The sequence below is a fragment of the Mesocricetus auratus genome, unplaced genomic scaffold (assembly GCF_017639785.1).
Source record: "Mesocricetus auratus isolate SY011 unplaced genomic scaffold, BCM_Maur_2.0 Super-Scaffold_100014, whole genome shotgun sequence".
Lineage (NCBI taxonomy): Eukaryota > Metazoa > Chordata > Mammalia > Rodentia > Cricetidae > Mesocricetus > Mesocricetus auratus.
In genome coordinates this window covers 4,681,015-4,751,206 of record NW_024429197.1, presented here as the reverse complement: position 1 = coordinate 4,751,206, position 70,192 = coordinate 4,681,015, and the positions used below count along the sequence as shown (strand labels likewise).

General features: G+C 47.6%; 3 protein-coding genes and 1 non-coding gene across 9 annotated transcripts; 2 read left to right on the top strand and 2 right to left on the bottom strand.

Moving 5' to 3' along the window:
- Positions 1–1,154: 1,154 nt before the first annotated feature.
- Pla2g2d (phospholipase A2 group IID) lies at positions 1,155–6,313 on the top strand. Of its 2 annotated transcripts, XM_005081045.4 has the most exons (4): positions 1,155–1,209; positions 4,225–4,369; positions 5,030–5,136; positions 5,975–6,313. In XM_005081045.4, exons 1-4 carry the CDS (start codon positions 1,170–1,172, stop codon positions 6,118–6,120), a joined length of 438 nt encoding a protein of 145 aa, XP_005081102.1. In that variant the 5' UTR covers positions 1,155–1,169; the 3' UTR covers positions 6,121–6,313. The 2 variants fall into 2 exon arrangements, with proteins under 2 accessions (XP_005081102.1, XP_021089226.1); XM_021233567.2 differs by lacking the exon at positions 5,030–5,136 and having other exon boundaries at positions 5,975–6,111.
- A 15,743-nt stretch (positions 6,314–22,056) lies between these two features.
- Positions 22,057–58,975, bottom strand: Pla2g5 (phospholipase A2 group V). 5 transcript variants are annotated; one of them, XM_040756267.1, is made up of 6 exons: positions 35,689–36,015; positions 35,172–35,234; positions 32,498–32,545; positions 30,609–30,753; positions 23,854–23,960; positions 22,057–23,163 (listed from the first exon to the last, which is right to left on the bottom strand). In XM_040756267.1, the coding sequence occupies exons 3-6, from the start codon at positions 32,535–32,537 to the stop codon at positions 23,042–23,044; spliced, it is 414 nt and encodes a 137-aa protein (XP_040612201.1). In that variant the 5' UTR covers positions 32,538–32,545; positions 35,172–35,234; positions 35,689–36,015; the 3' UTR covers positions 22,057–23,041. The 5 variants fall into 5 exon arrangements, with proteins under 5 accessions (XP_040612201.1, XP_040612200.1, XP_040612202.1 ...); XM_040756266.1 differs by lacking the exons at positions 35,172–35,234; positions 35,689–36,015 and adding an exon at positions 58,854–58,975; XM_040756268.1 differs by lacking the exons at positions 35,172–35,234; positions 35,689–36,015 and adding an exon at positions 47,024–47,173.
- LOC121144206 lies at positions 51,386–51,542 on the bottom strand. The gene has a single exon (XR_005881529.1). It is a non-coding gene; the product is annotated as a U1 spliceosomal RNA (small nuclear RNA).
- On the top strand, positions 54,266–57,663 carry LOC121143875 (phospholipase A2, membrane associated-like). The gene is made up of 5 exons (XM_040756269.1): positions 54,266–54,404; positions 55,065–55,116; positions 55,320–55,464; positions 55,743–55,852; positions 57,222–57,663. The coding sequence occupies exons 2-5, from the start codon at positions 55,074–55,076 to the stop codon at positions 57,362–57,364; spliced, it is 441 nt and encodes a 146-aa protein (XP_040612203.1). The 5' UTR covers positions 54,266–54,404; positions 55,065–55,073; the 3' UTR covers positions 57,365–57,663.
- Positions 58,976–70,192: the final 11,217 nt, after the last annotated feature.

The window sequence follows — 70,192 nt, the reverse complement described above, 5'->3', positions numbered from 1 at the left end:
ACTTGAATGGGAAAGAAAAAAGGTCAGCAGCCTGTGTATCCGTCTGTGAGAGACTCACTATGCAGATAGTACAGTGGTAAAGTAGGCAAAGTGGCAAATCATGAGGTCCCAAAACCACTGCTAGAGAACACTTACCACACTTAACATGGTCTCTTAAGTGAAAGAAAAGACTAAGGCTGGGCTGGGGCTCAACCGGCTGAGTGCTGGCCTCGGATGCACGAGGCCCTGGGTGCCAAGCCTGGCACCACACAAACTGGGCACGATGGCACACAGCTGCAATTCTAGAACTTGGGAGGTAGAGCAGGACAGGAAACTCAAAGTCATCTTTGACTAAATGAAGACTTTGAGGCCAGCCTGGGTTACATGAGGCCTTCTCTGTGGTGAGTTAGGGAACTAACTACAAAGTACCACATGTAACGTTTTCCTAGTTTGGTAAAGTGATAATATGGAAGCAGAAAAATAAAAAGTACATGCATAAGCATGTGGCAGTGGATAGTAGATAAGTAGATAGAATGAGAGATGATAGATTAGAAAGATGGTAAATGTTAGATTGATTGGAAATAGATAGGCAGACAGATAAAAGATGGCAGATGATAGATTGTTGATATTTATGATATGATTTTTATATTAGATTTATGATATTAGATGGATAATAGATTATTGATGATAGATGATTGATGATAGACACATACATACATACATATATACATGCATACATACATACATAGACACATAGATAACTAACAAAAGGGCATAAGCCAAAATGATAATCACACTTTCTGTTTTTGCAGATGATCCTACATTTCAGGTTGTGTGTTTTTCAGATCTTGGGCTGTGGGACTGGGGCTGGGGCTCAATGACAGAATTCTTACCTAGCTTGTTGGTGGCCTTGCGTTCCATCCTCTTGACCTTGAAGGTGCTTGCCAAATCTCTCATTCTAGATACATGTTTCCTTTTTATCAAAAATCTGGTGGGGACCCCAATATATCAAAAAAAGAGAAAGAAATACAATGCCAGAGTCATAGAAAAGAGGAAGAGGGAGGCACGTGGGTCAATTCTGCAGGAACTGGGAAGGGTTGGGTAGTATGGATGGGGGCCCCTGATATAAGGGGACTGCCTACGTGGCAGGGGACTTCTAATAGCTGCTGGCCTTGCTTTGTGCTGGAACCATGAGACTTGCCCTGCTGTGTGGACTGCTGCTGCTGGCTGGTGAGTGGGGACAGGTGAGAGGCTGGGGAGGAAGCAGGATTGAAGGTTGACCCCGAGTGTCCCATCCTAGACTGGGATGCTCTGATCCCTGGGGACACTAGAAGTCCGGTCCCCAACACTTCCACCACCAGCAAGGAGTCATCCAGGGCTGTCAGGCACCTAGGACCCTGACTTCTGGCTAAAGTCAGAGAACTGGGGGAGACTGAACTGTGTAGCATTCTGGGAAGAGGGTCCCTCATGCATTGGCAGGGAGGGAATCTGGGGACAGTTTCTACTCGCTCTACTGGCTGTTTGCACATTAGCTTTCATTTTCTTAATCCATCTCAAAATACATGATTTTATGAAGGTCTTTAGTTTTTAAAATTGATTTCATAGCTAGGCGGTGTGGTACACACCTTTAATCACAGCACTGGGGAGGCAGAGGCAGGCAAATCTCTGACTTCAAGGCCAGTCTGGTCTAGAGAGAAAGCTCCAGGATAGCCAGGGAAACACAGAGAAACCCTGTCTCCAAACACCCCCCTAAGTGATTTTCTGTTGTTTTGGGAGTCCCTTGAGAGGGACACTTGCCCAGAGTTAACAACGCAATGGAGCTACCGAAATTCATCCTTCAACACAGAGACAATACCATGTGGAGGCACGCTTCTTGGGTGGATCCGAGTTCACCCATCTCCTCCTGATAGCACGTGCTAGACCAAACCACCCGACCACTTCATGTCCTCACCTGCTCAATGGACCAGGGCATCCTCTCTCTGACGGTGAAGAGACCCATAGTAAGAAAATGGTGATCAAGTGTTACACAAGAGCGTAGCATCCCCCGCCCACCACACACAAAAGGACTCTTCTGACCACATATTCCTCATCCCTGAGAGTGGAGGGATGCCAGGGTTCCAAGGACCAATTGTTGAGATAGAAATCTCTGACAAATTGGTGGACACCACTTGGGTGTATTTCCACAGGCTCGGGTTGTCTCACTACCGAATGATGAGAAGCGGAACCACCCCACAGAGCATACAGGATTTCAACTGAATGCATTACTTGCCTGCCTGGCGAGGGAGAGCTGCCCCCTTCAGCGGGGGAGCTGAGTGGCTCTTTCTGAGTTGAAATTGAGAGGGCTAGCTTTGAAGCAAAGAAATAGAGAGCAAGCCTGGTGGGGTGGCTCAAAGCTGGAATCCCAGCACTTGGAAGGCTGAAATAGAAGGATGGCCATGAGTTCAAGGCCAGCTTGGGTTACAGAGGGAAAACATTGTTAGGGGTGGAGGTGGGGGGACATGGAGAGACAGAGAGGGCAAGAAAGGCAAAAAAGATTCTGAATTCAGATCTTCAATTGGTGCCCAAGGTGGGTTCTGCCTTTGCAGTTAATTGCTTTGGGGTTCTTCATCATGGAATCCAGAACAGTTCTCTAGTTCCAGATGGCAATCCTAGATGATTCCCAGGGGCCTGGGTTCATTTATCAGCACAGCCTCAGATTAGCTAGGCCCCCCTTTAACCTCTCTTAGCCAGGAGCACTGTGTCAAAGACGAGTGTACACACAGGCTGCACACAGAGAGGACACCACCCACACAACAGTCACTTCTAATTACAGCCCAGGGCCCCCTGCTTATGAACTCCTCTTTGTCCACCGCACAAATACCTTCCAGTGCCCCATTCCTCACACCAGAGTCCTGCAGCATGAGCCTCAGCTCTCCTTAATATTTACTGTGTGCCTGGAGGCACTCACTTTGATGCCAGGCCAGGAAGGGACTGCTTGGTCCCATCTCCCCTAAGCCTGGTGGCTGCACCTAACCTGCCTTCCCCACATTCTTGACATACACTATTGTCCTCATCCTGTCTGTTTCTCCCAACTTTGCCCTGAATTCATCGATTCCATATGTTTTATTTCCCCTAATTTAACATAATGTGTTCCTCTCTCCCAATAAAGCAGATTTCCCTTAAGATCAATTCTAGCCAGCAGCTACGAGGCCTGAAATGAGCAGCATTGACTTCTAAATCACGCCCCCCTCCAGAGACCTAGTGGGCGGGCAGCTGTGAAGCTAAGATTTCTCTAGAGAGGAAGGGCTGGCTGTGGGAGGGAGAGTGAATCAGGCCCCCTCTTCTCATTCCGAGAGGGAAATCGATGCCCAAAGACAGCATCGGTTTTGATCCTGCCTCAATTTTCTTCCTTCTATGACCTTGAGTAAGTCAGGGAGCCTTCATCTGCTCATTTGTAAAATGAAGGTTACAAATGGAATTCCTGGGCTTGGGGAGCAGCCCAGTTGGAAAAGGTCTTGCCTTAAAAACAAGAGATCCTGAGTTTGACCCTTAAAACCCGGGCGGGAAATGCCAGATGTGGTAGCATGTGCTTGCAGCTTGCAAGCTCAGTACCAGATGGGGCAGAGATTGCTGGGCTCAGCCTTGCCTAATTGGTGAGCTCCAGGCTAATGATAGACCTGGTCTCAAGGGCAAGTGGACAGCGTTCCCCAAGATAATACATTAGGCTGTCCTTTCTTCTCTCTACGCACAAACACACACAGGCACGGACATAGACATACACACAGAAACACACACAGACATGTACAAACACACAGAAACACACACAGACATGTACAAACACATACACACAGAGACATAGACACACACACACATAAACACACACAGACACATACACACAAACACACACACAAATTAAAAATAATAATAATAACAAACCTTTCAAAAGGGAGGAATCATCAAACTAATACATGAAAGATCTGTCACTAAGGACTCAGTTCCAGTCGCTGTATTTTTTGTCTTGCCTTCTCAGTTCTGGGCACAGAGCTCAGGGCTGATAACATGTGAAGCTTGCCCTCCATCACAAGCTACACTCCCTTAACCAACACTTTTTTAACTACCGGGAGCAGTTGTCACTATTTGATAATACCATCATTTCTAGTCCCTTGCTTGGCCCAGCACAGCTGAGCTCCACCCCACACTCAGTGGGATCCCTCCCGGTACCTCCATGACCTTCACTCCTGTCCTCTTTGTTTGGATGTTTGACAGGTATGACTCCAACCCAGGGAGGGCTCCTGAACCTGAACAAGATGATCAACCGTGTGACCGGGAAGATAGCCTTCTTCAACTACTGGCCCTATGGCTGTCACTGTGGACTTGGTGGCAAAGGAGGACCCAAAGATGCCACAGACTGGTAAAGTCCCCTCTCTGGTATACTTAGGACTCTTTCCTTCCTTCTATGTTCACTGATTCATCTAGAAAACACATTTTATTGAGCATGTACTACATTCTAGGAACTCTGCTGAGTGCTAATATAGTCCCATTCCTCTTAGAACTGGCCTTCCCGAAGGTTCCCCAGAGTTCCTTGAAGTCCTGACATCTCCCTAACCTGGGTCTAATATTCCTCACTCCTTGTTACCACTGTACGTGGTACTCTGACACCCGACCTAACCTGGGTCTAATTTTCCTCACTCCTTGTTATCACTGTACGTGGTACTCTGAAACCCGACCTCCTTGTGTTTTCTCAATTGATTTTTCACAATCATTTGGAGAGTCAGCCAAGGAAGTCACATGACCTTTGCCAAGCATCTCAAGCCCCAGAATTATGTTTCTTCATCTGTGAAATGGGGATGATACCGGCATCTCCATCATGGGGTAGTCATGGGGATTGAGAGAGAGTGTGTGGCTGGAATAGGTGTCTGGTGTATGGCAGCCCTTGACCAATAGCAGCTGTGGGGACCTCAAGGGAACCCAAATGTCACTCGCCCCTGGAGGGCATGTGGGGGGAGCAGGCAGTAACCAGAGCTGACTAGTGACTCCTACAGTTGTGTGCCCTGCCTGCCTGTCCTTGTAGGTGCTGTCACAAGCATGATTGCTGCTATACCCACCTGAAGACTGACGGATGCAGGATCATGACAGACAATTACAAATACAGCATTTCCCAGGGCATTATCCAGTGCTGTGAGTGTCTGAGGACCAAGGACTGAAGCTGGGGAGGCCTAGCCCTCCCTGCCTCCATAGGCCCAGTGGTATTACTGCTCTCTCGTGGGCAGTGGGGTCAGGCAGGAACAGAGTAGGGGTGTGGAGAGGGCTAAGGGGACATCCCACCCTTTTGGTATCCAGAAGTGACCCATCAGTGACCCTCTGCGCGTTCAACACTGTTTAATGTCTCTGAAACTCAGTGTCCTTCTTGGTAGTTTGCTGAGCCAAGCCATCAGGAAGAACTTCAGGGGGATGCTAGCCACTCTCATTCTCATGGGGGAGCACATAGGTATCCCTGTGATGGCCTCTCCTTTTTACCACTATTGGACCCAATAACAGCTCACCTTAAGGTTAATGGAACTGTAGAGGCTAACACAGATGCTCACCCTGTAGGGACGCTCGCTTGCTGCCCCAGCTTTCAGCAGGAGCTGGGATGGCTCTTTGACACTGCCTGGCCCTCCTGCCAGGCCTGCATCTCCCGTGCTTTGGCTTGGCACCGTCTGCTTGCTCATTCTGTGGCCCTGGACCTCCTGCCTTCCCACCTGCCCATTGGTTCAGCTTTCGCCCCCAGGACCCGCCTCCTGGTAGCTGCTCCGTGATTGTCTGGTGAATGAGTGTGAAAATAGGTGACGGTGCAAGAGCACGGGGAGGAGGAAGACGTGTGCACCGTGCAACTAAAGCAGCCGTTTGGGGGCGGGGCGGGGTGGGGGCATCACCAAAGATGAGCAGGGACCCTGTGTTGATTTCAGGACCCCCCCCAACAGGCAGTCTCAGGAGGGGACAGATACTGAACCATCCGTGTTTCTTTCACCTGCAGCTGACAAAGGGAGCTGGTGCGAGAGGGAGCTGTGTGCTTGTGACAAGGAGGTGGCCTTGTGCCTGAAGCAAAACCTGAACAGCTACAACAAGCGCCTGCGTTACTACTGGCGGCCCCGCTGCACGGGCCACACTCCCACATGCTAGGAGCCCACGGACTGTCCCCTGGATGTCACCCTGTTCCAGGGCATCTCAAGCACTGAAGTCCTGCAGGACCTGCTGTCTCCCGCCCCAGTGTCTAGTCTCCCAGACCAGCTGGCTTTTAATGCCCTCCTTGCGAAAGGTTCTGGCCTTGAGGAATTTCTCTCGGTGCTTCTCTGCTATAAAGGACCTTATTGATTTTTCTGTCTGTGGCTCTTCTTTCAAACTCTGTTCTTCCTGGGCTGAGGATAAACCTCACGTATGTGTTCAGAGTCCAGCCCTCTGGCCCTGTGTCCTTTTCCCCAGCTAGGCTGTGTGGCCCCCAGCCCCATCTTGGATTCAGTTGGCACCTGGTGCCCAGGTAGCCTCCTGGAGCCAAGCCTCCACCACCAAGGACTTGAGGTCTGGGGCAAGATGCAATCTTGTTGCTCCAGGTTCAGGGCCTGACCTACTGCTTCCTGTCTATTTGTGCTGTCTCTGGGGTCTCCTGCTGCAGTGTAGGCTCAGGGTCCCTCCTCTGAAGCCCTACTGGGCTGGTCCTACTCCCTAGTTCTGAGGGCTTCTTTGTACTGAACTGTCTGGATGGTATAACAGCCACGTGCCCCCGAGGCCAGAATGGTGAGATGTCCCAGCAGGTCATCTCTACCCGGGCCTGGTGTCTTTCCCTGGTTCCCTGGAAAGTCCCTCCAAAGTAAACCACTAGTACAAGAACCCCTGACTCGTGTCCCGCCTCTAGGGAGACACATGGCAGACAGGACACAGGAGAGCGCACTGTCTTTGTGTTCTTCCTGCCTCCCAGAACCATGGACCTGATTACAAAACCCAGAGCTGCTGCTGTAGCCACTGGTGGTGGAATCAGGAGAAGAGAAGATCAGCCTCCCATCTGAACAAGGATGGCTCTTTTTCGCAGGGAAAGGGTGGTGGGGGTTGGAGGGGTGATTCCACTGGAAAGGTAGCCTTTTTGGCTCAAACGTTCACCCTGCTACTGGGATTGCAGAGGTCCCCATGGTTGGTTGAGCTGGTATAGGGCTGGAAACAGAACATGACAAAAGGGATCGTGTGGCAGACCTGAGCTGGTATTTGCCTGGTAACAACTGTTTCAGAGAACATCTGTCATCCTTGTGTGATTAGCTGTGTTTCCAGCCACAGGGCTGAGGCACCTAGAACCACCCACACCCTCCAGCCTGTGACACACCGCAGTGAATGACGGAGCAGTTTTCTCAAAACGATAGCAAGGCAGAGTACAAAGACTTCCCAGCAATAGGCTCTGGGTTCAAGTTTTCATGGCCAAAATACCCTCTCTAGTGGGGGACCCTGAGAACAGGAAGTTGTGTATGCTGGAGACAGGGTCTACAATGCACTAAAAACTGCCAGTTCATTTATTTTTAAAGTCTAGTAAAAAAGAATTCCAGACTTGGCAGGATGGTATTGAAGATAACAAATTCAAATTCAAAACTAGAATCACATTACTGAGGGATTCCTCCGTTCCTTGTGTGTAAGGTAGAGCGGAAAACAGGAAGTAGGGTCTGTGAGCTCAGTATTGTTAGTGTCCACGAAACTCTGAGCACAGTGCCTGAGGGCATGCAGGAAACCCTGAGTTTTGTCTGCAGCACTGCATAAGAGAGATGGTGCATGGCTGTAACCCCAGCACTCAGTGGGCAGAGGCAGAAAGATCACAAGTTTGAGGTCATCCTCAGCTACATTGAGCCAGCCTGGGCTACATGACAGCCTATCTCGGAAAAAAAAAAGAAAGAGGGAGAGGGAAGAGAGGCTGGAAATCAGGAGTGAGGTGGGTGTGGGGCTCTCAGCTTAGCTGTTGGGTGGCCTGATGATGTTTTCAGAGCATGGTTTCTTCCCTGCCCGTTGCTGGACCACCCTCACCTACTGTTCCAGTTTTCCTCCCAGGAAGGCTTCCCACGGCTCCAATTGCAGCCACAGTCCTCCAGACCTCAAGGCAGAACGGTGATATTGTCTCTTCCACCTTGCAGCCAGCTTTCCCTAGAGACTGGCGTCCAGGAGCTTGAGCGGGCTAAAGAGAGTAGGGGTACCCTGGTTGGTTCAGACTACCGTGAATTTAGTTGTCCCTGAGAAGATGTGCAGATCCGGCACCTAATGGTCTGCAGACATCAGCTTTGGGGCTGTGCCTTGTGTGGAGTACTCCATGTTTTTACCAAGTAGCAGCTCCCTCTATTTTGAGCACATGCTGAGGCGGGATGGCAGAATCTCACTGTGCACACAGACACTGCCACCTGTTCAGCGAGACCCACAAAGCGCAGAATGACAAGTACCTTATTCAAGCATATGAACTTGCCAAGGTAAGTCGGAAAGCAGTGGGCACATCAGCATATCAACATTAGTGGGGCTGAGGACGTAGCTCATACAGTAAAGTGCTTGCCTAGCAAGTATGAAGCCCTGGGTTCAACCCTCACCAACAAATAAAATGGGGTGCGGTGGTGCACACCTGTAATCCCAGTATTGTAGCGGTAGAGGCAGGAGGATTAGAAATTCAAGGTCACTGGGCAGTGGTGGCGCATGTCTTTAATCCCAGCACTCGGGAGACAGAGGCAAGAGGATATCTGAGTTTGAGGCCAGCCAGGGCTACACAGAGAAACTTGTCTGGGGAAGGTGGGGAGGGTAGTTCAAGGTCATCCTCGACTACTTATTGAGTTAAAGCTAACATGGGCAAGAGACTCAAAGGAAAACAAACAGACAAAACAGAAAAATTGGGCCCGTGACAGTATAGAATACATCAGACTTGGAAAGGATGTAGCTGCCACTCCCTCCCCTGGACACCACAGACGAGGGCAACCTGACAGTTCAGACCTTCTCTGGCCGTGCTAATGAGTGGCTCAAGAGAACTTGAATTACTTCCAGGTCCTTGTCTTGCCTCTGCCTCAAAGCCTTGGCCCAGCAGTGTGGCTCAGCGGGCTGCCAGCACCCTGCCCAGCAGCTTCTGAGTTTCTTCACTGGCCACCTGCAGTGCCTCTGGGTCCACACCTGCCCACACCTCTACCTCCAGGAAGGTCTTGGAGCTCCATAGCCTCTTTCACTCCTCTCCCGGCCACTCTGTACCCTGTTTGAAGCACGGAGTGTGACCGAGCACTAATGTCAGTACTTCAGTTCGGAATAAAGTGATGGCCCTTGGCCACGCTACCAGGGGAAATTAGGACTCCTCGGTACATTACAGCCAATGAAACCAACAGGTGCTGATACTGCCTGTGGGCTGTGGCTTGTGAATCTGTTGTGGAAAGACGCACGTGTGTCTGTGGTTGCGACACTGTGTCTCACTACGAGTGGCTGATGAATCAGGGTCGTGGGGGCTGCTGCCAGAGTGACAAAGCCAGGGCTGAGATGTGTGAATGGGGAAGACAAGGCATGAGGCAGAGCTGTGCTTCTCTTGTGGCCTTATGGTCACCGCGCAGGTAAAGACACAGGACTCGGGACCAGGATAGGCAGATGGCGCCTCAGGCAGCCATGTCTGTGGACCTCAAGGCAGGAAGTCGAGACTTCTGAACAAATTTTCTATTATTGAAACTGGGCAAGAAGCAGAAAAGAGGGAGAGACTCCCAGGGTGTGTTTGCTGTCCACCCACCTCCCCTTGAGGTGAATCAGTGACAGGGCCAGGAGGAAGTATCTCTTAGGCTTCCGGATCCCTCCAGCCCAGGTCTACCAAGGAACGCCCTGTGGGTAAGAGGTGGGCAGCTCTGAAGACCTGTCAAACACCTGGGAGCCCATTCCTTCCCCTCCACCGCAGACTTAGGTGTTGTTCCCTGCACTACAGAAACTTCAGGAGTGAATCAGCCATTGATAAGCGCCAGGGCTGGTATTCGAACCCAGAGTTCCCCAGCTACAGGGCCCTGTGCCACCTTTACTCCTACACTCTTAACTGGGACAGCTTCTGATTCAGCCCAAATACCCCTCCAGGGGATTAGCCACGCCCACGGGCCATGCCGTGCATGTGGGGTGGAGTAGCACAAGGCGCCAGGGAAAATGGTTGCAATCATACAATGGCGATAATGGTCTTCAAGCCAAGCCCGGTAGCAACAGGTCTGTAATCCGGGTTACTAAAAATGACAGGGAGAAGAAGATCCCAAAGTCCAGGTCAGTCTGGATTATAGAGTGAGTTCGAAGCCAAGCTGAGACACTTACTGAGGCCCTGTCTCAAAATTAAAAGTTCAGGGGTTGGACTTTTAAGAGCCCTTGTTGCGCAGTCCTAAGGACCCGAGTTAGCATCCCAGAAGCCACGTAACAAGCAAAGGACCTGTGCATGCCTAGAATCCCAGCTCTGAGAGGGAGGGGGAGAGGGGGATCACCAGAGCTTTCCAGCCTAGCAGAGAAAACCAGAGCCCCCAGGTTCAGGGGGGACCCCGCCTCAAAGGAACAGAAGGTTGATAGAGGACACCTGGTGCCCTTTTCTGGGCTCTGCACGCACTCCTAGACATACATGCTCATGCATGCATGTGTGCACACCACACCACACACACACACACACACACACACACACACACACACACACACACACGTAGGGTTAGAGGAGATATTCTAGGCTAGGGCTCAGCGGTTGAATGTTTGCCAAACATGAGCAAGGCCCCAGGCTCCATCCACAGCATTGCCAAGCACAAGAGGGAGGCTTTCAACGAAACCCGGCTTTATCGCACACCCGGCCCTTTCCCAGCCTTTGGCTGATGCAGTCCTCTGGCCTTGTGGATTCAGGGTTCTACCTCCATGGATCAGATCAAGGAGAGGTGACTGGCAATGGCTTTGAGCTGTCCCTGCCTGTTTTTCCAGCCGGATCCTGCCCCAAATACCTGTGTTCCTTCCATCCATCTTCCCCTCCTTATGACATGCTTATGCATGGCTGGGCTCCTGCTCTCCCACACCCTGCCACGGTGTTCCCTTGAGGGAGACTGGAGTGTAGGAACATTTTTCACTTGGAATCTCTGCCATCCTCTCTCATTCCTGGGAAATACCCCTGTCTCCCAGACAGCCAGGGGTCTGGCTGAAAGGTGGCCCAACTTGCTCTCTCTAGAATCCCATGAGTTGTTCATTGTTAATTATTTGTGACAGGGCTTCAGGGAGCCTCCACTGGCTTTGACATTGCTGTGTAAAGGAAGATGACTTTGAATTCCAAATCCTCCTGCCTCCTCTTTCTGAGTTCTGGGGTCACTGGTGTGTTCTACCACACCAGTTTATGCCTAGGGTGATGGGGACTGATATCAGGGCTTCCTGTGTGCTGGACAAGGACTCTACCAACTGACCTGGATCCCCAATACTTCCTCTGAGTTTTTTTTAATAAGAATAGATTACTTTGAGAAAGCTATCTGGATATGTGTGCTTTACAGATCGAATGCAAATCTGAGAGGTTACAACAGATACAGAGGGCTCAGATGTGCGCTGACAGAAATGTAGGCATCGTCTGGATTGGTGAGATAATGAACCCCAAAGTGGCCAAGAAAAAGAGTGTGGCTAGCGGGTCCAGGTGGGCAAGCAGGTGAAGGGGCACTGTAGATGAGCAGGCCTTGTCAATATCTGTGGTGGTTTGAAAGAGAATAGCCCCCAAGGGAGTGGCAATATTAGGAGGTGTAACCTTGTTGGAGGAAGTGTGTCATTGTGGGAACAAGCTTTGAGGTCTCTTTTGTTCAAGCTTTCCCAGGGTGACAGCCAGTTGACTTCCTGCTGCCTTCTGGTCAAGATGTGGCACTCTCAGCTCCAGACCACATCGGCCTGTGCACCCCTCTCATTTCCACAACCTCGGGATCCTCATCCCCTGGGTCTTAAGTAGAAGACAAGAAATGCCCTCCCTTCCTCCCTCCCTCTCTCCCTCCCTCTCCCCCTCCCTCTTATCCTTTGCTGTCCCTTCTTCCTCCATTCCTGGTTTCTGCCTTGCTCTCCTGTACTAGGGATCAAACACAGAACCTCATATGCTAGACAACAGTAGGGAAAGGGGGCATAATGTGTATCAAGGCAGGGCTTCAGATGGCCCAAGTCTTGAACTTGAATTCCTGATCCTTCTACCTCCACCTCCCACATGCTGAGATTTCAAGCGCATACCCTCATGCCTGGCTACCAAGACTTTTCTGTAAGTTTTACTTTAAGATAGAGTTTTGATCAGTTGCCCAGCTGTGTCTTGAACTTGGGATCCTCCTGCTTTAACCTTCCAGACAGCTGGGATCACAAATGCATACCACTGTACTGAGTCCAGGAAGCTGCAGTGCATGTGTCTTTTGTAGGTATGCATGCATGCATGTATGTATGTATGTGTTATATGTATATGTGTGATGGGTGTGTGTGTATGTGTGTTCCAGTGTTATATGTATATGTGTGATGGGTGTGTGTGTATGTGTGTTCCAGTGTTATATGTATATGTGTGATGGGTGTGTGTGTTCCAGTGTTATATGTATGTGTGTGATGGGTGTGTGTGTGTGTGTGTGTGTGTGTGTATTCCAGTGTTATATGTATATGTGTGGTGGTGTGTGTGTGTTCCAGTGTTATATGTATATGTGTGATGGGTGTGTGTTCCAGTGTTATATGTATATGTATGATGGCTGTGTGTGTTCCAATGTTATATGTACATGTGTGATGGGTGTGTTTTCCAGGTTATATGTAAATGTGTAATATTTGTGTGTTCCAGTGTTATATTTATATGAGTGATGGGTATGTGTTCCAATGTTATATGTATGTGTGTGATGGGTGTGTGTTCCAGTGTTATATGTGTGTGTAATGTGTGTGAGAGTGTGAAGGTGCAAGCACACAGGTGTGGGCATACACATGGAGACCAGAAACCAATGCTGAGTGTCTTTCTTGATTGTCATCTTTTGAGACACAGGCTGTTGCTGACCCTGGAACTCCCCTGTTTGACTAGACTGCCTGGCTGGCAAGCCCCAAAGATCCTCCCCTCTCTACCTCGTCAATTCTGGGACTACAGACACTACTGTACCTGGCTATTTATGTGGCTGCTGGTATTCAAACTCCAGTCTTTGTGCTTGCATGACAAGCGCTTTACCAAATGAGACATCCTAGCCCCAGAAGCTGCTCTTTGAACAGTCGATACAGGGATTCAGTTGTGCCTGGCCTGAATCACCCTCTGAAGAAGCCTTTCTCTCTAGCATTGTGCATTCACCCCACCTTCCTCCTCTGGACACCTACAGCAGAGATCCACCCCATCGACAACCAGGACTAACCACATCTATCCCTGGAGTCAAGATGGGACTAGGAGTTGAGGAGGATTCTGGGAAAGAGAGACACAAGCAGACATCATGTAGTGGCCATAGTAGTAAGAGGTCTGGACTTTTTCTCCGGTAAGAGAAATACTTAGATGGGTTAAATACTTAAGTCAGAGATAGCCAGTAAGAAACAAGCAAACGGACAACAGCTTCATAATTAATATAGCCGCCTGTGTGTTTATTTGGGGACTGCAACTGTGGCAAAGCCCAAGTGGCTGGCGCGGGGGGACGACAAAGCGGCTGGTGGAGGAAAACTACATGTTACAGAACTCTCTCCCTTTTCCACTTTTGTTGATCTAAATAGTTCATTTAAGAAAGAAATGCCTACCCCTCTCTCATTCCTTGGTTCAAAGGCTCCAGGAAATGATCCACGCTCACTAGTTTACCTTTGCCTCTTTTGCTGTTGCTGTGATCAAATACACTGACAAAATGACTTACGGATGGAGGAAGGGTTCTTTTTAGCACAGCTCAAGGGTATGGTTGGTCATGGTGGGGAAATCAAGGCAGCAGGCACTTGAAGCTGCCAGTCACATCCCACCCACAATCGGGGAATGAGAGGCATGAGTGTGCTTGCTAAGCCCAGTTGGCTTCCCCTGGTTTTTTGTTTTGTTTTGTTTTTGTTTTTTTGTTTTTGGTTTTGGTTTTTACGAGACAGGGTTTCTCTGTATTGTTTCAGAAGCTATCGGTCCAGCCCAGCCTCGAACTCACAGAGATCCGCCTGCCTCTGCCTACCGAGTGCTGGGATTAAAGGCGTGCGCCACCACTGCCCGGCCGCTTCCCCTGTTTTATAGAGCCCAGTATTCCCAGCCTAGGGAATGGTTGCGCCCACAAATGAAATGGGTTTTCCACATCAATCTATGTAATCAAGGTAATCACAGGCATGCTCAGAGGCCCATCTCCTGGGTGATTCTAGATTCTGTCAGGTTGACAACCAATGCCACAGTCATGAAGGGACACAGAACATGTTACCCAAAAACATGCAGCCCCGATGTAAGGATTGTTTAATGCCAACGGCAACTGAGAATCAATAGATTTAGAAAGAGAGTTCTTGGCCTCCCCTTTTTGAGACCAGCAAGGTATCAATTTCCCTTTGAGAAAGGGGGGACCCTTTCCTCTTGTAATACTGAAGTCGTGTATAAGCATCAAGATGACTTTGCACAAATAGACCTTACCTTAGAAGCCCTTATCTTTCATTGCATGTACTTCTTTTATTTCCTCCTCAACCCATCATCCCTTGAAGCCCAAAATTCTCTTTATTAAATGATATAGAAGTTAAACCTCACTTTATACTTCCATGAACAGACATGCACACACACACACACTTATTTTACATAGATATAATTTATTTACATATTTAACTATATAATCATATATATATATATATTATACATTTTATTCTTTCCCCCTGCTAATCTGCCCTTTGCTGGTTCAATTGGCTGGTTCCACAGTGACTGAATATACGAGGGTAGAGAACATTTTCTCTCCAACAGTGGCCTGCAATTTCCGATCAATATTCAAATGACTAAGGAAAAAAAACTCCAAAACCTCATACTAAGAGAAAAATGACTAGAAAAATCCCTAACACATCACACAGTACTGAGGAGATGTGTTGCATGGGAGGCTGGCAGAGAAAATGATGTCATGGCCATGTATGGTAGCTCTGAGTCCCGTGGGCAGGCTTGTCAGTGCTGGGGTCTCCCAATTTCCAGGCTGTAGAATCTTGGGTACAAGTTGTTGGCACCCTCTGAACTTCAGTTATTACCTAGGAAGAGGAATTACTGTCCCCACCAGTTTCGAAGAGTGATGATGAAGTAAGAGTGTGCTTCACAGCACAGAGGCAGTGGGGAAGCCAGCAGCTGCCATCATCGTAGCCACCATCAGTATTGGAGGCCACGGGTGATGTGTTTTATTGACGTGTTTTATGATTGTGCCCTTCCGTCTGTCCTTCCCTGGGGCTCATTGCCACCCAGGGCAGGCTATTGAGCTCTATGAAATGATCCAGCAAGCCACAGAGAAGTGATTTCTCTGCTGTCACTGTGATTCGCGGGGCCAAGGGTAGCTCATAGATGCCTCCAACAGGTAAGTCTCCTCCTGGGACAGCAGCTGCACTGTCCTGGTCCCTTGAGTTGCTGCTTGGACTGCGCCAAACTCCAGGATCAGAGAGCCTGTTCTGAGGCCCACCTCCATCACAAATCCAAGTGCAACCTTCCCCAAGACGCTTCTTTCATCTCTCAGGTTCCCTCTCAGTCAAGCGTGCTTCTGGGAGATTCAGTCAGGGCCAGAACACTTGGAAAAGGACAATCCAATGGTTCACGCTGGAGCAAATCTTTAGAATTCCAGATGTTCCACAAGGTGGCAGGCCTGTTTAGGACTGAGCCATGATCTGGTCCGGAAGGTAATGACAGCCTCACACGTTTGCAGCCCACAGGTTTATTGGAAACCTGAGTAAGCTTGGTGCCCAGCAGCTGGCTCTCTTTGATTCATGGGAAACCAGTCATGCAACATTCTGAATTTCCAAGATCAGCAGTTCAGGACTGATGACTCAACGGATTTTTGACACTGAGAAAAACAATATTCAGAGTCTCAGGGTTGGGTGCTCAGACTTGACAAGCAGCTTGGCAGATTCCCAGAAACTCTGCAGAGAGGAACACATGGCTTTGAAATGCAACCGTTCTCTCTCTAAGAGTCATCTCAGGTTCTCCTAAGCTCCTTGCTGGGCTAGGAAAAGATCAGTAGGTCAGTAGCTGCAGGTGGGTGCAGGGGGATTGACTTGGTGACCCAGAACCATTTAGAAAGGGTAAGAACGGGTGAGTGAAAGGACATAGTCTGTAAATTGTTTGCTGCACAGCATGGATGGGATGAATGAGGACTTCCGTCTGATACCCTGGAACTTATGTAAAAGATCCTTCACAGCTAACAGTTCTAACCCCAGCCGAGGGAGGGAGGGGTGCAAACCTGGTGCTGGCTGGCTAGCTGAATTGATGAGCTCCAGATTCAGTGACAGCCTCCCAGCGTCACCTTCTGGGCCTCATATGCATATGCACACAACACACCCACCCACACACCCACACACACACACACACACACACAGGAGGGGGTAAGGCAGTTGTTACAGGCATGCATTCTGTTTTAAAAGCAGAGAAGTGAAGACCACGTTATAAGAAATTGTTCTATCATAACATGAAGAAAGCTACAAATAAACCCTTAAAAGGTTAAAAAAAAAACAATAAAGGGCACCTGTGTGATAGACGATTGTCCTGTTCAGGATATGCCCCCCACACAGACCATCCCAGCTTCAGAGAACTGGAAAGTTGGTGCCAGAAACTTAAGCTGCCCCTGACTCTAGATGTCTTCAGTATATCATATCCCTCAGGTGTATGTGAGCATCAGATGAGCTCTGCCCTCCTTTTTGACTGGGAGTAACAAAATAGCACACATGTGTGTGACCCATTCAGCTTCCTAGGGCTTATCCCTCCCCGGTGTCTCCACACCTGACCACAGATTTCCAGGCTGTGGATCATCAGCTCTGACCACTTGGGAGTCTGGTCATTCTGAAATGGACTTTCTGCCTATGCATCCCATAGGCATAGAACCTTAGGATATCTCAGAATCCCACAGGCTCCTCCTGGGCTGAGCTTTCTCCCCTCTCCTAGGCCAACGGGGCTGAGCTGTGCCCCCAAGCAAGTCATTTTCCCGATCCAGAGTCTCGGGCTCCATGTTGGAGGCTGGTGTTTAAACCACGCCCTTCATAGTCGTCGGCTGCTGCTCCGCTTCGGTGGACACGGGGTGCAGACGTCCTTGGCAGGCATCCTCCTTCCTGCCCCGTGTCTTGGTTTAAGGCGGGTCTTCTTCCCTTAATCTCGCTCTCTCACAAAGCTAGTACTTGTCTGTTGCCAGTCACTCCCTGCGCCAGCGTGAACCTCCTGAGGGACAGACTGGCAGATGTCTGAGTCCAGCCAAGCCTGGCACAGGCAGATGCTTAGTAAGCATGTGTTACAGTATTAACCGTGGGTGCTCAGGAGACAGAGAGAGAGAGAGAGAGAGAGAGAGAGAGAGAGAGAGAGAGAGAGAGAGAGAGAGAGAGAGAGACTGTGGAAGACCAGAAGAGGAAGGATGACCCCTGCTGGGAAGATGGAGATGACACACTTTTCTGGAGGAAGCACGGGCCGAGCCTTGGTGCCGAAGACTTTGTCTGGTGAGGTGGAGCTGGTGCATGCAGCCTGATTCACCACACAGGCAAAGGGTGGAGTGTGGGAATGAGTAGCCTTTGGGACCAGCTGCAGGCCTGTTTGCCTGGTGTTCAGCTAGGGTCTCCCTGTAGGTGCTGTCTCTCTCACAACCATGGCTTCTTCCTCCTGGAAGTTGATTAGTGCTCCCCTAAGGAGGACTACACTATTGGAGCATCACCTGTAGTCACAGCCATGAGGGCGGGGTCTGGGACAGAGGGGGGGTCCTCCCCACCTCTGGCTCATAGCTGCCTCGATTCTCCCTTCTTGTGTTTAGGGACTGACATTGCAGTTAGAGGCTTACATCCCACAACATGTACCATTTATGAAGTGCCAACTGTATGCCAGGAAATATAATGTATGCTTTGTACCCCACTTTACTGTAGAGACATCCCCAGCAAACTAACAAAGACGGTATGAATTAGCCCACTAGACAGCCACAGAACAAAGGCATAGAAAACAGAATTCAAAGGCCTGAGGTCACCTTGGGGGGATGTGAGCCCTGTTCTGTTCTGTTTTGTTTTTTAAGATTGGTTTTTAAAAATATGTATATGTGCACACGAGTACAGGTGCCTGAGGAGTCCAGAAGAGGGCAGGCATCAGATCTCCTGGAGTTGGAGTTACAGACAGTTGTGAGCTGCCCATTGTGGGTACTGGGAACTGAACCAGGTCCTCTGCAAGACCACCGGGTGTGCTTAACGGCAAAGCCAACTCTCTAGCCCTTTTTTGGGACAGAGACTCAAGTAGCCCAGGCTGTCATTGACCTCTGTGTAGCCCAGGATGACCTTGAAACCCTGAGCCTCCTGCCTCCATGTCCCAAGGGCTGGGATTATATGCATGTACCACCATGCCCAGCAACAGTCCCTTTTTGTTAACTGAAGCACCAAGAACAGAAGCCAACCACATTAACATATCCTACCCAAACAGCCAGGTTCACTTGCAAGAAGAGTCAGTGAATGTCAGCAAGACGGGCCTGGATCTTCTCACACAGCCAACCCACCACAGGACACTCACTCCTTAAGTACTGTGGCAGGGGTGGGGTCAGTGCATCTGTGCTCACTGCAGACACGCCCAGCCCCATCTCCTAGTTGTCACTGCCCTTTGCAAGTATAATCACGTGTGACTTGATGACTTAGTAGACCAAACAACCAACCAGCGATCCTCTCAAAAGAAGTTTCTCAGCAGACTCCAGGCCACAAGGTCCCCCTAGAAGCCCCTGAAACAGAACACCCCGTGTTGTGGTGGGATTTACTGTTATCTAAGGCATCTTTGGATCTTAGTGTAATCCCTGCTTAGTCTATACAGAGGATGCCAGGGCTACATGTGAAGACCCTGTCCCCACAACTGGCCAAGACAGAAAGGATTGAAAGTAGGAAAGATGCCATAAGACAGGCAGAGGGATGGAGGGATGGAGGGAGAGGGGAGGGAGGACAAAACAAGAAAAGAAAGAAAAAGGAGGGAGGGAGGGAAGGAAGGAAGGAAGGAAGGAATGAAGGGAGGGAGGAAGGAAGGGAGGAAGGGAAGGATCACCAGGCCCATCCAGCACAATGTGACCTGTGGGACAGAGCAGAGTGGTGTCCTGTGGATGGAGAGATGACTCAGCTCAGTCCCTCTGGCCAGGTCATGATCAGATGGAAAGCCCCTGCTGCTGGGCCATTGCAAAATAAGTGAGCAATGCTGATCTGACAGCTAAAGTCAGTGTTTGTGACAGTTTCATGACAGAACAAGTCACGTAAACAAACATCTGTGAAGCAGGAGCCAAGGACCAAGCTTATCTGCTCTGACCGCATCGGAGCAGCTGGAAGCTCCAGTGCCCTCTCTCCCCAGGCTTTCTGTGGGTAGCTGTACCCTGCCCAGGCAGCAAGAAAACACTCATCTCCCTTCTGCAGATCTTGGGTGGGAATTTAAAGCCTCGAATTCATGGTTTCTTCCTATAAGCTCTCCTTCCCATAGTTTTTATTTCACTAAAATGTTCTGTTGCACCAATTACTTGGTAATCCAAGGACTACGTGCTTGAATGGGGTATGCATAAGAACCAATGAGGTCACTACTTGAGCCTTGAAGGCTGTGGAAAATGTATGTCCCCTTTATCACTGAAACCCAGTCATAAATTCATTTTAATCAAGAAGAGAAACCAATCCCAGATAATCCCGAAGCAAGCCAGAAAGCCTTCCTTTGGGTTCTGTTCCTCGGAAACTACAACTAGTAACAAATTCAGAGGCAGGACACGCCACTCTGCAATGATATACTGATGTGGGGATCTGGCTGGTGTCCCATGATATGGGAGGGAGGCTGTTTCCCTTGTGCTTGATGGTATCGCTGGAAGTTAGTAGGGCGACAGTCGGGAAGGGAAGACAGTTTTGAAATGGATGGAGAGGTCGGATTGGAAGCCAGGAGGGTGAGGGGGAGAGGTGTCCGCGGGGTAGACTGTGTCTCAGTCCTCAGCCCAGCTTGCTGTGTCACATCCTCCAGAAGCCCCCCACCCACTGAGTTAAAAACACACCTGGGCCCAGTGCAGAGAAACCCAGCAGATTTTCTGCCAGGTGAGCCAGCCTGTAACAGTAGGTCTGAGCCATGAGCAAATCTGACTGTGCTAGGCTCAGACCTTCTAGGTGCCAAGTGAGAATGTCTGCAACTTCCCTTCTGCTTTTGCAGACAAGGGACACAAAAAACATCCCCTCTCCTTCCCTTGCAAACCCAGTGCTCTTCAGGGAAAGGAACTCTGGGAAGCACAGCTTGGGCTCAGCCTGAGGGAAACAGAATGAGTTTTCCTCCAGACTTGTTACAAGACCTGGCCCATGCTCCCAGCTTCTGAAGCGGTGGATACCATCTGCTCCAGCTTGAGCAACCTGCCTTCCTCGGAACCTCTGTGGGCTTGGGCAAAGCACTCTACCTCCCTGGACTTCCGGTGGCACTCTCACCGTTGGATGAAACCATCTGCCTAACTTGCGGGTGCCCCGGGCTAGGCAGCCTCCTGCATGGCGGAGCTCAATGCACTAGCTTGCTGAGCTTTGTCCTCCCTGCTCAGCTACCACTAGGAGACTGCCCCTTTATCTCCTTTTCAGTCTGGGGACAGCTATGAGCTTGTGAACACACACACACACACACACACACACACACACACAGGTATGCTCACACTGGCATCTATATGGTCACATATTTGGCCCCTGTCAGTGCTCCGTTTGAGTCCTAAGCACAGTTTCAGACACTGGCGTGGGTCCTGCGGTCCCAGTGGCCGTTGACTGTGATTTCACAATCCCCGCTGACTTTTACACATTGTGCATTTCCATAGCTCTTAAAGGGCAGCCATGAAATTTCAGGGAGATGGCTTCTCTTGATGGGGTTTCTGCTTAGGAGTCCACAGACAAACAAGAGGAGGTTTCTTCACAGGCTTGGGAGTTCACTCAGCTCTCTGCTGCCTCAGAGATGTTTACAGCAGTGAAGGTGGGCCCAAGGTGGCCAGGACCATGTGCGGGCTCCACAGAAGCAGGAGGAATCCTGGAGCCCTGCCAGACTAACCACCCAGGGGACAATTCAAAGAGACATTTAGAACAGAGAAAAAAGTGGATGGCTCTTGGTCTGAGTCCAGGGGCACCTCTTGGGAAGCCCCTAGCATGGGAGTAGTCACTGAATTGTGACTCCCTCACTGAACTGGAGTTGAGGACAGTGTGTGATAATGGGCAAAGGGAGGCCTTCGAGTCACATCTTCAGGTCTGATTCTGGGATCAGTCTCCCACCTTCTCCTGGCCCTAGTAGATAAGTAGAGAACCCACAAGGTCCTGTACAGCCCAAAGCCTCCATGCTGTGCTACTGTTTTTCCAACCTTACAGTTTCCCTGGCCTAACTGAGCATCTTTGGATACTGGGGCTCAAAGACAGGAAGCCCAGAGAGAAGGAGCTGACTGCTTGTCCTTTGGTAGAACTTACCAGCAGCACGACACCCAGCCTGGCACCTGACCCTGACAGGAGAAGCAGGATCCCTGTCTCTTCATGCCATCAAGGCAAACACCAGGCATCAGAGGGACACTTCTGAGCTCCCCACAAACCCACTTAAGGCTGAGCTTGGAAAATGGCTCTAATTCTGAAAAAAAATAATGTGTATAGGTCTATGTGTTTGTGCCCATGCCCATGTAAGTGTGTGTGTGTGTGTGTGTGTGTGTGTGTGTGTGTGTAACTACTTCCGTTGTCATTCCAATGGCTGTCTATTGAGCTCCAGGAATCTGACTCTCTCCCCCTCCCCACTACTGAGATTATAAACACACACGCCATGCCCAGCATTTTTTTCTTTGCTTGCCTGCTTGCTTTTATTAATGAGTCCTGGTGATCCAGTCCAGGTCTTCATGCTTTCTTGAAGCTGACTCTTTACCCACTGAGCCATTTCTCCCATCCCCTTGATTCTGAAATGTTCACATGTGAACTCAGCATGTGAGGCCCACTCTGGTATTGTTTAAATATAGTCGCTAGCATATGCCGAAAGGTGTGAATCCAGAGTTGTCTCATATAATTCACTTTATTTAGAAAATGTTCGAACACTGGAGTTCTCCGAATAGAGACCTCATGTGTCCTGCACAGACTGTGGAGACGTGAGTGAAGAAACCCTCCTTTAGTGTTGAACGCATCTCAGGACCCCTGCAGCCCTGTATCTGCACCGGGGGAATGCTAGGAGTCTCATTTTAATTAGTTAATTGGTTCTCTTTGAGACATAGTCTCATGTAGTCTAGGCTAACATCAAACTTGCTGTGGAGCAGAGGCTGGCCTTGAACTCCTGACTCTCCTGCCTCCTCCACTTCCCAGGCACTGTGATGAGGGGTGGGCACTAACAATGCACCTGGATGGAGTCTCGTTTAATATTTTTGAAGAAAGTCAGAACAATTCAGACTACCCAGAGGCCAGGGCTGAGGGCTGGATGCTGCCCTCTCTAACCTCTAGAAAAAGCATGAGCCCCAGGTCTGGCTTAAAGGATGCCAAGGTTTAAGAAGATGAAGTTAGACAAAATTTGAAAGGCTTCTAAGAAGGCTCCCACCTGTTCCCACCTCTACCCCTGAGGACATGCAGGTGCCTCAGGGGTTAGAAAGGGTTAGGCAATCCTACCCCAGCCCCATCAGAGGAAATGCTGGGGGTGTTTACTAGCCTTGAGAATTGGTTTATTTAATATCTACATAGCAGATTTATAGAGTTAATTTGCCTTCTACTCCAGTAAAAGGTCTCTGGAGGGTAATAATGACAGTTCAGTTCCAGAAATTGAAAGAAAAGTCAACACGGCTTTGGCCTAGAGCTGGGGGAGCTCCTGGGCCCAGAGCCAACTTCACAAGTGCAGGCTCAGCCATCCTGGGAGTTTGCCAAACCTGGACCAGAGTCCCTCTCTAGGACTCTGGGGGACAGAGTGTAGCCCTGGGTCTCTGGGGCATGAATCAGGACTACAGCAGGGGGAGGGGCTCCAGTGTAGGAGGCACCGCCAGGACACAGCCCATACAAGGCATTAGCAGAGGAAGTTGGGGTAATACTGGTAATAAGGATTGTAGCTCCAGAGGTTTCTCCGCAGGCAGTAGACCAGCTTCCGGTCACAGGCGCACAGCCTCGTCGGACAGAAGGACCCGTATTCTACAAAAGGGACACCAAGTGCCGAATGAGCATGGAAAAATTGTGCCCCACCAACTCTGCCTTGTTCAAAGTCATATCCTAGGGTGGTTTCTAGTCTGCATAGACCCCATCTGTGTCCTGCTCTGGAGGGAATCTCATAGTGTGTGGAGGAGGACTCTGCCAGGGTGATACAAAATCTGATGGGAAAGCTTCAGCTCCTGAGCTAAGGAGATGTGTGATCGGATGGAGGAGGCTTGGCTACTGAACTAGAGTCCAAGATCTTGAACAGGATGAGGTTTCTACTCAGGGAGTCCCAGTTCTGATGGAGCAGACACATCCCCTTTGAGTGGAGCACCTATCTTAAGGGTGGAGATAGTTTCTGTGGAAGGCATTAAATAGAGCTGTACCTGGGGCCAGGCTTTGAATTCAGGGCCCTGGGCACGAGTCCCTCCTGTTGCACACTGGCAAACCTTTGAGCTTCCATTATACATGTGAAATAAGGGAGATGAAACCTATTCTATCCAGGGAGAGGAAATCTGCAAGCCCGAAGAATCTACTGAACAGTGGGTCTAAACCAGGCCCACCCTTCCCTGGAAACCTAAAAAGGCTACAACAGCCCATGCCCCTCACCCACACTCTGCCTCACAAGACACGGGCTGGACCATCTCTTGAGTAGCGTGACTCCCAGCCTGAACGGGAAGTCACCCTTACCGCAGATGACCATGCCTTGTGTGAATCTGTAGTCATAGGACTGGGTCCGGATGCCACAGCCTTTCTCCTCCAGCTCCCCGTAACAGCGGTCATGCATCCAACAGCACCTGCCAAAGCAAGGGATGGGAATGCTTAGTGGAGAGGTATCCTCTTGACCTTTGCACCTGGGAGAGATCCCAAGGTGAGAGACCAGTTCAGGGCAAATCTAAACAAAATCAGAGCCAAAGGTGCCTGGGGGTGGGGGTAGGGGGTAAGGGAGCCACTGTGCTTGGTCATTTAAGTTGTCTCTGAAGGACTTTCTAACCCCCAATCCGTCTCTCTTTGTCCTGCATACACCCCTGCTTTACGCAGCTTGCCTGAGAGCACAGATGCCTGAGACTAAGTTTGACTTTCTCTAAGACTGCAACAGTTTAGACAAGATGCTCCCCATAGAAGGCTTGCCTAGTAACAGCACCTCCACCAATGAGCCGATGCCAACTCTCTCCTCTGGTCTCCACAACCAAGGAGTTCGGTATCTAAGCAGCTTATGTAAAAGTTCTGACTCTCCTGCTAATTAAAACTTCCCCTTACCTCACCCTCCTTGAATAGGCCCATGGTTTTTACGGTGTGCATATTCTCATTGCCGGGTATCACTGCCCCCAAATCAATAGCTACCCTTTGGAGATTCCGTCTGAATGCTATGTAGGCTGACACCCCCAGCAGGTGTGGAACTGCGACCACGCTTCTCTGGAAGACCTTGTGGCAGTGGGTGTGAGCTGACAGGGATAGTGTCCGCCAGAGTGAAAGATGGGGGTGCTGAGGCTCGGAGAGGCACCCTCCTGACCTCCATACCCAGGGGAGATTCTAAGGCGAGAGTTCAAGTCTAGGGCCACCACTGATCGGAAGTTGGTTGACCTGTTTTTGCCTCCTAGTAGCTAGATAGAGTGTAGGTGTAGTAGTGTGAGTGAAAATGATTAGGCTATTAGGAGATGTGTTCTCGTTGGAGTACGCATGGCCTTGTTGGGGGGAAGTTTCAAATGCTCAAGCCAGGCCCAGGGTCATTCCCTGCCCGCTCCTGCTCATCCAGATGTAGAACTCTCAGCTACCTCTCCAACACCATATCTCCCCACTGCCGTGCTTCCTGCCGTGACAATATTGGACTAAACCGCTGACCTGTAGGTTCCTTTATTAGAGTTGGAATGGCCATAGTGTCTTTTCACAGCAATAAAAACCTAGCTATGACAGAAGTTGGTTCTAAGGACTGTATTGCTGAGGTAGGCTGAACCATGCTTTTGTGTAGAAGAATGTGGAACACTTTGGGACGTTGGATTAGAAACACGACTGGACACTGTAAGCAGGCCTTGATGGGCCACACTCGTAGGAGAATGGAAGACAGTGGTGCTGAGGGTGATTTAACTGCGGGGGCCTGACTTAAGAGGTTTCAGAGGAAAAAGAATATTAGTTTGTAGCCTAGAGACCGTTCTTGCGATATTCTGGCAAAAGAATGTGGCCGCTTTCTGCCCTTATCCAAACGAAACTGCCTGAAGCTACATTGAAGAGCTATGGATTAGGAGCTTTGGCAGAGGAGTTTTAAAACAATCTAATATTGCCTGTGCTTCTTGATGATTAGTGGTCAGTCTTATGCAGATCTATAATGAAAGGGAGCAAGCTGAATAAGGAAAAAATTTAATTTAGTTTGAGGAGAAACTAGGAAGTATAATGGAGCTAAGTCCTGTGTTCAAGGAGATAAAAAGATTAATGAAAAGCCTGATGCGAGACAGAATAAAGGGAGTGGTGACCTCAGGGCAAAACCCCACCAGTTAAGATTCCAACTTGTGAGAAGGAATTAAAGAAAAGTTTAGGGCTGGATGTGGGGGTGCACACCTATAATCCGAGCCCTGGGAGGCAGAGGTAGGTGGATTTCAGAGTTTGAGGCCAGGCATGAGTCAGGGGTGCCCCTGCATGGAGGCCTAGAGGGGCCATTGTGTGAAGACATGAAGGTGAAGCCTGGATTGCCTTGTGGACCCCAAGATGCTGGAGATGTCAGATTCGTGGGATCCCTGGTGAGGAGAGTGCCTAACAGGGAGTGGAGCCAGCCCAAGAGGAAGACGTATGTTGTAGTCAACAAAGCTAAACAGAGCTGGAGATCTGAAGAGCATCTCAACCTCAGACACCAAGATGCGGAGTCTGGAGTTTGCCTAGCTAATTTTCTGGCTTGCTTTGGTGCAGGATTTCCTCACTATGCTCCCTTCCTCCCTTTTGGAATGATGGTGTATGTCCTGTGTCATTGTATGTTGGAAGTATGTGATCTGCTTTTCCATTTTGATTTTTGCAGGGGATTACAGCTAAGAGATTGTAGGAGTCTCAGAAAAGACTTTGAGCTTTGGGTTTTTAGACACTCTTGAGACTGTGATAGACTATGAGGACTTACTAAGCAGGACTGAATGGGTTTCTGCATTATGATATGGCTACAAGCCTATGAGGGCCAGGGAATGGAATGTGGTAGCTTGAATGAAAATGTCCCCCAAAGACTCATAGGGACTGGCACTATGAGGTGTACTCTTGTCATAGTACGTGTGACCTTGCTGGAAGAATTGTGACAATGGGCCTACATCTGTTGATCAAGATGTAAAACTCTCAGCTATCTCTCCAGAACCATGTCTGCCTGTCTGCTCCCATGTTCCCATCATGATGATAATACACGAATACTCTGAACTGTAAACCAGCCCCAGTGAAATGTTTTCCTTTATTAGAGTTGCCATGGTCATCATCAATAGAAACCCTAACTATGGCAGCAAGGCAATGGTTAGACTACATTTCCCAGTCTCCCTTGCGGGTGGATATGATGGCTGCATGACCAGGTTCTAGGCAAAAGTGATGTACATGGCTTCCACACCTACCATGAAAACCTCCTACATATCTTCCTCTTCTCTTTCTCCATTTTAGGTGGTGGAGATGACCCAGCAGAGGACAGCTGAACCATAAATGGGGATGTGCTTTAGGATTGCATAATATGAGTGAACAAAAACTTAAACTCTAGTGTGTTTTATATGTTGTGGCTTCATTTGGGCATTTTAAATTTTATTATTTTATATGTGATGGTGGTTTGCCTACATCTATGTTTGTACACCACACATGTGTCAAGCCAGGCCAGAAGAGGGTCTCCTATACCCTGGAACTGGAGTTGCAGACAATTGTGCAATATAGGCTTGTGCTGGGAATTGAACCCAGGTCCCCTGACAAAGCAACCAATGCTTTTAACTGCTGGACCACCTCACAAGCCCTGATTTTTTTTCTTTTTGATTCACAGAAAATTTGAGGCCGTACAGGGAAATTCCTGATTCCTTCTATTACTAACACATGATTTATATGCTGCATTTGTTATAATTAATGAATTGCTATAGATATAGTCTAAGCTAAGTAACCAGTTCTGTAAGTGATAATATATTACCAGTTTCATTAATTGTAAAAAAAAATCCATTGTGTATTTTAATTTCCTTAGTGTATTAGTTACCATCCCTGTCCCTGTCAAACCTGACAAGAAGCAACGTGAGGGAGGCAGGGTTTGCTTTGGCTTGCAGTTTGAGACAGCCCATGGCGGCGAGGAAGGCGTGATGGCTGGAGCATGGGGCAGCTGCTCACGCTGCATCTATAGTAAGGTAGCAGAGTGGAGACAGGAAGCGGATTTGGCTAAGATATTTCAAGGTCCACCAAAGTGACCCTCTGCTTCTAGCTAAGTCTCACCTCTTCTTCCAGCTAGACCCCAAAAGTCCGCCCCAAAGTATCCAAACACATGAGCTTATGGGGGACATTTCCCATTTAAACTTCAGTGTGTGGGTGTGGGGGTGTGTGCATATGAAGCCCAGAGGGGGCTATGTCCTGTGTCTCCATTAGCCACTCTCCACCTTATTTTTTGAGGCAGGGTCTCTCAGTGGAACCCAAGGCTCACTGATTCAGCTAGACTGGCTGGCCAGCAAGGCCCAGGAATCTACCTGTCTCCACCTCCTCTCACAGCAGCGTCCAGCTTATTCGAGAATCCTTATGTGGATTCTGGGGAACCAAACTCAGGCCCTCATGCTTGCAGCAAGGACTTTAGTGACTGAGTCATCTCTCCAACCCAATATCTATAAATGTCTATGTAATATTACATATTAAGCTAACCAATGAAAGGTCCAGAAATAGGAATATGGAAATAAAGGACCCAGGAATAGAAATATAAACACATAGGAATTTGAATTTGTGGCTTCAAAAAGAAGTAGGAGCTGACAGTCATCAGCCATGTCAGCAGTTAGGGATTCATTTCTAACAATGGAGTCCCTTGCTTTATGACTGGCAACTGAGGGTTAGCTATCAGAAAACCCCTGCCACTTACAACCGACAACTGCAGTGAAGTAAACTTTTAATAATGTGTTGTGACTTTCAGGTTGCATTGCTTCCTATTCTTCCCTGCCTTGGGAAAACCTGCCATTGCCAAGGAACTGCAGAGTTATGGTAAACACCATTAGAAGTGTACAGGAGAAACAGTTAAATTAATACAAACACTAACTTAGCCAAAGACCTTGCTAATGAAAGTGTAAAAAACCATCTGTACTTAAGTTTTGTCTCGGGATTGTAAAAATTCTTTTGCTCATGCCTAATGCTTACTTCTTCCTCTAAAAGGGGATCTCAAGTCCGCCCCGATGGCCACAGTTTCAGAAGCCTGATCTCTGGCTGTAGTCCCAGTTAACTGGTAAGCTTTTTGTGCCCCCTGGTTTGCTTCGGCTTCAGACTTTGGTGGTCTGCTCCCCCACCCTTTGTGCCCTCAGACCCAACAAGAGTTTATGATAGTGTGTTCAACTACACTCCATTACCACATAGGTCATTCTAGCCTTCTCCTTGCTTATGATCCACAGAGTCCCACTTCAACTTTGCCCCAACTCCCTGATGCCCATTTGATGCCATCCACTATGGTGCCCACTGGCATCAGAACTGTTAACTCTGTACACTGAGTTTTCCAAAGAACAACATCTCCTGTCTCGCACAATCTTCTAGAGGGGCGACACTCCCCTATCAAAAGGTAGAATCCAGGTCCTCTCTCTTTTCAAGCTGACACAAAGTACCTAGACATATTGTTAGGCACAATGGTACTATACATCATCCCATTGAAATTGTTCATCTTGACTGTCAATTTGACCCAATTAATAGCTGTCTAGGAGGCTATAGAATCCCACCCTTGGATGTGTCTATGAGAGATTCTCTAGAGATTAGATCATGTGGGCTAATGAACGGCTTCATCCACTGATGGATTCTTAATATGATGGCATTATTAGGATGTGGTGAAGGAACTCCGGGGCCACACATTCCCACCATCGTGTCCTGCCTCAAAACGGGCCCAGAAAGTGGCCATGTGCTGAGCCCTTTGAAACTGAGTCAAAATAGCTGCTTACACTCTTAAGTCATTCTAACATTTATTTCCTCACAGTGGGAGAGAAGTAACTAAGACCATGGTGTTGCACAACCACCATAGGAATGCAAACCACTTACCCATCGCCTCAAACAAGCATTTCTAGGTGGCAAGACCATCAGTGATCTCTCTTAGGCTGCTCAGCTCTTGAGCTGCTCCCCGCACATTGACTACAGTCATAGAACATCAAAGCTTACCCCCCCCCATTGAATCCGTGTGCTCATTGGCTAGCCTAGGTCTCGTCTCTCTTGAGCTTTTATGGCTGGACCAATTAAGAGAGCCATGTAAGCAACACTGTGGAGTTTTGCCAGGCAGCTGAGGCTGACCTGGAACTTGCGATATAGCCCACATCAACGTCAAACTCTTGCTTTTCATGCCTCTACCTTCCTGGGACTGGGATTTCTGGATCCCACTCCCATATCCAATGAGCCTTGTAGTTTGAGAATGTTTGCTCATAACCCCCCAAGTGTCACCATGCTGTTAGAAAGTCGATATAGCCTTGCAAAGAACCCATAGAAAGGGCCCGAGGCCAAAGCCATGAGCCCCCTCTGGTGTGGGTCATCCAGCCCCAGCCAGGCTTTGCAAAAGGTAACTGAACAGATGGGAGCATGGGAGCCATTCTGCCTTGGCCTCCCCGGACAGCAGGTTCATGAGCAAAGTAAACAGTCATGGTTGCGTTAAGTCAACACATATGGATCATTTGTTTTATTTCAGTAAACCAAGTGACACTTTAGGCCACTGAGATCTTGGGACTCTTGGGAGTTACATGGCTTATCTTTAAAAGCTGCCTAGCTCCTCTGAGCCTTAGTTTTACTTATTTTAGAAGCTGGCATAGTCCCAGCACTCAAGAGTCAAATGCAGGTGGATCTCTGTGAGTTCGAGGCCAGCCTGGTCTACACAGTGAGTTGCAAGACAGCCAGGACTACATAGTGATATCCTGTCTGGAAAAAAATTAAATAAAAATACATAAAAATTTATTTTAGTTTTGTGTGTGTGCGCGCAAATGTGTGTGTGCACATGTGTGTGCGTGTGTGCACGTGTGTGTGTGTGTGTGTGTGTGCACATGGGAACACTGGTGCCCAAAGAGACCTAAGGCATCAGATCCCCTGTAGCTGGAGTTACAGGTGATTGTGAGCTGACCACCATGAATGCTGAGACCCAAACCCAGGTCCCCTGACAAGAGAAGTGACACTCTTAACCACTCTTAACCACTGAACATCTCTCTACTGCTGAGCTTCAGTTGTAATTCTCATCTCCTAGAACAGACATGGAATCAGCAGAGGTGACGAGGGGAGAGCCCAGAGCATTAAAGGTGGTGATGATGTCAGCTCACCAATCAGTACCGTCCTTGGGGGTCCCTTCGCCGCCCCAGCCACAGTAGCAGCCATAGAAGCCATAGTTGACTATTGGATCCTTCCCAGTCACTTTCTCAATCATGGACTTCAGTTCTAGCAAGCCCCCTGGCACTGCAGGCACACCTGGAAAACAGCCCAAGCCCCCATGTAACTCTGAGCACTGGCAGCAACCCACTTGCCACCCCTCCCATGCACTCTTATTCTCCCGGTTGATGGGAGGAGGGCCAGGCAGATGACAGCACGTGACCTGGAATAGGAGTTAAAAGTTTGTTAGCTGGAAAGTGGTGGTGCAGGTGGATCTCTGAATTCAAGGCCAGGGTGGTCTACAGAGCTAGTAGTTCCAGGACAGCCAGGGCTACACAGAGAAACCCTGACTTGAAACCTCCTGCACCCCCCCCCAGCAAAATAGAGTTTGCTCTTGGGGGTTAGGGGATGTGGCTCAGTTGACAAATGACTCACCTAGCGTGCATGAAACCCTAGTTTTGATCACCAGCACTTTGTAAACTGGGTGTGGAGTATGCCTGTAACCCTAGCACTCACAAGGCAGAAGGAAGAGGTTCAGAAGTTCATGGTCATCCTTGGCTACATAACAAGTTCAAGGCCAGCCTGGGCTACATGAGATGCTTTCTTAAAAAAAACCAATTTTTTAAAAAAAATTGAATTTAGAAGCAGAGTTTGGAGCCAACTCCCTTGCATTACAAATTGGGAAACCGAGGCTCCTGTAAGTCTAGAAGGAAGTATCTTGCCTAGGGTTTTCAATGCAAGGAGCCGGGGGCTCTTTCACTGCCTTGGGTCTCAAGTTCCTCCTAGGATCTCCAGATAGCTGGCAAGGCATCAAAGGGCAGAGTTGCCCACCAGGGGCTGCAGTGAAGCTTAAAACCAGATGTACCAGGCCCCCAGACCTTAGCATGACTGACTCCATGATGGAAGTACCATTCATGTCATAAAACGCAGCACGTACGCAGCACCATCAGCCAAAATGAAGACAAAGGCCCAATCCATCAAAGTCTATCAAAACTCTGGCGAAGTCTCTAAATGTACTAGCCTTGTTTCTTGGCTTCTTTAGTTCCACTTCAGGGTAACTGTTCTTACTAACTGAAGTATGTCAACCCAGAATACAGTTTTTGCACTTAAAAGCTCACCCTGAGAAAAGCTCAAGGCTATATATATTTCAATCACCCGGTGTAGCCACCAGCGGAGCTAGCAGACTTTCTATCGCCTTAAACCCGTGTCCAAGAAGTCTTCTCTAGTGGCTGCCCCACAACTTTGAAGACCCTCTCAGATGGGGTGGTATGCAGACATACGGAGCAGAGAGTGACTCAGGAATCAACTGGAGTCTCTCTCTCTCTCTCTCTCTCTCTCTCTCTCTCTCTCTCTCTCTCTCTCTCTCTCTCTCTCTCTCTCTGTCTCCCCTCTTCATTGAACCAAATGTATCTATCACTATACTGCAAGTGCTCTGCTGCTGAGCTGTTCCCCCAGCCCGGAGCTGGGATATTTCCTAAGGATTTTGTGTTCTATTTTGTTCTTGCTGTTTGTTCTTGTTCTATTTTTACACTTCGGGGAAATATCTGCCTCCCACATTCACAAGCTCCACCTCTTCATGTTCATAGCCTTCACACCCTGACCTACAGCATCCAAATCCTGCCACAGCATCGCGTCCACCAGCGCTAAAGCAGGGGCCCGGGGAGACCAAGGTCTTTGCTGATGCCTTCGCCCGCCCCACAAGGGTGGAGCTGAGACTCACACAGGTCTCTGAACCTCAAAGGCTGGTTGGTGGTCACCTTCCTTTCCACTACCTAGTCACTCACAGGATGAAGGGTGGGGGGCTGGGGGGGCAGGGTTCAGAGGTCATGGAGCCAACACTTACTGCAAGCCAGGAACCAAGCCAGTGTGAGGAGGCCCTTCATCTTGGGTTCTGGAAAACAAAACACATTGCATGGTGTCCTTGAAGTCATCGCTGCCAAAGCCTGTTTAGACCCCACCCGGCTCCAAACTAGGTCTGGGTGTTCCCTCCCTCGTTGGGTAATCCACAGACTGCTCCAGGCGGAAAAGACAAGGCAAAGCCTCCAGGCCTTGATCCACTGAATTCCCTAGAGACAGAGGGTCGTTACTGACTCCGCCAGACCGTGGCAGTGATAAGTGCCCCTGACATTTGTCCCCTTGGCAGATGTGTAAATGGATATTGCTGGCACAAGATCAAGGACAGGAGCTGACAGGCCCCTGGACACAGCAAGAATCGGTGTGGAGGGCTGCTGGTGAGGGGGCTCAGTGGGTAACGGTGACTGCTGCCAAGCCTGGTGACCCGAGTTTGACCCCTGGGACCTACATGGTAGAAGGAGAGAACTGATTCCCACAAGTTGTCCTCTGATCTCCAGATGCGTACCTCTACACATACACACCAGACACTGAATAAGCTGTAAATAGAGGGTGGAGGAGGGAGCTGGAGCACGGAGGGCGGAGGGAGCTGGCACTTGTATCTTGTTCCTGTAGTTCATGGGGCTGACATCTCTGAGTTCCCGGATGCTCATTTGAGGGATGTAGCTGTTGGTCCCCCCACTATTCCTGCACTGAGAATGATGACTGGCCCGACAGGCGCTCCAGAATGGAGTCCAGCACCCAGAGTGAGTCCTGGTCGTTGGGGGCTTCACTATGGCTTTGTGGCCTCAAGGCACACTGCAGGTCTTTGGACAGTCCTTCATGAGACTCAGAAACTGCCCAGAATCCGCCAGAGGCTCCTCAGTTGATGGAATAGAATCTGAATGCGACCCCAAGTCTTTGTCCCCTCACTGCGCTGTGTCACCCCTCCTAGAGGGGCAAATTCCCTCAACCCTGGGGTTCTGTCTTCCACAAAGTTCATCTTCTAGGGTTCCCACCTTCGTGTCTGTCTTTAGCAAAAACACGACTCCTGGCTGGAAGTTTGCTAGCAATCGTGGCCATAGGCAGAGGAGACGCAAGGTTTCCAAGTGGCCTCTAGAAGGTTCCTCTGCTGTTTAGCTGGCCTGTGGTCAGCTAGGACTTCTGCTCGGGTGCCACACTGTCTCCAAGCCCCCAAGTGACCCAGCCTGTGCCAGTGCTCTCTGCCCAGGTCCCTGGCACCCCTATAGGCCCAGCCTGCAAACACAGCATTTCAGACTCCTGGTACTCCTGGTTACTGAGTAGGCCTTTGTCCAAGAGCATCCTTGAGTTCCAAGAACATTCCCGAGAGTTCTGTCCCCACACAGCCTCTGATCTGGAGGGCTCTAAGCACCCAGATCAAACCACCTGAGACACCACTTGGCACAGCAGCCTCTTCTGCTGCTTTTCTGAGGCTGTGCTGAAGCAAAGACACCAGAGGCTACACCCTGGGCATCTCGATTGGGCCAGACACCATCCACACCACTCCCAAACCACCCATGGCCTTGCCAGGTCCACCGTGTCTCCCCTCCAACGGGGATTTGTTGGGTGAATGGATGCACGGATAGCAGTTGTTGATTTTCAGACTCAGGAGCTGTGAGACTCAGGCAAGGGACTGGGAAGAGGGCTGAGCGAGTTAAAGTCCTTGCAGTGCAAGCACAGGGATGGGAGTCTGGGTTCTAGTATCCACATAAGCAGGTCACCCTCTGCTGCTCTCAGACCTCTATGCCCACATACAGTGTGGGCACACACACATGTGCCCACGTGCATGTGCACACACATACACACACACACACACACACACACACAGCAGAGACACAGACAGACAGAGAGCCCTCACATGGGTGAAAACAGTTTCCTAAAGGTTTAACCCAAACGGGTGAATCCCCTCCTCCTACTGACTCTCCTCTACTTCTTTGAGCTATCCTGTGGTCAGCTCTGATTTCTTTTCCTAGTTTCTTTTCATCTTACTTTCCTCCCTTTCCCTTCGCTTTCGTTCTCCTGTCTTCTTTCTTTCCTTCCTTCCTTCTTTATTCCTTTCCCTCCCTCCCCCTCCTCCTCCTTTTTTTTTTTTCTTTTGTCAGGATTTCCTGGAGTCTAGATGGACCTTGGACTATGTAGTCAGGGTTGACTTTGAATTACAGATCTCACTTCCACCACGCCTCGACTGTGGACATGCACCAACCGCCATGGCCAGTTTATACGGTGCTGGGTGGGAGCCAGGGCCTCATGCTTCCTAGGCAAGAGCCCTGCAAACTGAGCTACATTCCCAGTCTATATATTTTATTTCATAAAACTTTGACATCTCAAGGATGCGGATGACTAGAATGTGCTCCTTGCAGGCTAGCCAATTCCTACAATAGGACCAGGCTCTCCTATGGGCATGCTTTTCACAGTCAAGCAAGTCAAAGCCTTCAACCCCAGCTCCCACACACTTAACTCTCTCAGGTCAGGCCAGGCAATAATAGCCTGACTGTCCCTAGAGGGAAGCCCAGAGCCGCTGAGGTGAATCTCACTAGCCTACACATTCTGTTCCCTTTCTCTCCCTTCAGACTCACTCACACTGAGACAACCCCACCCAGTGTCACTCGGCACTGTAGCCCTCTTCTCCTGTAAATAGAAGACTTAATACTCATCATTTTTCTCACCGCTGTCCTCACCCAGCTGAGCTCCTTGGCTGTACCATTGTGGTGCAGGTACACAGGGAGTCCCTACAAAGGGGTTGCAAAGATAAAACAATATCAGAGGAGGAGCTGGCAGTAGGGCCTGGAGACAGCTGTCCCTCACTGGAGCCCAAGGCAGCCCTGAGACAAGGCTATGGCTTGTCTGTTTTTATCTGATGACCACAGGGGCCCAGGGACAGTGTGAGGTAATTTAAGAGTAGAGCAGGGCTGGATAATGAAAGGTGTGGAGGGCCAAGGCAGACAAGAAGGAATCACAGAGGAGGATGTGGAGCCAGGGAACTGCCCGTCATGTGAGCACAGGCCCTTCAAGGTCACATGAGGGACCCCCGTATGCCCAGGACCCCATTCCCATCTCCTGTCTAGAAAGAATACAATGGTCCAGTCAGTTTTGAGATGCAGGCACCCTGTGCTGTCTCTGCTCCCCCACAGATGGGCAGGCCCCCACTCACCCCTACTGGGCAGCCCCAAGAATGAGTCTCACCTGAGGGACCCTCTCTGTCCTCAGTTCCAGGGAACAGGCAACAGCTGGGACTGCTTGGTCTAAGCTTCTCCTGACTCCTCCCACAAGCTGCCTGGGCCCCTTCCAAGATCCTGGGAACTCAGAGAGGCCCACTTCAAGACCCCCTGCTGCTTTCCTCAAGACTCCTGAAGCAGGCCTCAGGGCTGGGTACCTTTCAGGGGAGAGATCCAGAAGGGTCTGGCTTGAGCTGATCTGGCTCTTTCCCACCAGAGATGGAGCCCCGAGTCCCCTCCCAGGCACACTTCCTCTGCACAGTAGACCTTTGTGGAATGGCAGTGTCTGGTTCCTTGTGGTTTCCCAGACCACGGCAGCAGCTTCTATTTTGTTCTGACTTCTTCAGCCTCACAACCCTGTCTTCCTTCTCTCCTTCAGCCCCAACAGTCTCTGTAAAGCCCCCTGTGGGGACACTGCAAGATGCCACTTCCCTAGTCCAGTCTTACCACCTGTTGACATCTGACTCATTCACTACTGAATCCCTGCATCCAGCTTGTCTCCAGGAGCCACGTAGTAGCTGTGTGACCCTGGGCAAGTAACTATACCTCTCTGTTTCTTCAAGTGAAACATGAACAACATGACCTCCTCCACAAGACCAGTCAGGAAGGTACTAGACAAACTACCCAATAATATCCCACATTAAAGAATGTGGCTCAGTGGGTAACGTCACAATTTCTCCATCCTGGGTTCTAATCTAGACAGTCTCACTAATTGAAAACATTGTGTCAGGTAGTTCACCTGCTTGGAAGAGCTGTCATGAGCCTTCAGTGAGTCAGTGCATATATTAATGCTTGTAAGGATGGTAAAGCCTGAATAGTGCTAACAAAGGAATGATTGAGTATTCTAGAAACAGGACATTGTGCACTTGTGAGAATCCAACTAACTGGCTGTCTCCCATCATCATCATCATCATCATCGCCATCCTTGTCATCATTGTCACCTTCAGGCACTGCCCTCTTCACTTTTTGGAGCAGGGTTTCTGCTTTGGACTGGAACTTCTCAGTGCAGTCAAACTATCTATCAGCCCCAGAGAGAGCGAGGATTTTCAGTGCTCGCCACCATGTCTGGCTTCATTTTAATTCTAGGGATCACAGTAGGAGCCTGAGCATCTCCCCAGCCCTCTTTCCTCTCTACCCCTCCTCCCCCCCATCTCCAGCAGCAGCAGGAGGAGGAGGAGGAGGAGGAGGAGGAGGAGGAGGAGGAGGAGCAGCAGCAGCAGCAGCAGCAGCAGCAGCCAGGAACACTCATGACTACTTCTCTCCCAGGACCTAACCACAGGACCTTCCCCATGGCCCTGGGAACTCAACCCCACACAGAAACAGTTGTCTACTGTGTGCCAGGCACAGAAGGGATCCCTGGAGAAGGAGACAGAGCCGGTGCCTTCTGGGGGAGACGCTGAGTAAAGTCACACGATCAGCAGTGACAGGTGCCTCAGCCAGAACCATCCAGTTTGTGTTCTCATTCCTCCTTCTTGACCAATGTCTTCTCCTTGGGGAGGCTGTGTGGGGGCGCGAGGCCATGGGACGTGCGGAGGCCAGAGAACAGCTTGCAGGAGTTGGTTCTCTCCAACCAAGTGGGCTCAGAGATAGAAGTCACAGAAGCAGGCTTGACAGCAAGTCTTCACCTGCTAAGCCAAGCTGTCTGCCCCTCAAATTACTTCCTCTGTCCCAAACACCTGCCGGCCTCGCCATCCTAAATGGGACAGAACTGACTAAATAATGAAAAACAAGGAGATGTTGATGTGTGGTCTTAGACATAACACTTATAACAATGGCAAAGGCAGAACAGGGTTAATAAAAGAATGATGGTATGTCCTAGAAAAAGGATATTGTGTACCTGTGTGAATCGTGTGTGTGTGTGTGTGTGTGTGTGTGTGTGTGTGTGTGTGTGTGTGTGTGTGTGTATGTGTGCGTGTGTGTGTGTACGTATGCTTGCCGGGCCTGCAGGAATCACTGTGTTCAATTCCTGCCCCAGTGTAAACTAGGTCTAGTGCTGCACACCCGTAATTCCAGCATTCAGGGATTACAGGCAAAGAGGGTCATCTTTGATACCTATAAAGGCCAGCCCAAGATATCAAAATTGTGTTTCAAAAGCCCCAAAATTGCCACCTCCCTTCACCGCTGATGACCTTCTCTGACTTTCATTTTCCCCTAAACATCCCATTTCTGGGTAGGGGCCTCCATGTCACGTGACCCTCATCCTCCAGGCTGGGATTCTACAGTGTCCACACCTGGCAGCCTGCACTTGAGGGTCATCCCTAAGTCTCCCAGGGCATTTATCTCCTTCTCCAGGCTCCCCTCTGCTGGCACAAGCCCCACTGTCAGCCCCCATTCCCGATCCTCCCCTAACCCTGCTGCCCATCCCTAACACCAGGCACAGGTGGACTCCCCACCACACAACCACACCCTGACCGCTCTCAGGAGTGTCACTACACCCCTCCCTGGTGGGCCATCAGTGTTCAAGGATACTCTCTCAGTCCTGAACAGGTGTCTAGGAGACAGGTGTCTAGGAGACAGGTGTCTAGGAGACAGGTGTCTAGGTGACAGGTGTCTAGGAGACAGGTGTCTAGGAGACAGGTGTCTAGGTGACAGGTGTCTAGGTGACAGGTGTCTAGGTGGGTGTGGGGGCTGGGCTGAGTTTGGTAGGAGTTTTGACTCAGCAAGACAGACTTAATGTCCAAAGGACAGAGTGTAGGATTGAAAGGACACAGTGCCAGCCAGGGAAGCCAAGCTTCCAGTCACACACCTGACTCTAATCCCCAGGTCCTCACCCTAGCAGGACTTTACCTGCTCAAGTGCGGAGCTTTCAAACACAAACCACAGTGAAGCTATGGCTGTCCTCAACAGGAGCAAAGAAAGCCTGCTGAGATGGTTGGGCTCATGAGGGTAGGATCCCTGTGTGACCCTGTTGATGAGTCCCCTGAACGGCTGTCACACTAACAGGGCCCCAGGAAATTCCCATGGCATGAATTAAGCATCTCATAACACATTCACTTTCTGGAGTTTTCTGGATCTAAGAGCAGCAGGCCAAAGCAAGGACACCTGGCCACTCCTGTTCCAAGAACCTCTGCTTCGACAATAGCCCTGGCCTTGGAATATGGTTTGTCTTCCCAGGACAGTTCATCCAGCAACCCCTGGCAGAAAAATCTGCTTGCAGCCCTCCTCCTGTAGGATGTCTTCCAGGATTCCTTCTGCAGGGAGCTGGTAGGTCGCAGGAACATTCTGGATGACACCACATACAACTGTCCTCTTGGATGCTTCCTGTTGGAGAGTTCCTGCAGGCGGCAGTTCAGGAAGGAAGATGAGAATTCAGGATTCACTTAGCACCCACTAGGCCCAAGGCCACACCAGCATCTGCAGTCTTCTCAAACCCTCTTCGAGTCTTGGGATGCACGGCGATTGTACTCTCATGCGTAAGAGACTGGAAACCGAGGGGCAGGAGTCGTGTGAGAGCTTGCCAAGGTCATACAGCTGGTGAAAAGGCTTCAGAATTCTGGGTCTGACCTACCACCCAAACACCTAGTGCTCTCCTCTCAGACAAATCGGGAATGGGAAGCTGAGCCCCATCAAGATCCCAGGGGTTCCCGAGTGATTTTCCCAGGACCTTTGCTTGTTCACTTTCAGCCCAGAGTTTGGAAGCTTGGGATCTTGGAGCAGGAGTGGCCAGGCACCTGGCTTTGGTCTAGGCACTAACCTGTTCCTTTTAGACCCAGCAGCAAGTTCCAGAGAGTGAAGATATTGTATGTTCTCCTCGAAGTGACTGGGCTTAGCACACATAGTGATTTTTCAAAACATGTAACCAGGACAGAGAGATAAGTCAGTCAGTAAATTGCTTGCAATGCAGTCAAAAGGACAGGAGTTCTTGCTAGCCACCCTGCCATCCTACTGGGCAGACCAGACCAATGGGAGAGCCTGTCTCAAAAGAGAAAGCGTGGACAGAACCTTAGGACCAACAGTCAATGTCATCCTCTGGTTTCCACATACGTAAGCCTTCATGTACCCATCCACACATGAACACATCAGCATGTACACACACAAACAAAGAAAAAATAAGTAGTAGGCTGCCAATGTTGAAATCTTACACAAAACTCTAAATCCTGACCTCTCTTAAGACACCTGGCATCCTCTGTTGGCCTCAGTTTCCTTTATGGCTATCCTCGCCAATTCTTATTGTCTTTAGCCCAACTTGACTCACAGGGGCTCACTTCTGGGGGTGTGGGGGATTCTCTAGAGATCTGTGTCAGAGTTCAAAGAGCAAAGGTCATCTCTTAGGCCATCTCACAATGCAAGTGTTGAGCTCTGAACCCCATATACAGTAGCTGCTCAGTCAGTGCACAGTAAAGCAATGAGGGTGCCCACTGCAGGAGGAGGAGGAGACACCTGTATTGAAATCTACAGGGTGAGTTGGTCAGTTGTCAGAGCTTTCCTACCACGCTTGAAGCCGGGAGTTCAGTCCCCAGCACTGCGTAAACTAGGTCTAGCGGCACATGATGGCATTCCCAGTACCTGAGATGGAATCATGAAGATCCAAAGTTCCAGGTCGCCCTCAGTCATTTATCAAGTTCTAGGTTAGCCAAGGATACCTGAAACCCTGTTTCTAAGGGCATGAACTAGGTGGAGGGCAGTTAAATTGAAGGGTATTTGAGGTAGAAGGAACAGCCTGTGCCAGACCCACAGGCAGGCACCTTCAGGGAACTGAAAATAGCTGTGGTGAACCTGGTACTTAACGACTAACTGTAAGGGAAGACACTGCCCCTTTAACCCCTTCTGTGGGCAAGGAGGTTTCCACTGTGGGCCATGCCCTGCCATCACCACAAGGTCCCTGAACATAGAGCTAAAAAGACATTGTGACCTTGACAAGTTACTTAACTGCTGTGGGTGTGGGTGTGTACGTACACGAGAGTGTGCGAGTGCTCACGTCTTGGTTTAGCATAAGGAGTAATAGGGGCCAGTGATTTTTACCTGTTCTGAGATGACACAAACCAGGTGTTTAGGTATACAGGAAGGTGTCAATAAATGTTGGCTATTTTCAATAGGAGGGAGGGGCACACTCCCAGTCCACATATCACAGAAAACGATAACTGTCTTTAAAAAGTGAGTAGGTATCCTGGAAGACATTTGGGAAGGGTAGGCCTAGCATACAACTGTGCCATCAGAAGGTACCTAGGAGACCAGGCAGAAGTTCAGTCAGCTGTCTTTTATTATAGAAGACCTTGATGGAGCCCCTAACAAGAGACTCTGATTTGTTCTAGGCTTGAAATGCATGGGGGGTGGGTAACATAGCTCAGTCATCACAGAGGTGACACACCACCCCCAAGCCAATTTCCATGACATCACCTGCAAAGGGCACCTTGAACATGCTGGCAGAGGGACAAACCCACAGAAACTCCAGCAGATCACAGACCACCCCTGGAGGGCAGGAGGGAACCAGGGCTCAGCCTTGAACTGAACAGGATCTAGAAGAGCAGAGGACATCTGAGTCACATGATATAGGTTAGAGGAAGTTGCTGACTGGCCTTGTGAAGGTGGCTCAGGGAAACACTGTCTTCAGATCTCTGAAGGGCTGAGGGCTTCAAGATCACAGACACATGGTGGGGTTCAGATGGACCAATCAGTACCAGGTTCCTCGCTTTCTGAACTTGGAGTTTGGCTTAGGCCAAGACATCTCTGTGTCCTGTGCAAAATGTTGTGGGATATTTGTACACTGAGTGAAGATACACTGATGTGATTGGTGCAATAAAAAGACAAATGGCCAATAGCTAAGCAGGAGGTATATGAGGGACTCCCAAGCAGAGAGAGGACTCTGGGAAGAAGAAAGGCAGAGTTAGGAGCCAGACAGGGAGAGGAAACAGGAGGTGCAAGACAGGAGAGAGATAATACCATGTAGATTAATGTAACTGGGTTAATTTACATTGTAAGAGCTAGTTGAGACAAGCAGAAGCTAAAGGCCAAGCTTTCATAGTTAATAATAAGTCTCCGTGTTATTATTGGGGAGCTGGAAAACCCACAAAAGACAAACAAGAAAGTTTGCTACACTATAGGGCACGTTCTATCCACCAATTGTCAGGAAAAGCAACAAGAAGTAGAACACAGGGATAGAGTGAGTGGGCCACACCCACTTCACCTTTCAAACAAATGAAGTTTTGCTTTAAGGGTTAGAAACATGGTACTCGGTCAAAGGTCAAATTAACCACTGCAACCCTTCCCTGCTACTCTGTAAAACTGTCAAACAAAGACCCAGGGGTGTGGCTCAGCTGGTAGAGCACTAGTCTAGCACACACAGAGCCCCATTCCCAGCATTGCACTAGTTAGATGTGGTGTGTACACTGTTGGGAAGCTCCACCCAGCCCCACTCCTCCCATTCCAGACCCCACCCCCGAGAAAGCCCTTCGCCAGCTCCCCCCTGAGATGCTTAAGACCACGCCCACAGCCTATTTAAGATATGGTCCTGACCTGCTAAGTGACCTCCTAGCTTTTTCCTCCCGCCCCCAGGCCACCTGAGAGTTTTTGGTTTTTTTACTCATTAAACCTAGACTTTTAAATCTTTATTTGGCTTGGTTTGACTGGCTGTGTTGGCGGAGAGCTTGATATCGGGGTACAGAGACCTTCCACACACCTATGATCTCAGCACTTGGGAGGCAGGAGGGTCTGAAGTTGATTAGCCAACATACCTCAGGTTGAAGTCCAGCCTGGGTTATAGGATACAATGTCTCAAACAAGCAAACAAATAAATAAACAAAGAGGTGGGGGGGGATAAAATAAAAGCATTTTAGTAATTGTTTGCTTGTTTTGCTTTTGGTATTTTGTTGATGCTGTTGTTGTTATTCTGGTTTTTGCTTTTGTGGTCCATGCTGGCTACTCACTATGTAGCTCAGGCTGGTAATCCTGCTGTTTGAGGCTGCTGAGCATTGGGAACACTAACTTGTTCCACAACATGAGTATTAATTAATACATTTTATTGACGTTAGTATATTTTGTTATTATTTTTATTTTAAATGTATGGGTGTTTTGCCTGCACGTATAGGTACATAATGCCCACTGAGACCATTAAGATGTCCACCCTTTTGGAACTGGAATTACAGAGGTTGTAAGATACCATGCAGGTGCTGGGAATAAAACCCAGGTCCTCCAGAAGAGCAGCAAATGAGCCATTTCTCCAGCCTCAGGATTTTTTTTAAGAAGAAAAATTATTCACCAGTCAGGAACCATAGGACCTGGAGGGAATGCCTCATTCCCTCTGCACCCTGGATCCCTCCCCTGCCTTTTCTTCAGGATGAAGTCTTGTTCGGTGACAAGGAAAAGAGTGACAAAATAGCATCCATGAAGTGAGATCCAGAATGAACAGCAGGTGGCCACCAGGTCTGATGTTCCACCAGACGGGCACCTGGATTGCTCTAGAACCTTCGAGGCTTTCTACCCAGATTCCTTCACAGAATGCCCTCTAAAATACTTAGCAGTCTCAGTGCTCTTGTTTTATTAACCTCCAGGCCTCATCTTAAAGGCCACCTCTTCCAAGATGTGTGAGAGTCAAAATGATGTTTCAAGTTTCAATTACTATGCCATAGAGATCCATAAAACAAAAATGCCTCTGATCTGCAAGCCCCTTGCCCAAGGACAAATAGTTCCTGAAGTGCTAGAGGCTATTGTTTATGGGAGATAACAAGACACATGCTGTCACTCCCCTCAACAAGTTTGTTTGACCCATCTGTACCAGATGTGCTTGATCACATGTAGACAGGAGATTCACAGGCAAAAAATAGGTCAGGATGTACGCTTGCCCCTGATGGGATGTAGGCTGTAGGTACCTCAGAATGTAGCTTGTGCCTGATTGCTTCCCTGATGGGAAATACTGAAGCGGCTGCAAATCTTGACTCAGGGACATTTTTCTGGGAACCAGAGATGGATCTGCCTAGAGTACATTCATCTGGATCATATTTAACTAAAGCTTGCTTCAAATTTGGCTTTAAATTGTGTTAGTGGGCAGGGTGTTGGTGGTGCACGCCTTTAATCCCAGCACTAGGGAGGCAGAGGCAGGTGGATCTCTGTGAGTTCAAGGCCAGCCTGGTCTACAGAGCAAGTTCCAGGACAGCTTCCAAAACAATACAGAAAAACCCTGTATCGAAACGCCTCCCCTCAAAAAGCATTGTGGTAGTGGTCTTACTCTCCATTGGTGGGATTAACAGAAGCCTTCTCAGGCAACCTACCTAAGGTCAGCACACTTTTTTTTCTTCCCGTCAAAGCATTATGTGCTTCTTTGGCCTTGACATTGCCCGAGAACCCCTTCCTCCAGAACTTGAGTATCACAGGACAAAGGCACCTCTGTCTTCCTTACTGTATGAAGAATTTGATTGGATAGAATCTTGGGGTCTGGAGGAAACAGTGACTCCACCTGGGTTAGAGCCCAGTGTTGGTCTGGCAGCCACTCTTAGAGATACACATGGCTAGTCCTCCCTCCCTGGTAGTTCATGGCAAGTCACAGTTTGGATGGGTATCACAGCCACCGCTCAATCGCTGGCTCAAGTAACTGTCCTAGGGAGGACTGTGTAGCCCTTTATACCCTTCCCTTTGGCTATCAGACTGCTGAAGAGATGGATCCTCTCCAGAATTTCTGCCTTTATAAGAATCTGACCAATGTAACTTGTGGCCATTCTCTGGGAACCTCAAGTATGGACCGGACTAGTGTCCATGGCATCCTGGCCAGTATTTAAGAAAGCGTGCTTCATATTTGGCTTAGAAACTGTGGTAGTGGTCTTACTCTCGGCATCTCATGCCCAGTGTGGGGCAAATCCTTTCTTCTATAGGGTAGATTCTAGTGTATTGTTAAATCAAATGTTTTGTCTATTATCACTCCATAAAATTTGGTTCAAAGACTTCTCTGTAAATAGTAAACTGAAGCTTAACTTGACACATAAATAAAACTTATCTACATAAAATAGTCACCCACCCACCAGTTATGGAGCCCACCTAGATGCCCATCAATAGAAGAATGGCAGGTATGCACCACGGAGAATTATCCAGCAATAAAGGACATTACATAATCTGCAGGAAAACTGACAGCATTGGAGATTATCATGTTAAGTGAAATGACAGGGACACCAAGATAAATGTCACATTTTCTCTTGCATATGAAATCTGTCTATCCATCTACCCATTTGACTATCAGGATTCATCTATAATTATCCATGCTACATGAAAGAAGAAGGGGAAATATTGACACAAGACAAAGGACCAGTAGAGGAGGGAAGAGAGACAAGAACCGACAGTGGGTGACAAATATAAGCAGGGTGTGTGATACACACGTATAAATACATCATAGCGAGAGCTGCCAAGATGGCTCGGTCAGTGGATGACCTGAGTTCAATCCCCAGGACCCACACGGTGGGAGAAAAAAACTGAATGATCTCATACATTGTCTTCTGACCTACATTCACACACACACACACACACACACACACACACACACACACACACTGTGGCTTGTGCAAACCTCCAAACCCCACAAAATAAATGAATAAGGAAATAAATAAATATGCCATGATGAAATCCATCCCTTTGCACAATGAATACAAGATAGTGAAAAAAGTTAAGATATTCCATATGCAAGAAGACAAAACGCATTGCCTATGTGAATAATTGGTTTTTTGTTTTGTTTTTAATAATCCAGGACTTGGGTCGGCACAAGCTCACTACTGTTCAAACCAGGTGCTCACAACACCTGAGTTCAAGCCAGTCTGGCTGTCTCTCTCCCTCAATCTCCACACCACTTCCTTTCCTCTGGCCATAAATACAGCCTGCCATTCAGAGGGTGGGGCATCCTGAACCTCCTTTGGTCTGGAGTGTTGCCTGACTCCAATCATGACCACAGGGAAGGCCTGTGGCAAACTGCTAAACTAAGCTTGTCACTTTCGCCCTTAGCAATATGCCCCGTATGGATCAGAACACAAGGGAGGCACAGCACTTAAGTTCTAAGTTGAACCTCAATGATGCCAATGTCAAGGCCAAATACTTTCCAGAGGAGGGCACTCAGGGAATGGAGGAAGGAAGAGGCCTGGAGGATATGGGAGGGAGGAGAAAGAGCTCCTTGTATGAGCCAGCAATTGTGCCCTAAGTGGCTAGCACACCAAAGTCAAGGGGGTTGGTAACTAGATGTGGATGAGCCCTTTCCCCCAAGATGTTTTCTTGTGCTTTGTATTAAAAAGAAATCCAGGGACTCGGGAGATGATTCGTCCATAGAATCAAGCAGGCATATACACCTGAGCTTTCTCCCCAGAACCCATGGAAAGACAAAACAAAACAAAACACTGGCAGAGGGCATGTGCCTCCCATCCCAGCCCTGGGGAGGCAAGGAGCTTGCAAAATGGCCAGTGTATTCAGTCAGAGAGCTCCATATTCAGTGAGAGGCCCTGATTCCTAACATGAGCTGGAGACATGATTGAGTAAGGCATCTGAGGTAAACCTCTGGCTTCCACATGCATGTGCATACATGCCCGTACATATGTATGTACATATATACACATCCACATATACATACACACCTGCACAAAAGCATGTGCACATGCATCTGAGGAAGCTGCACAGCCCTCAGGAGAATGTAAGCACTGACCTTAACCACCCTGCTCATAACCGTGCCTGCCCTGCCTTTGTTCATTTAGGGATGACCCCCTGAGCACCCCTACTTTAGACACAACCTGCCTCAGGAACTGCCCCAGCCCTGGTCTGACAAAGACCCCTGTAAGGGATCCTGAACCCTAGGACCTTCCTCTGGCAGAAGCTGTGCCCACCCTACCCAGGCCCCTCCTGGGTTCTTCAGACCCCACCTGCCCAGATTCTCTCTCCAGCCCCTGCTCCTCTGTTGGAGGCTCCTCTCTCCTCATAACTGACCTCTTTGGCCTGGTCTCAGCTCCTGCTCCCGGGGCCTGTCCCCATGAGCAGCCTCAGTCAGGGTCTGGATCCCCAAGTTTATGGTCTGCAGCCCAAGCATTAGGGCCGACAAGCTGCTAGATAGGAGCCCAGACTCCGAGGTGCTGTTTGTGGGAGCACACAGTGAACGCTGGCCTGCAAGCACCCCGCTCAGCCCCCAGCAGCAGTCAAGATGGCAGAAAGTCCAGCAGAAGCAGAGCCTGGCACAGCACTGGCCCTTCTGCCACAGGGCCCTGGGCAGTTCCCAGCACATTCCACCAGAGGGGAGTGGCCCAGTCCCAGATGATCCAGGTCACACAGCTTTATCCCTGTCACAAGCCTTTGCTAATCCCTTCAATCCTGACTAACCCCCATGGAGCCTGTCCTGGAACTTTCTTAATTACCTGAGGGGCTGCAAAGTGCCTTGATTGTCTGAAGACTTCAGTGTTGCCCTGCCCAGGAGTCTGAGCACAGGTCCTTCAGTTGGGATGGCTCCCAGGGCTGTGGAGGGGAAATCAGTGCTGCTGAAGCCACTGGAGAGGCCAGGGCATCTCTGGATGCTGGGTCTGAGCCAGGACAGCAGAGGCAGAGAAGCACCAGTTTCAGTTTGATTACTCCAAAATTCTTTTCTGGCTAGCAAGGGAAAATCTATGTGGGAATGTTTGGCTAGGGCTCAGATTCACAAAGGAAAGCCATGGCCTCTGGGGAAACTCAGAGTTCAATCCTGGACACTGTACACAAGCAGGCGTGTCACCAAAAACATCACCCAAGTGAGTGACAGATATGCTTAGCACAACAGAGGGAGCAGACAGCCCCTCCTTGCCCAGCAAAGACAACTACAGGGAAAAGAAAGGAAAAGATGGGTCATCAAGAACTCATGTATCTCCCAAATTCCATTTTCCATTATAAAAAATTTGAAATCTGCTGAAAGTTATAGAATTATTAATTAATAATTAATAACTTAATTATTAATATTTTACTGTTCTCTTACTTAAGGGAAATTTGTAGAAACTTACCCTTAAATCAATCCCCATTTCTCTTCTGATGAGAAAATGGTATTTTATGTAAACAAGCAAAATTGTGACCATGGAGAATTTTAGCACTAACAATACTGTTATCTGGTATCCATTAGCTATCTAACAATCAAGTTTCCTATTGTAAGGACAATAATGTCCTTAAATATAAATTTCTTTATTTTGTCTTTGCTTTTGCCCCATAGAATTCATAACATACACTGGGCATTCCTAAGGTTGTAACTTGTTCGTCTCCTGTAACCTGGGACTTCTTGGTCCTGTACCTGACAGTGGATGTTTGGAGCCAGGACACTTGTTCAGCAGAACCGCCTCCTCCTGGACTCATCAGTGTCCTCATAAGAATGATGTTAAATCTTTTTTAATAAGACCATCATGAGGATCAAAGCCGGGGACCTGTGTGTTTTCAACCCTGCTATTCATTCTCTGTCTCAGGCATTTCTCATCACTGTGGTTAAATACCCAACAGACCCAGATTGGGGGGGGGGGTTAGTCCATGGTAGAGGGAGAGACATGTCGAAGCAGCTTCATGGCCGCTGGAGTACATCACAACAGCTTCCTAGGTCCTGGTGAACCAGGAAGCAAAAGCTCAGACAAGAACCAGAAACTGGCAGCAGTTTCAAGACCACGCCCAGTGACTGCTTTTAACTAGGCTGCTGTATTCCCCCAAACTCCACAAACTCCTCCTAACAATACCACCCTCTGGAGACCAAGTTGTAGATGGAAGTTTCTGTCCCACCTGGTCCAGCAGCCATTTGGTCCCAAATAAGCACACAAAGGCTTATAATAGTTATAAACCCTGTGGCCTATGGCTCAGGATTCTTATTGGATAGCTCTCTCTTTATTATTAACCAATTTCTATTTATCTGTGTATCTCCAAGTGTTCTTATATTGCTGGTGATGGCCAGGAATCTTTCTTCCCCAGCAGCTACATGGCATCTCCCTCGAGACTTCTCTCTTCATTCCTCCTCCCAGCTTTCTCCTATCTAGTAGCCTATACTTGCTGTGTGGCTACATCCTGCCTGTCCATTGGCTAAAACAGCTTTATTCATCAACCAATAAGAGAAACATATATTCACAGCATACAGAAGGACATCCCCCATCACCAAGTGTTCAAACACATGGTCTGTGGGTAACATTTCAGATTTAAATCTTAATAGTTTTCCAATATTTTCCCCCAAGGGACCTGGTTATTTCCTATTGCTGTGATATAAGCATCAGAACTACAAAGCAACTTGGGGAGAAAAGGGTTTATTTCTTCTTATAGCTTACAGGTCATTATGGAAGAAAAGTGAAGACGGGACCTCAGGCAGGAACCTAGAGACAAGAACTGAAGCAGAGGCCATGGAGGAGGGCTGCTTACTGGCTTGGACACATGACTTGCTCAGCTCACTTTCTTCTATAACCCAAGACTACCTGCCCCAGGGTGGCAACATCCAGAGTGGGTTGGGACTCCCATATCAATCATTAACCAAGAAAATAATGCATAAATATGCTGGAGACAAATCTGATAAAGGCAATTCCTAGTTAACATTCTCTCTTCCCAGGTGATTGCAGTCCGTACCAAGTTGACAAAAAACACACCATCCAAGCTTATACTTCTAGCATCAGCAAATGGAGCAATTAATCTTCTCAGTTCCCTGACCAAATACAGCATAAGCAACATTAGGGGTGAGGGATTTATTGTGGTATGAGGGAATGCAGCCTACTGTGGCAGGGAAAGCAGAATGAATTCCAGGACAGCCAAGGCTACACAGAGAAACTCTGTCTCGAAAAACAAAAAACAACAACAACAAAGCCATAATGATGAAGGTCTGGTCCCCAGCCTGTGGCATATTGTGAAATGATGGAAACGCAGGAAGATTGTGTACAAAAGGGAAATCATTAGGGCTATGCCAGGAAGGGGAATCTATCTGAATCTTTAAAAGTCTCTCTCTCTCTCTCTCTCTCTCTCTCTCCCTCCCTCCTTCCCTCCCACCCTCCTGTGCCCCCACTCCCCCTCTCCCTACCCCCACCATTTCTTATCTCTCCCCTTTATGTCCTGGGGATGGCAGTCTACACCACCCTTCTGGGGTTGCCATTCCTCTTCTGACACACTAACACATACATCATTATATTAACCAAGTGGTTCCATGTGGCTGCCTGCAGCCCAAGCCGTTCCATTCCCCCTCAGTGACTTCCACTGAAGTAAAACCGTGTTCCTGGCTACATCATGGAAAAGAATTTCAGGGTGGTGTAGAGTTGGAGTTAATTAAAAAGTGTTTTTGACTTAGATTTGTGCCCAGGGGAACAGTGAGACAGACCCAAGAATGGGAATGGCCTTCTCAAGGGACAGTCACCCCTTGTCTTGGCCATGGCTGCACATCTAATCCCTCGGCTTCCTAATTCCCATCACTAGGAGGAAATCATTCACGGCGAGTCAAATGGTAAAACATTGCCTTTTATGTGGGAACCAGTAAAGTGGATTTATGAGGGTGTGGTCAGGAAGAAGTACGGAGTAGGGGTTACAGGTCCTGTGAGCCCAGAGCAGGCACTGTTTGCTTAGTTTACTCATTATCTTTAATGGTTTTGGCTTGAGATGTCTTAAGGAAAACTCGCATCATCTCTGCAGGTGTTTTGGCTTTATCAGTGGTGTGTGGAGCTTCCTGAGTCTGCCAGCAGGAAGGATGAACCAACCAGATCTCAGGACGAAGGGTTTCTTTTCCCTCTCCCACCCCCTCAATCTTCTTTCTATCCTGCCTGGTTATGAGTGGCAATTCCTTGTCTAGTCTAAGAACGGTTTCAGCTTCCCATGGTAGAGCATTGGCTAAGGCATTTTCCTGAATAGATTTTGCATTTTATCTAATTTGTTGAAAGTATTTTTTTTTCGAGATAGGGTTTCTTTGTACTGTTTTGCAGGCTGTCCTGGACCTTGCTCTGTAGACCAGGCTGACCTCGAACTCACAGAGATCCGCATGCCTCTGCCTCCCGAGTGCCGGGATTAAAGGCGTGCGCCACCACCACCCGGCGAAAGTATTTTTTAATCATAAAAATAGGTTGTATCTTAAGAAATGCCTGTTCTATATCTGTTGAGATGGCCAGATGGCTTTGCTTCTCCCTCTCCCTTGAGATAAACAATGCATTTTTTCATCCATTTGCAGATCTTTGTACCAAACCATCTTTGTATTCTGGGGATGAATTCCACTTGATCCTGGGTGTGACCTTCTTAATCTACAGTTGCATCTTGTTTGGCAGGACGTTGCTGAGGATTCTTGAATCTATTCATCAGAGAACAAATTTTTGTCTTTATCACCCTCAACCAGCACGTGATTCCCATTTGAGCAGGCATCTTGTCCTGTTTAATGATGTCCAAGAGCTAAGGTTATGCATCAGTGGAAGAAACATAACTAAATGGCCAGAATTCTGAGAAAAAGTGCTGAAGAAATAAGAAATGCCATCTGGTGTCACCAGGGTCCTTAGTGTTGATGCACTCCTAAAGCTGGGACATGCTGGGGTCACCAGGAGGGGTGGGAGGCAGCTTTTACCTATTGCGTAGTAAGTGCTCCAGAGCCTTCAAGGTTGAACCAAAGGGGGATGGTCCACCTCAGGATGAGGTCTTTGAAAGGGACTAGATCTCCCTGGACCTTGATGTAGGTTTCACATCAGGGCAGGATCTGGACTGAAAGGCAAGCAGGAGCTTGCAGGGATCTTTGGAGGGTGCATTACTTCATCTTGTCTGTTTCTTTCTTTAATTTTTATGGGAAAGCATAAACACTTCCCACCACCACAAATTATAGTCAAGATTCCCTCACTTGGGGAACTCGCAGGAAGCAGTACATCCAGAGTGGCATGGATAAGCATCTCTGAGAAAATCACCGTCATGATCATGGAGTTTCCCCAGCCAGGGAAGTATTCACTGCAGTTTTCTAATAACAGCAAAATCCCCCAAAATGTGTAGTCTAAATGATGCAAGAAAGAAAGACCCAAAACTGGGGTGACATGAGAAGGAAACTCTTCATCCTGATCTGGTTGTTTTGTCCTTCCTGCTAGCACGGCCAGGAGACTCCACACACCACTGATAATGCCAGAACTGCCCACAGAGATGATGTGATTCGTGTTTTTTTTTCCTAACGACATCTCAACTGAAAACTTTAAAGACAAAGTGATTTCTAACCTTGATTTTTAGCACTTCTTATTCCCATCAACACCTGTTATAAATCCACTTTACAACTTTGTTCATAAAAGGAAACTCTGACCTCTCAACTCGCTGTGAATTACACCTAGTGATGGAAATTGGAAACACATGGGACCAAGGAGTGACTCCCGTGAGAAGCCCATGCCCACACTTGAGGACATCTCGGTCTTCTTCTGGGTGCTTCTCTATTAAATTCTGTGCTTAAGGTCTATGCTTTAAGAGTACTTCGATGAGCCCTGCTCATTGCTGGACTGGCTGGATATGCTTCCACGGCAAAGCTGAGAATCCAGCTTCACCTGAGTACAAAGCACTAAGTGGGGAAGGGAACTCTCCAGGCTACACTTCCTGGGGTGCTGACTCTACCTCCCTCCCTGCTGATAGAAGTAGCAGAAATTGGTTGGCCCAGGGCTCTGAGGCAAAGACGGGAGGAGCCCAGATGGTTAGGTCCTTATCAGGGCTCAGAGAGAGTCAGTCTGTCCAGGACTCTCCTGCCTTCTGTACTTTGCAGGCATCTTGTACTCCTTGGGTAGCAGAAGTGTCTCCCTCTGAACCCGTCTCTGAACGCACATGCTCCTTTGTGTAAAGATATCAAGGTATATAGGGTCAGGGTTCTAATGACCACATCTTTACTATTCATTTCTGGCAGGACCCTATATTCGAATAGAGTTATAGTCTAAGGTTTCAAGGCTTGAACAGCAAGTGAGGTCAGGAAAGGGGGACACCATTCAACCAATGACATTTGGATGAAAATCTGCCTTTTGGTAAATGAAGTAAACTTGAATTTTCAGGAAGATATCCGCTTGAGTGACTCACAACATAACCTATATAATGACACAATGATCTTGTTTATCAAATACTTAATAGAAAAATACTTCACTTCTTACTCACACTAGATCCTCTGAGGATACCAGAATGTTCCAGAATAGCAGCTGTCCTCCATTCTACCACTCAGTGTCCCAGAAGACTTTCATGTTCCTTCAAGAGGAACACAGAAAGAACACGAGTTGCATCTGATTTGGGTTTGTCCCAGCCTGGATGTGACCCTTTGAGACCATGCTCATGTCTAAGCAGGTCTAAGATACTCATCTGTTATTGGTTGGAAAGAGGGAGGGACAGAGGGAGTGCCTTGGTACCCCATAGCTTCTACTGTAGAAATGTCTGAAGGACTGGTGTGGGGTGGTTTGCTAAAGCCATAAAGCAACAGAAGCCTTATTCTTGGCAGAGGTTGGAGGGTGGGGGAGGATATTTACATTAGGAACTAAGGCTCTTGAATAATTGTATCCCGAAGCCTGGAGAACAGAGACCCAATGAACCCAAGGAGCATTTAGAAGCCCACTGCCAAACAGGTGAGAACAAGGAGAGACAGCGGTGTCCGCAGTTTGATAAAATCAAGAACAGCTGCTGGATATTTTCCAGGTTTAAAAATTCATATGGGACTGGTGAGATGGTTCAGTTGGCAAATTGCTTGCCTTACAGTCCCAAGTACTTGACTTCAAATCCCCACAACCCACGTAGAGAAGCCAGGTGTGATAGCATTCATTTGTAATCCCAGTACTGGGGAAGGGAAGGTGACCAGATTCCTGGACTGCTGGGCAGACAGATTGGCTTACTTTGAGAAGTTCAGGTCAATGAGAGTGCCTGTCTCCAAAAACAGGGTGGACAACCCTGAAGAACAATATCCAAGGTAGTCCTCTAAGCTCCACACTTATGCACACACTCATGCACACACAGCTGCACACACATGCACACTCATGCACACACTCATGCACACACAGCTGCACACACATGCATCTGCACACACAGGAGCAGCCACAGACACGTAAGACAGACAGGAAAATCATACGGGATGAGAGATGGGGAGGAGCGTGGAGGGGAGGAAGAAGAGGATGTGGAGGTGCTGGGAAGATTGGGGGCTCAGAATCCACCCCATTCAACCCTTCCCTTGCTGGAGTGGACAGTAGGACTTCGAGAACTAGATTCCTGCATTGTCCTCATCACCTCTCAAGAGGTTTGTGCAGCCTAGAAGCTTCACAGAGGCTTAGCATGTCCCTTCTGAAATCGACTGAATGGTGGATGGAGGAAATGAACAAATGCTACTGAACCAATGTCCCCTTTGCTATGCCCAAATGTCACAATTGATCAGGAGAAAGGAACATTACAAACACTTTCATTCTCACCTCTGGACAGAGTCCTTGCCAAGTCCTGGAAGTGACTGCTGAGAGGTGACCTGTTGGTCACACCCATTTTAAATTATGGAAAGTTCCTCCTCCAGGAACTTAGCCACTTTCTCAGCAGCTGGGGAGGTTTCAAAATCAGCAGGAAATTCATACCGTGTCACCCCATGGTACGAAGGATTTTCCAGCACTCACGGCTGTCCTGCCAGTTGATGAGGGGGAAAAGAGGGGATTTCCAAGAGCATTGGATATGCCTATCTATGAGGCCAGGATTTGACACGCCCAGCTCTCCATCCATGTGCCTCACCAACCCCAACCCTGCAGAAGGAATAGCTATTTAAGGGCAGTTGGACTTCAGGAAAACCAGACAGGCCCCTGAACAAGACACTGCAGCATCATCTGAGAGGTAAGTGCCCAGAAAATCCTGCCCTGTGGCTACATTTGAGTGGTTGTGTAGGTGAATGTATGCATGTGTGTGCATTTGGACATGCATGTAGATGTGAGCCCCCATCACGTAAACATGTAGTAGGCAGTATCTGTGTGCAAGCATGTTGTGTGGGTTTGTGAAGGTGCTGAGGGAGAACCCGAGAGCATGTGTGCATGCATGTGATCTGCACAGGGTTAGAAAGGCTTGCAAAGAGAAAGTGCAGTTTTAGCTGGGGACAAGGACACTGGGAATCAGACTCCATGGATGGAATTCCCAAGCCTCGATCTAATGTAAGGAAGCAGGTGGAGTATCCAATGAGGAGAGCCATTGCCTTCAACCTCCCAAATCTGTGCAGTAAGTCCAGACTCCCAGGAGGAACGAAGCAGGTACAAGGTGTATCCCAGTATTTTATCATTTCTGTATGAGAAAGCATGCCACAAAGTCAGGAAGGGACGAGAGGTGACATGTATGATGCACTGTCAGAAGCCACTCTGTATGCACTCTATGACTCAGACCCATGAAAGAGCACGTGTGTGCTCTAGGGTGCCTAAACCAGACAGCAGAGCAGGGCCTGGGGCAGAGGCTGAGACTCCTGGGAGGGAATGCCCAGGCCAGTCCCTCTGTGCTTGGTCTCCACAGGCTGACAACATGAAGGTCCTCCTGCTGCTAGCAGCCTTGATCATGGTCTTTGGTAAGAGCTGACTCGGAACTCAGCAGGGAGGGGGTATTCTGAGGAGTGGGCAGCCCATCCTCTGCATTACTTCCCATTGCCCCAGGCCTGGCACAGTGGGAAGAGGAAGGCATCCATTAGTGGGGAGAAAGATGCCAATGCAGAGGACAGACACGGGGTTCACTGCCCACCCCACCCCCAGCCATTCCTCCATTTCCTTTCAGGCCCAATCCAGATCCAAGCCAGCATTGCCGAGTTTGGGCAAATGATCCTGCTTAAGACAGGAAAGAGACCTGACACCAGCTATGCCTTCTATGGTTGTCACTGTGGCGTGGGTGGCAGAGGATCCCCCAAGGATGCGACAGATCGGTGAGGACACCTTATCTTTTGTTCACTCTGGCTGGCATGGGACTAGGACAGAGTTAGTCCCTGCTGCCTCAGTGCCCTGGTGGGGACAGGACTAGGACAAACCTGGTATCCCCTGCCTCAGTGCCCTGGTGAATCCCTGCCAGCAAAATAGTCAGCACACTAGGAACTCTGCTCTGGAGTTTGAGTTTCTGCCCAGGGTCAAAGGTCAAGGGAAATACTGAGGCAGCAGGACTGCAGGGCTGTGAGAGGCAGCCTTAACAGGATGTGTCCCCAACCAGGTGCTGTGCGGCTCATGACTGTTGCTACGACCGTCTACAGAAAAGGGGCTGTGGCACAAAATTTCTGACCTACAAGTTCAGCTACCGAGGGGGCAAAATCACCTGCTCTGGTAAGAAAGACCCCATCATGCCTGCAAGCTTCCCTCACATGTTTTGTTTGTTTTTTGTTTGTTTTTTGGGTTTTTTTTTTGAGCACACAAATGCTGGGCACTTTGCTGGAGGAGAAGGGGAATTTAGCCCTCCCTCCTTTAAGATCTTCACAGAAGACTCAGGGAAGGCAGAGAGAACCTTTGCACACCTGAGACTTGAGGAGGCTCCTGCAAGCAGCGCTATCTAAGCTGAATCCTGAAAGAGTCAGTGAGGCACACAGTGGCAGAGGAAGGTGGGCCATCCCCAAGCAAGGCACAGCATGGCCAAGGGGCAGAGAGAACCATAGGCTACTCGGTGCTGCCCGATGGACACAGGATGAGTCTGAGCGGTGAGACAAGGAAGGGACAAGGTCAAGCCCGGGCTCCCTGGCCATTGTCTAGAAGTTTGTGGACTACAGCGACAGGGACCTATTATTTGGAAAAACAACAATGAAGACTTTTGCAAACAGAGGGCTCACCCTGACTGGGTGGATGGGCGGGAAGGAGGAGGAGCCTGCTGCCTGCAGGGGAGTGACACTTGGTGTAAAAGGGCCATGGTCAGATTGGAAACATCACAACCTGTGAGAATTCTAGCCCTGTGTGGTGCCAAGTCTGGGCAACTTCTATGCCCAGGATCAGGCGTCCTCAGCTCTGGGCTGTTGCTAACATCTGTGCTTATACTGTAAGACCCACTATAGCTCCAAGAGCCCTCCTGTCCTCCAACCACAGACAACTTTCTCTCACTGAGACTTTTTAGAGAGGGCAATGAACACTGCTCAGCAACCCCTGTGGACCTCCTCTTTTTGCACTGTATTCAGAATACAGCAGCATACTACCTTAAGATCAATGCCTGCCGAGGAGAAAGGGTGGACCACGCCGGTTTTCACCAGGTCCATCCATCCCGAGACCAGAGAGGCTGGGCTTCCTCATACAAGCAGGTCTGTTAGCAAGAGGGGATAGCAGAAATGTAGCTCAGTTGGCAGAGTACTAGCCTAGCACACAAGATTGCCTGGGTTCCATCCCTAGCACTGTGTACATTGGGCATGATTTAACATGCATGGAATCCGAGGACTCAGGATGTTGAGGAAGGATGTAGAGGCCATCCTCACCTACATAGAGTTCAAGGCCAGCCTGAGCTACGTGAGATCCTGTCTTTAAAAACTAAACAAAACAATGAAAAACTAGAAGAGGTTGTCTAGGAAGCAGGTAAACCTCTGGCAGTGCCATGCTTGGTGACTGTGTGACCGTCAGATGAGGGTCCGTCTTCCTCGTCTCAGAACAGGCAGGTCCCCGCCAGCAGCCATGGGATATTAACAACCCTCAGCTCAGTCTCTATTTTTCCTAATTTCAGCAAACCAGAACTCCTGTAGGAAACAGCTGTGCCAGTGTGATAAAGTTGCCACTGAATGTTTTGCCCGGAACCGGAAAAGCTACAGTTTGAAGTACCAATTCTATCCCAACAAGTTTTGTAGTGGAAAGTCACCTAAGTGCTGAGAGAGGCGCCTTTCTCGGTGTCTGGACACATTGTCTGCTCTAGTAACCCTCTGCACCCCAGCCAAGTCCCCCCAGTGAAAAACGCCCCTCTCCCACCCTAGAGGCATGGTGGGGGCCCTCTTGTCATGACCCAGAATGAGCCACCAAAGCCTGATGAGTTAGGCTGACCTTTCCCCAACACTCATCTACCTGGGACTAACGGATTGCCCATTCCCACTTTCTCTTGGCATCCAACTTCCTGACTCGAAGTACCAAAAGAGTCCTGAGAGATTCTTACAAATAAAGTAATTTTTCAATGACCACGTGTGTTCTCTTAATGAGAAGTGAGACAGGTATATAAAGTATGCATGCTAAAACTACAGGCTTTGGGGCTGGAGAGACAGCTGAGACCATAAACTGCTTACCATGCAAGCATGAAGACCTATGTTCAACCCCCAGGACCCACATACATACAGCACACACTTGTTTACAAGCCTAGAGTTGGGGAAACAAAGACAGGTGTGTCCCTGGGGCTCCCTGGCCAGCTGACCTATTTAAACCAGCAAGTTCTAGGCCAGTGAGTGACCCTGCCTCCAAAAACAAGGTAGATAATGTCCTGAGGTCCTATCCCTGAGCGTGATCTACAGCCACCACACATAAATGTACATACATATGTATGTATGTGTGGGCACATGCTGACACACAAGCACATATACACACAGAAGAACAGGCTTCCGGGTCAGTCTAGCTGGATCCAACAATAAGTACCCCACCACTTAAGCCCTGATTCTCTTATTCAAGTGGAGACCCTTGTCAGAGCCTCCTGCTAGGGTTTTTGGAATTAAGAGAGGAAACAGAAGTCAAGCAGTGTCTGACCACTACTGCGTCCATCCCTGGCAAAGGCAGGTCTCCTCCCCCTCCCCAGGCCAGAGCCATTTCTCCTGGCTTATCTGGGGGACATGGAAGCCTTCGCTGGCAGAATAAAGTGGAGTTCTCCTGTCAAGGTGCCACCCCTTTGAACTAAAAGAAAACAGAAATCGTGGAAGACGGCGTCTTGTGCCCACGCACCTGACACAGATCTACTCCCGGAAGACTGCCAGAACCATCGCGTGTGCAAAGCTGGCCACCTAGCAAAAATAGACTCCTATGACACCCGCACTTGTCAAACTGAGAAGCTTTGCACAGATCCTTAAAATGCCCTGACAGCTCTTCAGATTCTCTTTGCCTGTGAAAGAGCAGGCAGGAACCAGCGAGAGCTCCCAATTCTGGGTATGGTTCTTGGGACCAGGGTCGACAAGTAATCACTGTGAGTGGTCTGTGTCTGTAGTTCCCTCTGCCTATTGTGAATCTGCTAACCTTTACACTTATATCAAGATAAGGGCAAACTGAAATTAAAAATCATTTTAAAACCCTACCAACCCCTAAATGAAAGTTTCTCTTTGACATTTTGGCCAATAGAAGAAACAATTTTAAATCCCTCCCATCCCCAAACAGTGATCTTACAACTTACGATAACTCCTTGGGAACCCAGGCACTCAAGGCACCCTTCTCTGAAATGAAAACTTGGGACTGGAGGCCTGGAATGAGTTTCATGAAGTTGTTCTGCCCTTTCAAGTCGCCCTGATGCTGGGGTCTGAGCCTTGTGCAATAGTAAGATCTTTGGCATGGAAATCAGTTTCGAGTGCCACACCCACACACTGACTGCCAACCACCTTTCAAAACTCATCCCCAAAAATGCCTCCTGCCCAAACCGATGAGTCAAGCAAAACATCCAAGGGAAACTTAAAAAAGGATTAGGCTGAGCACGGGGCAGAGGGAATGAAGGTTGGCGGGCCAGGAAGATGGCTTAGGGGATACAAATATTTATTAAACATGCCTGCCAACCCAAGTTTAATCCCTAGAACTGCCACAGTGGAAGGGGAGAAAGTTGTCCTCTGACCAACACATGTGCAGTGACAGGCATCTGTGTGTTCATACTCACATGCATCATATATATTAACACAAATAATATATATACTATAATAGTAATAAAATTAATCTTAAGAGGCAATTATTATTATTATTTATTGAATTCAGAATGCTTTGGCAGTGTGTTATTCTCTAGTTCTAGCTAATATCTAGCTAACATATAAACTGAGTGAGTTCCAGGAGAGCCAGAGATGCACAGAGAAATTGTGTCTCAGGGGAATAAAACAAATCCATCCTCACTGTGTGACTGGACAGAAGCTAGACTCAACCCGGCAGACAAAGCCTGTGTATATTAACTTGATTCTTTTAATTGACATGGTTAGACCCATCTTCATTGTGGTTGGCACCACCCCCTGACTGGGGGCCTGAGCTGTATAAAATGGAGAGCTGAGTACCAGGGAGCATTCTTTGCTCTCTTCTTGTGAGTGTGGATGCCACGTGACCAGTTGCCTCACGCTCCTGGGGCCCTGATGTCCCCACCAACAATGAACTTACCTTGAACTGGGAGCCAGAGCGCATACATGCCTTCTCTCCTGACTTGCCTCTGTCACTGTAAAAGGAAAAGAAGCGAAGAAAGACACCGAGAGGCTATCCCGCTGTGTTCCGTTACACTGCGACTACAGGCGTGCTCCCTCATGCCCAGCAAGCTGTCCTGTGTCCGTAATTACATTCTTCATAATTAGCGTTTACACTCATGGGTTTCAGATGGTTTCTTGCCCTTGCCTTGTGCAGCTGACACCTTCCCTGATCTGGCAGGACTGAAACAGATGCTCTGTGTTGCCCAGTCAATGTCCTGTCCTCCTGGTGACTGTCACTCCAGGTAGGGGGCAGAGGGATAATAGACCATCATTTTCTTTATCCCCTTGCTGCTACCACAATGGGTACTTTGCTCAGCACCTTGTCACCAAGCACCTGAATCGGCAGCACTCACTGAGACCCTCATCCCGAGGCGTGGCCTGCCACCCATGAATAAGGACGAGAGAAGAGGAAGGAATAAATGTGGAGGGCGGGGCACAGCCTTCATTGTTCTCACATTTCTCACCAAGCAGTGTTTTGGGACAACTGCCACTGTGACAGAAATGGAGATGTCCTAGGCAGACACTTATTCCCCACTCTTCAGTGAAGGTCCCCAAAAGATGGAATTTCCCCAGGAATCTCTGGTGCCAGCCTTAGGAAAAATCTGACTCACACAGTTCTGATGGCATGACAGACCACCATATGAGAGTGACCGGAGCAGTGGATCAGTGATTGGCAGGAGCACACCTTTGGCCAGGGCTGCTTAGTTAGGCACATCCTTTGCCCTCTTCATGTCAAGACCCTGAAGATGGACTTGGGCTTCACTGGACCTCTTTGTCTATCTTCCTGCCGTGGCCACACTGATTATATAAGTCTCTGCTTTTTCACTGTTGCTTCTGTTTAATTGAACCGTTGAGCTTGGTGGCTGTGCCTGGTTCCTTAGGGCTGCCAGGTCCCAGCTTCTGATCCTAAGGGCTCTGGTGGCATCGTCACATCTCTGGAGCTTCATCCTCTCAGACTCAAGGAAAAAAAACAGAAGAAAAACATAGTCTAGAAAGTTCTCTAGCTGGGTGTAGTAGCTTAAACCTGTAATTCCAGCACTTGGGAGGCTGAGGGGGAGCCTGAACCTGAGACAGTCTAGGCAGCACAATGAAAGAAAGGAAATGAACCGTTTCCTCCAGCCCCACCCACTCTGACCCTGCTCATCCTCCGCCTCTGGACCCACAAGCTCAGCTCCCCACAACTGCACCTGTGGTCCAGGTTGTCCCCAGCTTTCTACAAGGCTTGACGTAGGATCTTTCATTATTTTCTCAGATCCAAGCTCCTCTCTCGGGCCTGTCATTCTGCCAGACTGGTTTTGGCAAAGGAGCCAGGTGCCTCTGCTAATTTGCAGTCTTGGCACACAAAAACGGGGTGTGGTGTACAGTGCAGGATCGTGTGTGTGATTTAAAATGCACACAGAGTTACACAAACACTGAGTCCCTCTCAAGGAACCAAGCATCTAAATAAAATAGAGGTGGATGGAAGGCAGGAGAGGAAAATGAATGCAATACAACAAAACAGTCTTCCACCAGCAGAGATAATAGCATGCTATGAAATGAGACCACTTCTCTGATCCTTTCAGCATTTACCCTGCTATCTGACTCTGGGTTCTTATTATTAAGACCAATTGGAATTCGTGCACATCTGTCACCCAATGTGGGGCACAAATTCATGAAAATGCTGATTGTCTGTGCATTTGCATACAATGGCACATGCCTGTCCTCCATGTGGGTGCTCCCAAAGGAGTCACCACCTCCCCAGTTAATTTTTCCTCTCTTTTTTCCTAAGCCTCTAAGCAAATTTGGGATTTTTCTGTTAGAGCCTCTCTGCAGCAAACTCCACAGGCACTTGGCCTCCAAACACTGGGGGAGTTAGCTGCTTTAGCAAGTTCCCCCATGTAGTCAGTTGGCTCTTTAGCTTCTTTTCTCCCATTGGTTGTGGGTTTTCCCTGGACCCCTTTCTCAGGATGCTGTCGAGCTAAGCAGCTGCCTTGAAATCCACTCAGGCTTCTACTGTTCCACGTAGCAGCATTCATTCTCGCATTTTACCATCATCGGAATCATCATTCATTGCTGGCAGATTTGGTGAGACAATTATGAATTCTTAAAAGGAGGAACTAGCTAAAAGACAGAGTTATTTTCCACATTAAAATGGGAAACACTAATACAATGGGGGGAGTTAGGTCTCTGTATGATAATATGCTGGACAGTTTGAAAATGGAACAATTAGATGAGAGAATAACTAATTTAGATGATTGACTTATGTGATGGCAATTGTAAACATTATCAGTTTTATCATTTTTGTTTTATCACTAAAAAAGTTGGTTAATATGAGTGCTAAGATACATGTTTTAGAAAAACATGATAAGTCAGATCATAGAGATATTCAGATCCAGACAGAGAGACTTAAAAAAGAACCAATTTCAGCATTGCATTATAAGGTTAGAGAGGAACAGTCTAAGGTTTTCAAGCAACCAACTTTAATTTATTCAGTAACCTTACAGGAATTGCCAAATGATAGCTATCCCTAAGGCTGTGTAAGAGTTGATTTGACTCCTGTGGAAATGTTAGATTTAAGGAGATTCAAAGAAGTGATAGTCTCATATGGCATGCATTCACCTTGAATTATAAAATTATCCCTCAAGACTGGAGAGACTTGGTTATAGCAGTCTTGGAGCATGGTCCTCAATCACAATGAAGGACCTGGTAGAAAGATAAGGCTAAGACCATTGAACAATGAAGTATGGAAATCTCCCAAGACCCACTTCCTGAAGAGGGAGAGTATGGTAACACACAAAGGCAATCTCTGTATGATGACCAGATGCTGGCTTTATGCCTCCCATAAGCTTTGACTGCTTGGGACAGAATTGGAAAAGTAGGAAAGAAAATTGAGTCACAATTAATGCACAATGCAAAAGAGTAGTTAGGTTGTTAAGGGTAAGATCAACACCCTCAGAGGAATAGATCCAAGATACAATCAATATTGAATTTCATAATGATGATGATGCTTGGATGGGAGAGGTGATTTGTAGAGGTTTGAAAAAAAGTCAAACCGTCAAATGTTTTAATTTCAGTAAGCAAGGTCACCCAAAAAGGGGTCGTAAATAGGGCTTTCCTAGACACCATGTTTTTTCTAAGTGTAATCCAAACAGAATGCCCCTCTTTTCTGGAGTATGCAGAAGGTGTGGCACGAGAAGGAATTGAACTGATGAATGTGGATCAACGAAGTAACCCTTTGTATCAGGAAGTCCCTTGAAGGGCCTCTTTCAGGCTGTGTGTCACATTCAGTTCAGTTGCTTTCTATCGCTGTGAAGGAGACCCCTTCCCAGAGAAATTAAAGAACATAATGCCTATTGTAAGAAACCATACTGCTCTGGATGATAGAACAGCTGTAGAAGAAAGAACAAAAAAAAAAGCTGTAAAGCAAATATTTCAGCAAACTTCTATAAATGAACCAAGACCAAAATTAAAAAATACAAATAAATGACATCATTATTGAAGGTCTTATAAACACAGGTTCAGATGTAACATAATTGCACTAGAACCTTGGCATCCAAATTGGCCTCTACAGGAGGCAAATGTTCAGCTTTTAGGGATTGGAACATTATCTCAGGTTAAACAGAGAGCAAAATGTGGCCTAATATAGCAAAATGTGTACTTAATATAGCAACGTATTTGTGGGGATGTGACTTATTACAGCAACAGAATACTCAGATTAGCATTCCTCCAATCTTAGATACAAAGCATAAATTAATGTATGTTTCTGGGAAAAAGATTGGAAGGTATTATAAAGAACAGTCACTGACCATTCCGGCTGTATAAAAACAGGGCACAACAGCTGCTGACCTTTCAAAAGCACCAACAATCCTACATTTAAATTGGTTGACAGACAAAACATGTATGGATTGAGCAATGGCTTTTAACATCAGAGAAACTGCAGGCCTTAGAATAGCTGGTACAAGATCGACTAAATGCTCAGCATATTGAAAAATTAGCCAGCCCTTGGAATTCTCCTGTATTTGATATTAAAAAGAAATCTGGAAAATGGAGAATGGTAACAGATCTAATAGCTCCTAATAAGGTGATACAGACAATGGACTCTCTACAGTCTAGACTTCCTTTGCTTTCTTTATTACCCAAAGGATGTCCTCTTATAGTTATTTATTTAAAAGATTGTTTCTTCACTATATCTTTACAAGAGAAAGACAGAGAAAAATTTGCCTTTATGTTGCCTGCTGATAATTCACAGCCTGTTAAAAGATATCAATGGAAGGTTCTCCCATAGGGAACGTTAAATAGCCCCACCTTGTGCCAATAATTTGCATGGCAGCTGTTGAAAATAATACCTAATCAATTTCCTCAGTCTATAGTTTACCATTGCATGGATGACATCTTAATAGCTGATTCAAATGTAGATACTTTAGAAATAATGAAGTAAAGAAAAGTTGGCCTTGTTGGGGATGACTAATTGCTCCTGAAAAAATACAAAGGGGAGATTCTATTAATTATTTAGGATATAAAATAGATCTACAAGAATTCAATCCCAGAAGGTGTAAATCATGTAAGATCAATTGTGTACTCTTAATGACTTTCAAAGACTGCTGGGAGACATTTCCAATCTACAAGCTACTATAGAGACAAAAAAAATGATGAACTTGATAATTTGTTCCAAGCTTTAAATGGTGACAAGGACTTAAATAGTCCAAGATAATTATCAACTGAATCTGAGAGAGAATTGTCTTTGATGGAAAAGAAATTACAGGATGCCCATGTGGATCATTTGGATAAAGAGCTCAATTGCATTCTGGTTATTTTACCCTTTATGCATTCCCCTACAGGAATACTAATGCAGAGGGAAGATACTATCTTAGAATGTATCTTTTTACCACATAAACAGGGCAAAAAAATTTAAAACTTATGTGGATAAAGGTCTCTGACTTGATTCTAAAAGGAAAATTGAGACTTCATCAATTAGTAGGAATAGCCCCAGCAGAAATTGTAGTACCTTTTACTAATGATGAAATTGACAAATTACAGGCAGAAAGTGAACCTTGGAAAAGAGCTTGCAGTAATTTTAGGGGAGAGATTAACAGCAATTATCCCAAAGGCAATAGAATTCAACTTATAAAGAGAACTAACTGGGTCCTTTCTCACAATGTACAGGAAACACCAATATCTGGAGCCCCTACATTCTATACTGATGCAAATAAATCAGGAAAGGCAGGTTATAAACCAGAAAATTTAAGTAAAGTGACTTAAAGTCCTTATGGTTTGTTCAAAAGTCAAAATTATATACTATTCTCATGTTATTAATGGATTTGTTGGAAACTGTTAACATAATTATTGGTTCACAATATGCAGAAAGAGTTATTTTGCACATTGAAACTGCTGGATTTACACCAAATGATACAGAATTGACTTTATTATTTATTCAGTTCAAGAAATAATCAGGAATAGGAATCATCCAAAATATATAACACACATCAGATCCCATACAGGTCTGCCAGGCCCTCTAGCACAAGGTAACGAAGAAAATGATCAGCTATTGATCGGAAATGTGCTAGAGGCCTCAGAATTTTATTTTTAAAATGTCATTAACAAAAGTTTGGAAAAATATTTTCCATTACTTGGCATTAAGCCAAAAATGTACTACTTGCTCTTTGTACAACCAAACTCCAACACCTGCAGGTAGTGGCCTAAAGGGTCCTCAAAATAAAGAAGTCTGGCAGATAGATGTGTCCCACTTCAAAGAAATTGAAAAATTAAAATATGTACACCACACCATTGATACCTATTCAGTTCAAGATTTCAATGGGCAACTGCTTTGAGTTCTGAAAAGGCTGATTCTGCAATCACACATTTGTTAGAAATCATGACCATCATGGGAATACCTGTACAGATTAAGACTGACAATGCTCTAGTATATGTCTATGAGAAAATGAAACAGTTATTTTTCTTTCTTTTTTTTTTTTTTTTTTTGGTTTTTCTAGACAAGGTTTCTCTGTATTGTTTTGGAGGCTGTCCTGGAACACGCTCTGTAGACCAGGCTGGCCTCGAACTCACAGAGATCCGCCTGCCTCTGCCTCCCAAGTGCTGGGATTAAAGGCGTGCACCACCAACGCCGGGCAGTTTTTTTTTCTTATTACAATATAAAGCATATTACAGATATACCATACAATCCACAGGGCAAGCAGTTATAGAAAGACCAAACTGAACTCTAAAGGATATACTAAACAAACAGAAAAAGTAATAAAGAACCCCAGAAATAGATCCCATAATGCTTTATTGACTTTGAGTTTTCTAAATGCTAATGAGAAAAGAATGACTTCTGAGGAGAGACATTGGCTAGTAGGAAAAACTACTAAATTAAATCAGCCAGTATACTTTAAAGATGTGTTGACCTCAGAATGCAAACCAGGATATGTGTTATGTTGACAAAGGGGTTTTGGTTTTGTTTCCACAGGAGGTGAAAAGCTATGGATACCATCAAAGTTGATAAATGTTCAATTTGAATAGGAGGGACCTTTTGATTAGAGGAGGTGATAGTTCGTCAAACAGCCTGACCATTTAATCTAAACTAAGTTATATGACTATCAAATGCTTCTCATTTGATCATATAAAACTTTCCAAAAAGGAAACTCCTCAAAGTTAGGGTAGGGGAAGGGTTTTGTTTTTGTCTTTTCAGGAGAATGAAGGAATACAGCTAAGGAAGCTGAATCATTGCACAAATGAGACATCTGAAGTAAAAGAACAAATCATCCAGAAAAAAACATATCAACAAAAAGAATAAATTGGCCTATTGGTATGTCACATCTTCAATAGTATAAAATTTCATAACTATTCCCAAATGTTTGTTTCTGCTCTTCTCTACAGACATTTAATGTTAATGGTCTTTTTGTAGTCCAGTCCCGTTAAAAGTTAAAGCTGGCTTTGGAGTTGGAGTGTGTGGCTCTCTCCTTCTCTAAACCCAAACATGCTTATTAAAGTAAAATCCAAAATCTCTGTTTCATGTGAGTAGAGCCACCTAATATAGGAGAGAAGAAACCCAAAAATTAGGGACTATTTTATTGTCACTAATCTCATATCTTTGATTTTATTTTGACTCTTGAACAGCTTTTCTTAAGGTATAAATATTATCTCAAATTTATAAGATTAGCATATATACTTTTAAACTTTTTTCCATGACATTAATGGTCATATAGAGTACAAACTAATTCTTGAAAAGGGCTTCATTCAGCATTCTGTACATGATTTGTGGTTTTAGTGTTGCTGTCTGGTGGGCTAGCCTCCAGCAGCACAGGACTTTGACAGGAATCCACAGAGTTGGTGAGCCTAAACTTTTCTATCTGAGGGGGATTAGAGAAAAAAGCACTCACAACATCTCTGGATAATGCACTTCTTTATTCTCCATCTCTTTATTCTCTCTCTCTCTCCTCTCACGGTTTTTTCACAGCTTTATACCCCAACAGAATCTTCCAGGCAGTACAAGAGTCAAAACAATTGCATTCCATTTCTCAAGTGAATGGTTATATGTAAAAACATGTTTTTCGTCTCCCTCACATGATTAAACCTTTTATGTATTACAGGTGAAAAACAAATTACCCCAAGAACCCACATACATTCATATCCAAGCAACTTGTTATAGATTAATTGTGTGGGCAAGCAAGGTGTTCTTGTCAGCTCTTATACTGGCAAGCTGCATTTTGCAGTTACAAAGAAAGGGTCAATTACTTTATTACTTCTCTTATAAAGAATCTTAAAGGAATCGCAAACATAAGCTTTTATATATGAAAAAGAATCAGTTAGCTCTACTTTAAATCTTTAGGTTACATATCCATTAATTAATGGTTTCCTTTTTTATATACAGCAATTGAGGGCAGAAATGGGCATAAGGAATTAATCCTCACCTTTGGCCATCAACCAAACCTAGCAAGAAAAGTATGTTAGCCTGTAATAATTGGGTTGCTTTGTTCTTGTTCCCTGACTTTGAAGAGTTCTGCATTCAACTATGTGTCCTTCTAAAACTTTAGATTGTCTTCTTGGGATTTTCACCTCAAAGTTGTTTAACAAAAACATCTTAGTCTTTGTTATTTTCAAAGCTTTGTTTCAGCTGTGATGCATTCTGAGTCCTGTGAACCCATCTCCTGACATTAAGGTTAAAAGAATTTAAACTCGCTGGGCTACTGGGACTCAATTGTTAATTCTTAACCTGAGCTATAATCCATGCAGCTCCTTAGGTGAAACTCACAGACTCTGGCTGTAAAACATACCCTCCTATTTATTTTTTGTAAGATTTATTTATTTAGTATACAGTGTTCTGTCTGCATGTGTCTCTGCAGGCCAGAAAAGGGCATCAGATCTCATTATAGATGGTTGTGAGCCATCATGTGTTTGCTTAGAATTGAACTCAGGACCTCTGGAAAAGCAGCCAGTACTCCTATTCTCTGAGTCATCTCTCCTTGTATTTATTTTTATTCATCAAGACTCTTTATAAGCTGTCATTATTATCAAATTAGACAGTACAGCTTAGGGAGGGGTCATCTTCTTCACAATCCACAGGTAAAAATGCCCATGAGAATGGGATGTTTCCAAGAGATGAGCACACTATGTTACAGGCAGTGGATCTCCCCTCGTCCAATCACACCGTGCTAGCTACCAGAGAAAGAGAGCTGCAGCATACATGTAAAGGCACAGCAGAAGCAAAAGACATTCCAGGGTCTGCAGTCCCATGACATTGCCTAAATGAGACTGGCCCATCACAGGATTTCCTTCTGGAAATCCTGGAATTTCAATTGCAACTTGCTGCTCCTTTGGCATGGCCACAGGCATTTGAGTCTCTATCAGTTTTCTGCAGTGAACCATGACCATGCCTAACAGTGACCTTTGAAGTCTCCAAAAGGATGATGGGGCCCCACAATAATGATTCCACCATGTCTATGATAGCACCACTATGTTGACAAATACCACCTAATGATCAGCTTTGGGCTACAAACTGCTCAAGACCATTTCTATCATTTCTAGCATTTTTTGGAAGTCTCTTGAGCTCTTTTGAGGGGATCCAGGACATTTCTGGTACAGGGAAATTAGTTTGCCTCCCTGGCCATTGCCCACTGGCTCATCCCTGCGTTCCTTCAGTGGTAGCCATAAGCTGGCTTCTTCCTCCTTGGAAATTTTTCCACCCACAATCTTCTCCGGCATCAGCTGTCCATCAAGTACAGGCACATCCCTTGTTTCCTTTCAGGCTTCCCCAACCGCCACTGTGTGCATCTGTCTTCATTTACAGTTACATATTTTTTAAAAACTATTACAAACTAAAAAAACTATTACAAGCTTAAACTAACACCAATTAATTCTCTCACAGCAGTGGAGGCCTGATGTCCACGATCGGCTTTGCTGTGTACAAACCAAGGTGCAGGTGGGACCCCACCTCGGGAGGTTCTGGGAGGAAAATCGTGTCCTTGCCTCTAGTATCCTCCATCTGCAGATCAGAAGTGTGGCACCTTGCTTCAGTGGCAATGCCACTTCCTCCCCCTTTGCCTCCATCCTGTAAAAATAGACTTCATTCAAAACCCTCCTTGCTAATCCAGGACGATCTCTTCATTGTGCCCTCCTTAATTTCCTCACTCCTGCCTACTCCCTGTGAGGCCACATTTACAGATTGAAGGGATCAGGTCCTGGACATCTTGGGTACCATCTGGACATCTTCAGAGTCACACAGCCTCCATCCTTGTAACCTCTCCCGAAGGGCCTTTGACACCCAAGAAGGTAGGTTTCTCTACAACGTTGCTCCTTCCCCAAAACTCTCATGATCTAGGGAGCTGGGAGACTCTGCATGCTGTTTGTTTTCCTAGGAGGGGCTGAGAGCCCAGGGCCTTGAGGGGTGGGAGCCTTGTCTGAATTGTGTTCTTCCTACCATGTCCAGTTTATAAACCTTCCTCCTTGAAGCCTTCGTCTTCATCAATCCACACAACAGAGACTCCCTTGAGCAGTCCTGGTGCTTTCACCACACATCTGGTCCCCACTGTTTCCATCCCCACAGAAAAGGCGTTCCAACTGACTGAGGCACCAGCAACAGCCTTCTGCTTACAGGTTGGCCGCTGTGCTAGAGAACCCGTGGGCCATCTCTGGGAGTGTTTTTCTATTTGAGTATGATGGAAGTCTACTCAGCCCTTCCCAAGTTCTCGTAACCATACTTGCTCTCAGCCTTTCCACACACCCAATTCCAGTCCTCCTCTGCCTCCTGTGCGGGAAGGTGGAACCCCACAGACTCCTGACTCCTCCGGAGCCCTACTCAGGCAGGCAGGCAGGCAGCCATCTTGGCAGG

Excerpts from the sequence above, each read along its gene's own strand:
- LOC121143875 (XM_040756269.1), top strand. The coding sequence starts at position 55,074 with ATGAAGGTCCTCCTGCTGCTAGCAGCCTTGATCATGGTCTTTG. Across the intron at positions 55,465-55,742 it reads CCCAAGGATGCGACAGATCG|GTGCTGTGCGGCTCATGACT; the intron begins GTGAGGACACCT and ends GTCCCCAACCAG. Across the intron at positions 55,853-57,221 it reads GGGCAAAATCACCTGCTCTG|CAAACCAGAACTCCTGTAGG; the intron begins GTAAGAAAGACC and ends TCCTAATTTCAG.
- Pla2g2d (XM_005081045.4), top strand. The coding sequence starts at position 1,170 with ATGAGACTTGCCCTGCTGTGTGGACTGCTGCTGCTGGCTG. Across the intron at positions 1,210-4,224 it reads TGGACTGCTGCTGCTGGCTG|GTATGACTCCAACCCAGGGA; the intron begins GTGAGTGGGGAC and ends GATGTTTGACAG. Across the intron at positions 5,137-5,974 it reads CCAGGGCATTATCCAGTGCT|CTGACAAAGGGAGCTGGTGC; the intron begins GTGAGTGTCTGA and ends TTTCACCTGCAG.
- Pla2g5 (XM_040756265.1), bottom strand. The coding sequence starts at position 46,701 with ATGCTTGGGCTGCAGACCATAAACTTGGGGATCCAGACCCTGACTGAG. Across the intron at positions 32,546-46,601 it reads GCTGAGACCAGGCCAAAGAG|AACCCAAGATGAAGGGCCTC; the intron begins GTCAGTTATGAG and ends TTTGTTTTCCAG. Across the intron at positions 30,754-32,497 it reads GGCTTGGTTCCTGGCTTGCA|GTGTGCCTGCAGTGCCAGGG; the intron begins GTAAGTGTTGGC and ends GCTGTTTTCCAG.